We start from the raw sequence: 72089 nt of genomic DNA on the forward strand, positions 1-72089 counted from the left end.
GTGGCATTTGGTTGCTTGTATATGAAGGAAAACAAAGAGATTGGGAAATTTTTAAAAATAAATGCACAACAGCGCCATATGTTGCCCTTTCTAATACCCAAACAATGCCATTTCACTGTCTTGGGAAGGCAGAACACAAAGAGATGCTTGCTCTAATGATAGGAGAACAAATCGCTTAGATTTGGTGGACATTTGAATGCCCAAACAATGCCATTTTTCTGGTCCTTTATGTGTAGAAAACTAGGATATGTTTGCAGTGATAATAAAGTAACAAAACATTTGCAACCACTAGGCGTCGTCAAAGAAGAGCAGTTGTATTTCGTGGTCTATAAAAGAAGAAAAACAAACAGGAAGGGATATTTTTGAAAACAAATGCAGATCAGTGCGAATTATTGCCCTTCGAATGCCCTAACAATTCCATTTTGCAGTCCAGTTGAGGCGGAAAACTGAAAGTTGCTTGCTCCAATGATACCACAATCGAACGCTTAGATTTGGTGGCCATTGGAATGGCAAACAATACCATTTTCTGGCCTTTTATAGGCAGAACACTAGGATCTGTTTGGAGTGATAATAAAAGAACAAAACATTTGGAATAACTAAGCCTAGTCAAAGAAGATTAGTTGCAATTGGTTGCCAGTAAAACAAGAAAAACCAAGAGGTTGGGGAATTTTTTAAAACAACTACAGAGCAGTGCCATTTGTTGCCCTTTTGAATGCCCAGTAATCTCATTTTGCAGTGTGATAGAGGTGAAAAATAGTGAGAGTTTCTTGCTCTGATGATGGCAGAATAGAATACTTACACGATGTCATTTTTCTCGGTGATCAGACATATAGCACTAGGATTTGCATGCACCAATAGTAAGAGAACAATACACTAGAATTTCATGGCCACTTGCGTACCCAAATAATGCAATTTTACTGTTCTTTTATAGGCAAAACACAAGGATTTGCCTGCCTTGATCACAAGAGAACAAAACATTGCAAATTTCTAGGCGTTGTCAAAAAAGATCAGTGGCATTCAGTTCCTCATATAGGAAGAAAAACAAAGAGATTGGGAAATTTTTTGAAACAAATGCAGAATCAATGCCATTTTACTGTCCTTTTCAATTTTTGTTGCCCTTTCCAATGAAACAAAATGCCATTTCACTGTCCTTTCCAATTTTTCACTGGTATTCGTTTACAGCAAATTTTTGTTGCCCTTTCCAATGCCCAATCAATGCCATTTCACTGTCTTGGAGAGGTGAAACACTCAAAGTATTTTGCTCTAATGATAGTAGAACATAACGCTTAGATTTGGTGGCCATTGGAATGCCCAAACAGTGCACTTTTTCTGGTATTGTACAGGCAGAACACAATGATCTGTTTGCAGTGATTATAAAATAACAAACCTTCGGAATTAAAAGGCCTCATCAGAGAAGATCAGTGGTATTTGGTGGCATGTGAAAGAAGAAAAACAAACAGGAAGGGATATTTTTGAAAACAAATGCAGAACCGTGTGAATTATTGCCCTATTGAATGCCCAAACAAGGCCATTTAAGTGTCTGGTAGAGGCGGAAAACTGAAAGTTGCTTGCTCCGATAATAACAGAATAGAACACTTAGATTTGGAGCCCATTTGAATGCCCAAACAATGCCATTTTGCTGGTCTTTTACAAGCAGAACGCAAGGATCTATTTGGAGTGATAATAAAAGAACAAACCATTGGAATTACTAAGCGTAGTTAGAGAAGATTAGTTGCATTTGGTTGCCTGTAAGAAAAGAAAAGCAAAGAGATTAGGAAATTTTTGAAAACAAATGCAGAGTTGGGCCATTTGTTGCCCTTTCAAATGCCCAAACAATGCCAGTTTGCAGTTCGGTAGAGGCAGAAAATTGAAAGTTGCTTGCTCCAATCATTGCAGACCAGAACATTTAGATTTAGTGGTTACTCAAATGCCTAAAGAATGCAACTTGGCTTGTCTTTTAGAGGGTAAAGACTGGAAGTTGCGAGCTCAAATGATAGCAAAATGTTCACACAATGTTATTTGGACTGCCGTTTAGACGTAGAGCACTAGGATTTGCATGCCCCGATAATAACAGAACAGAACACTAGGATTTTGTGGCCTCTTGCATACCGAAACAATGCAATTTGGCTAGTCTTTTACAGGCAAAGCAATAGGATCTGCTTGCCCCGATAATAAGAGAACAAAACATTGTAAATTTCAAGGCGTTTTCAAAAAGGATCAGTGGCATTTGGTTGCTTGTATAGGAAAAAAACAAAGAGATTGGAAAGTTTTATAAACAAATGCTGAACAAAGCCATTTGTTGCCCTTTCCAATAGACAAACAATGCCATTTTGCAGTTTGGTAGAGGTGAAAACTGAAACTTGCTTGCTCCAATGATAGCAGAACAGAACATTTAGATTTGGTGGCCATTGGAATGCCCAAACAGTGCCATTTTGCTGGTCTTTTACAGGCAAAACACTAGGATCTGTTTGCAGTGATAATAAAAGAACAAAACCTTTGGAGTTACTAGGGGCCGTTAGAGAAGATGGGCGGTATTTGGTGGCCCGTAAAAGAAGAAAAACAGATCGGAAGGGATATTTTTGAAACAAATGCAGAACAGTGTGCATTATTGCCCTTTCGAATGCCCAAACAATGCCATTTTGTAGTGTGAGAGAGGCGAAAAACTGACAGCTGCTTGCTCAATTGATAGCAGAAAAGAAGGCTTATATTTGGTGGCCATTGGAATGCCCAAACAATGCCATTTTGCTGACCTTTTATAGACAGAACAGTAGGATCTGTTTGGTGTGATAATAAAAGAATAAAACCTTTGGAATTACTAACCGTAGTCAAAGAAGATTAGTTGCATTTGGTTGCATGTAAAACAAGAAAAACAAAGAGATTGGGAAATTTTTGAAATCAAATGCAGAACAGTGCCATTTGTTGCCCTTTCCAATGCCTTAACAATCCCATTTTGCAGTCTGATAGAGGCAGAATAGTGAGAGTTGCTTGCTCCAATGATTGTAGAACAGTACGGTTTAATTTGATGCTTATTGAAATGCCTAATGAATGCAACCTGGCTTGTCGTTTAGAGGGTAAACACTAGGAGTTGCCAGCTCAAATGATAGCAGAATGCCCACACAATATGATTTTAATCGTCGATCAGACGCAAAGCACTAGGATGTGCATGGCCAACACTTGGATTTTGTGGCGTCTTGCATACCCAAAAAATGCAATTTTGCTAGTCCTTTACAAGCAAAGCACTAGGATTTGCTTGTTCCGAACAGTTTTATTTGATGCTTATTGAAATGACAAAAGAATGCAACTTGGCTTGTCTTTTAGAGGACAAACACTGGGAGTTCACAGCTCAAATGATAGCAGAATGCCCACACAATGTGATTTTTCTTGCTGGTCAGACGCAAAGCACTAGGTATTGCATGGCCCGATAATTACTGAACAAAACACTAGGATTTTGTGGCCTCTTGCGTACCAAAACAATGCAATTTTGCTAATCATTTAGAGGTAGAGCGATAGGATTTTCTTGCCCCAATAATAAGAGAACGAAATATTACAAGTTTCTAAGCGTTCTCAAAAAAGATCAGTGGCATTTGGCTGCTAGTGTAGAAAGACAAACAAAGGGATTGGGAGATTTTTAAAAAAAATGCAGAACACTGCCATTTGTTGCCCTTTCCACTACCTAAACAATGCCATTTCACTGTCCTGGAGAGGCAGAACAATGAGAGTTGCTTGCTCTAATGATCGGAGACCAAAACGCTTAGATTTGGTGGCCATTTGAATGCCCAAACAATGCCATTTTTCTGGTCTTTTACATGTAGAACACTAGGATCTGTTTGCAGTGATAATAAAGTAACAAAACATTTGAAACTACTAGGCATCATCAAAGAAGAGCAGTTATATTTGGTGGTCTGTAAAAGAAGAAAAACAAACAGGATGGGATATTTTTGAAAACAAATGCAGATCAGTGCGAATTATTGCCCTTCGAATGCCGAAACAATGCCATTTTGCAGTCCGGTTGAGGTGGAAAACTGAAATTTGCTTGCTCCAATGATAGTAGAATAGAGCGCTTAGATTTGGTGGCCATTGGAATGCCCAAACAATGCCATTTTGCTGGCCTTTTACAGGCAGAACACTTGGATCTGTTTGGAGTGATAATAAAATAACAAAGCCTTTGGAATTACTCAGCGTAGTCAAAGAAAATTAGTTGCATTTGGTGGATTGTAAAACAAGAATAATAAATAACTTAGGAAATTTTTGGAAACAAATGCAGAGCAGTGCCATTTGTTGCCCTTTCCAATGCTTAAACAATGCCATTTTGCAGTCTGATAGCGGCAAAACATTGAGAGTTGCTGGCTCCAATGATTGCAGAACAGAACACTTAGATTTGGTGGTTATTGAATGCCTTAAGAATGCAACTATGATTTTGTGGCCTCTTGTGTACCCAAACAATGCAGTTTCAACTCGCTGTTTAGATGCAGAACACTAGGATTTGCTTGCCCCGATAGTAAGAGAACAAAACATTGCCAATTTCTAGGCAATGTCAGAAAAGATCTGTGGTATTTGGTTGCTCGTAGAGGAAGAAAAACAAAGAGATTGGGAAATTTTTTAAAACAAATGCAAAATGGTGGCATTTTTTGCCCTTTCCAATCCCCAAACAATGCCATTTCACTGTCCTGGAGAGGCGGAACACTGAGAGTTGCTTGCTCTAATCATAGCAGAACACAACACTAAGATTTGGTGGCCATTGGAATGCCCAAAGAATGCCATTTTGCTGGTCTTTTATAGGCAGAACGCTAGGACCTGTTTGCCCTGATAATAAAATAACGAACCTTTAAAATTACAAGGCATTTTAAGAGAAGATCAGTGGTATTTGGTGGCCTGTAAAAGAAGACAAACACACAAGAAGGGATATTGTTGAAAACAAATGCAGAACAGTCGAAATTATTGCCCTTTTGAATGCCCAAACATTGCCATTTCACTGTCTTGCAGAGGCACAAAATTGAAAGTTGCTTGATCCAATGAGAGTAGAATAGAACGCTTAGATTTGGTGGCCATTAGAATGCCTAAACAACGCCATTTTGCTAATACAAGGATCTTCTTGGAGTGATAATAAAAGAAGAAAACCTTTGGAGTTACTAAGTGTAGTCAGAGAAGATTAGTTGCATTTGGTTGCCCTTTAAAAAAGAAACGCAAAGAGATTGGGAAATGTTTGAAAAAAACTGTAGAGCAATGCCATTTGTTGCCCTTTCCAATGCCCAAACATTGCATTTTGCAGTCTGGTAGAGGCGGAAAATTGAAAGTTGCTTGCCTTGATGATAGCAGGAAACAACGCTTAGATTTAGTGGCCATTGGAATGCGAAGACAATGCAATTTTGCTGGTCTTTTACAGGAACAACACTAGGATCTGTTTGTAGTGATAATAAATTAACAAAACCTTTGGAATTACTAGGCGTCATCAGAGAAGATTAGTTGGATTTGGTTGCCTGTAAAACAATAGAGACAAAGAGATTGGGAAACTTTCAAAAAAAAAGGCAGAACAGTGCAATTTCTTGCCCTTTTGAATGCCCAAACATTGCCATTTTGTAGTCCGGTAGAGGCCGTAAACTGAAAGTTGCTTGCTGCAATAATTGCAGATTGGCTTGTCATTGAGAGGGTAAACACTGAGAGTTTCCAGCTCAAATGAATGCAGAATGCCCACGCAATGTAATTTTGCTCGATGGTCAGAAGTAGAGCACAAAGATTTGCATGCGCCGATGATAATAGAACCAAATACTAAGATTTCGTGGCCTCTTGCAAACCCAAACAATGCAATTTTGCTAGCCTTTTACAGCAGAGCGCTAGGATTCGGTTACCCCGATAATAAGAGAACAAAACATTGCAAATTTCTAGGCGTTGTCAGAAAGGATCAGTAACATTTTGTTGCTCGTATAGGAAGAAAAACAAAGAGATTGGGAAATTTTTGTAAACAAATGCAGAATAGTGCCACTTGTAGCCCTTTCTAATGCCCAAACAATGTCATTTTAATGTCTTTGAGAGGCGGAACACTGAAGTTGCTTGCTCTAATGATAGCAGAACAGAACGCTTGGATTTGATGGCCATTGGAATGCTAGTGCCATTTTGCTGGTCTTTTATAGGCGGAACACTGGGATCGGCTGTCACCGAGGTATGGGACTCGGTGTCGAATGTTATAGGGTTGGATGCCGATTTCGAAGAATTGGTCCGACTCGGGATTCCTATGGGGAGTTCCTACGATGAGATGCACGGGTATCAGTATGTCATACGTGCAGCTGCCCACAAGCAAAGGATGTCGACCTCCGGGGTATCGACGGGGTCGCCCGGAGACAGAGTTAGACCTTCTGACCCTTGTCCGGCTGGATGAGGACGTTACGGCACTGAACGGGATGACTCCCGCTGGATGGTGCTCCCGCGGGATGAGCAGACTCGACTCGTGCCAAAAAGGTAAGACACTCGAGATAAACAGATATTCACTCCACCTCGCATGCTTACCTACGTCTAACCCGAGCGCGGTGGAGGCAAATGATAGCATATTGCAAGAAATAAAGGACAGCAATGTAACAGTGTGCCTCATCGTCGTTCTGGGAGGGATCGTCCTTGTGTCGTGCATGGGTTCGGTGGGGGTGGCCAAGACGTCGAGGGGCTTTAGTGACTGACGGTGACGCCGAGGAACAAAAAGTGCTGAAATGCAGGTGAGGGTTGATTCGGCAGCGATTAGCGGGGGGTTGGCATAAGGAATCACACGGCGGGGTGGCGCCAAGGCGCAACACCGCCGGCGTGGCTTGGGGGCGCGACGGGGTGCAATGCGATCCGGCAGCACAGCAACTCCAACATCGTCGCCAGCTGTGGTCGACGGGGGAGATGCTCGGGCAACGAAGGTACTGGGATTCAGTCGAGGGGGAGGGCATGGAGTGACGGGTGAGGGACCGGCTGCGGCACGCGAGCATGCGTGAAACACGAGCTGTGTCTGCGAGCAGCAGGGGTATCATGCGTGGCAACCCACGGGTGTCACATGATGAGCATGGTGCAGGGTGTCCCCGCGTTCCACAAGACGAGAGGATCGGCTTGGCGCGGCTAGGGCCTGATCCCGACGTCGGTGAAGAGACACAAGGTGCAACTGCACCAGTTGGGGACGGCGAAGCGTCTGCGGCGAGTCTGACTTATGAACATAGTTTTATCATAAATTATGCCATCATTTATGCATATATATTATCATGAAATGACAAGAGTTTATATTTAATTGCTCATTATAAGTTTCTTTTGACTAACCCCACTTGGTTCTATGACTCAAGTGGATTAGATCTCATCATTGTTTAAATGAGTGCAGAAATTGATTTGGAGATAGTGTACATAGGCAATGAATGAATCAAAGAGGATGCATGGACCAAGTCAAAATGGGAGTTATGGGTCAAGCCGAGACAAAGTCAAATGGCAGTTATGGATCAAGATAAACCAAGTCAAATGGCAGTTATGAATCAAGCTGGACCATTCAAAAGATCGAAGGAGTTTAGAGAGAAGAAATCCTATAAATACTATCTCAAAAACAATGTTTAAGTTGTCTAAAATTTTCGTTGGAAGAGTGGAGTGTTGTTTGTTTTCAAAGTTATATAGACCCTCTGTTGTTGATGAGCAATTGAGCTAAGTGAGGAGACAAAGCTAAGAAGATTCTAAGAAGAAGGATCACTTCCTAGCCATGAAGGGGCGTGACACAAAGTATGGTGATTTCTTAGAATTCAGTTATTGTTAAAATTACTTTTAGACAGGTAAAGTTGGATTGGAAAGTATAAAGTTAATACTTTCCAACGTATCCAACATTTTCTGTTAATTATATTAATAGAATTGTGTTTTCATACACGACTGTGTGTGAGTGCACTGCCATTGCAAGCACAGTGCACAACCACACAGTTGTGGATACACAATCTGTGTGCAGTAGTGTGCCATCGCACGAACACTACACAACCCCCCGCACACGACTGCACAGCTGCACGCTGCGACACGCGCAGTGCGGAGCCACGCGCTGCTACACGTGCATCGCACAGCCGCGCGCTGCGTGCACGCCACACACGACTGTGCAGCCGCGCGCTGAAATCAGTCGCCGCACACCATAGCGTGCGGTACCACACAGGTACCGCAAAATGATGACATATCTGAGACTTAGTCCAGATCTGTCTAACTTTAAATTTTAAATTTCAATTTGAGATCTCAAACTGAAATTCAATAATTAAAACTAAAAAAGCAATTAATTAAAAATCTTCATTATTGATCCGATATTTAAATCATAAATCTGTTTAACTTTAAAACAAATATTGAATCAAGAAAGTAAAACAAAAAATATTGAATTGAAATAATTGGACTGACCTGCTCCTTGTGGTTCGACCCTTACTTACCCTAGGTTAGTGAGGTAAATAAATTGTTGAATAATCTCTAAACCTCACATATTGATGAATTAGATAGAGTCCTAAAAATCATTAGTTAAACACCAAAAATTAGAGAGTATCACCGACAGTGCAAGAGGCGCCCGGCGGTGCTAAGGCGCGACCGAGACAAGCCCACGCGGGGTGACGCTCTGTAGCGGCGGTAGCACGAGGAGTGCCAATGGTGCTAGACGTGACCATGACAAAGTCACCCGGAGCGGCGGCTTTGCACCGGCGGTAGTGCGAAAGGTGCTGGATGATGCTTTGTCGCGTCCGTGGTAGGGCCGCGCGGAATGACAATAGTGCAACGGCGCGGCGTCGGCTGGCACAGGAGGGGACGGCTTGAGCCACGGCTTGGGCGACGGCGGCGTTCTCTCTCATCCTTGCTCCTTTCTTCTTCCCCTTTCTCCTCTTCCCCCCCTTCTTTCTTCTAGGATCGTAACCCTGACTGTCAACAAGAAAACTTCTTATTCAAAAATTCAACGAGGGTATCATTTAGGGCATCCCTTCTTCCCTTATATAGGGGGGGAAGGGAGGCCCTTAGACCAATAAAACAAAAAAGACACCAAAGATGACCTCAAACCTATGACCTTGACAACAAGAAGACGTACGAAAAGAACAAAGAAACGAAGGAGATCCTTATAGGACGGACCTTCCACCTTATAGCTTATCACGACGCGATTTAAAATGACGAACGACGAAAACCAAAAGTAAAATGACGAACAAAATGAAGAACATGAAGACGATGATAAGGTGCCATAACCCAGAATATTTGAAGTTGGGCGTGCATACCGTCGCCTTGGCTTGCCGAGCGGGCTGAACACGTACGGCTCCGAAGACCTTTCTGGGGCTGCGGCTGGAGCTGCGCCATCAATCCTCCCTAGGTCAGAAGAACTCAACTCTAGCGAGTTAGGAGTGTTGAAGGGCAGCGGCTGGAGTAGATCCGGTCAAAGGAGGCAGAGTTCTGCCTCTGATATCCACGTGTCGTCTGTGCTGGTCCGTCCCAGCCACCGTACCAAGAACCTCCTCGAGGCTTCGTTTCCTGAATAGTCAATTATCTCTTGCAGTACACAATCGATTACCTCGTGTCAATCGGGTGAAACAAACGGGGGAGTGGTCGCGGAAAACTCACCCACATTGAAAGGGTCTAGTGAGGCTTGGACGAGGGGGTGAGAAGGGGTTCGGTACAGAGCCAAATCTGCCACGTTGAAGGTGGAGCTTATTCCCCACGTAGGAGGAATCTCGACGACGTAGGCATTTTTGCCCACCCGTTGTAGGATCGAGAATGGGCCAACACTATGAGCGTGTAGCTTCGTAGCCGTCATGGGAGTGTATCTCTCAGACCTAAGCCAAACCATCACCAGGTCTCCCACATTGAAGACTCCGGGTCGGCGGTGCAAGTCGGCAGACTGCTTGTACAATGCATTTTGGCTTCTGATCCTATCATGAATATGCTTGGCGAACGCAATGTCATCCTCGGATACCCTAACATGGGGGTCAACAGGTGCTAAGTCTAGTGGGCAATGACAGGCCTGGCCATAGACGACCTCATATGGGCTCAACCCGGTGGTGCGGTTCACCGATGAATTATACGCGAACTCAGCGCGAGGGATGATCAAATCCCAAGTCGCGAGGTGTTTGCCCACTCAGGAACGTAGTAGGTTGCCCAAACTTTGATTGACGACTTCCGTTTGACCGTCGATCTATGGGTGGTACGCAGTCAAAAATTTAAGCCATGTGCCAAGGAGACTCCACAAGGTCTTCCACTCGTGAAGCGTACGTCTCAGTCAGACACGATAGAAGCTGGCAGGCCATGGAGGTGCACAATTTCTCAGAAGAACAGTTGTGCAACCTTCGTGGCGTCAGAGGTCTTCGTGTAGGGCACGAAGTGCGCCATCTTCAAGTTGTGTCATCGTGTTGTCCGGGGCAGTCCTAGGACAAAGTCTATGCTGACATCATCCGAGGGACGCTTGGGCGTCGGTAGTGGGGTATACCACCCAGCACTCTTTTTGACTTGTTTGGCCAAGGCGCATACACGGCATTGGGCAACAATGTTGCCGACATCGCGTTTTAGCGATGGCCACTAGAATTGGTACTCTATGGCAGAGATGGTCTTGTCACGTCCAAAGTGACCGCTAAGACCTCCAGAATGACATTCCCATGTGAGGAAGTCGCGCAAGGACGTGCGTTGCACACAAAGCCTGTTCTGGTAGAACAGGTAGTCGTCGGTGATGACGTAGTCCCGATAGTAGCGGGACGGTCCCTATCGAACTCTAGCAATGATCGGTCCAAAGTCAGGGCAACTGTCGTATCCTTCCTGAATGGTCTTGAACCCGAGGACCTTCACCCTCATGATGTTGAGCACGCGGGCTCGTTGGCTAAGCGCGTCAGTGATGACATTATCCTTGCCCTTCTTGTGCTTGATGACGAATGAATAGTTCTCCAAACACTCGACCCATCTCGCGTGTCGGTCACTCAGCTTCTACGAGGAGTGCACGTACTTGAGTGCCTCATGATCCGAGAAGAGAACAAATTCCTTCCAAAGGAGATAGTGTCGCCTGTGTCTCAGTGCCTGGACTATGGCGTAGAACTCCTTGTCGTACATCAAGTAACGGAGCCTAACATCGTTCAGCTTCTTGCTAAAAAATTCAATGGGGTGACCCTCCTGGCTAAGGACACCATTGATCCGGATGATAGAGGCATCGTAGGTAACCTTGAACACCTTCCCAAGATCGGTTAGGCGGAGGACAGGCGCCTGCGTCATCAGGAGCTTCACTTGCTGGAAAGCTCGCTCGGCGGCCTGCGTCCAAGTGAACGGCTCCACCATGTGGCAGTCAGTGATAAGAGCCGTTAAGGAACTGATGTTCTGTATGAAGCATCGGTAGAAAGTAGTAAGGCTGATGAAGCTCCATACATCGTGGAGGTTGGCCGATGACAGCTATGATGTAATGGCCCGGACCTTGTCCGGGTCCGCGGTGACGCGCTGGGTGGACACGATGAACCCGAGGAAGGCAACTTCCACGATGAGGAAGCTACACTTCTTTGGGTGCATGTATAGTTGTTCGCTTTGAAGGACGGTGCAAACTTGCGGAAGATGTTCGACGTTCTCCTCTCTTGACTGACTATAGATGAGGATGTCGTCAAAGTGGACGACGATGAATCTCTCGATAAAAGTGATGAACATAGTTTTATCATAAATTATGCCATCATTTACGCATATATATTATCATGAAATGACAAGAGTTTATGTTTTATTCCTCATTATAAGTTTATTTTGACTAACCCCACTTGACTCTATGAATCAAGTGGATTAGATCTCATATGGGTTTAAATGAGTACAGAAATTGATATACATGGGCGAAAAATGAATCAAAGAGGATGCTTGGACCAAGTCAAAATGGCAGTTATGGATCAAGCCTAGACAAAGTCAAAATGGTAGTTATGGATCAAGCCTAGACAAAGTCAAAGGCAGTTATGGATCAAGATAAACCAAGTGAAATGGTGGTTATGAACCAAGCTGGACCATTCCTAGCCGATCAAGGGTGTGACACAAGGTAAATGTGATTTTTTAGAGTTTAGTAAATTTCTTAATCATTCCTTTTTAAGACATATTTATTTGGGTTGGAAAGTAAAGGATTGTAACTCTCCAACATATCCAACTAAATCTGTTCAATAATTATTTTTTCAAAATCATTGTGTGATAAGCAGATCTAAGACTTTGTCAAAATTTTGACAAAGTATTAGATTTTGCCTTGTAGTGCATAAGCGTTGCACAGTCGCGCGCCACTATGAGCACAGTGCACAGCAGCGCGGCAACGCGCACAACGCACAGCAGCGCCGCTACGCGTACAGCGCACAGCCACGCGCCGCAACACGTGTAGCGCCAGGGGCCACTACGCGCGCAGCGCACAGCTGTGCGCCGCAACACGCGCAATGCCGGGCGCCGCTACGCGCGCAGCGCACAGCCTGCGCGCGCCGCTGTCGCGCCGACGCCGCAGCGCCGATGCACGCCGCGACAGCGCACAGCAGCGCGGTATGCCGCAGCGCACAGCTGTCTTGCCGCGACACGCGCAGCGCCGGGCGCTGATACGCAGCGCATGCGCCTGCAGCGCATGCGCGCAGCGCCACGGCGCCATGCAGATAGAACTGAACTTAGACTAAGTCAAAATCTATCTGAGATAATAATTCAAATTTTGAATTATTAAATCTTTAAACTCAATTTATGATAATTAAATCTTTATTCTTACTCTAAATATTTAAATCTTAAATCTATGAAATTTTAAAACAATTATTGATTGAATTGATATAGAAATTAAACTGAAATACTTGGTCCTTGTGGTTCGACCCTTATTTACCCTAGGCTAGTGAGGTAATTTTATTTGTCGAATGATCTCAGATACTCACACATTGATATGATAATCAAAGTCTAAAAATCATTATTTAAAACATCAAAATTTGGGATTATCAACTAGCGCCGTTGCCGGGCAGCACGATTAATCAGTGAAAAATATTTCTGTTCAATTATTTCTGTTTATTTTTATATAAGCTGAAGGATTAAAACCCCTCAGCTCATTATATTTCTAACATTTCGGTTGAGATTTATGGTAGTAACAAGGTCTAAAGCTCGTGGAAGAATAGAAGAGGAGGTGACTCAACCAAGGCACTCATTTCCAGAATCTTCAATCATAGAGCAAATTAAAGAGAATCAAATCATGACAGAAGAGAGACACCAGCAAGATAGAAGGAGAACGATGTTAGACAGATCTACTCCATCAGGGAGCATAAGGCAAACTGATATAAATATAAATGTGAGAGAAGGAGTCATGTTCAGGTATGACAATGCTTTAATAAATTATTTACCTGAATTCAATGGTCATACTTCACAGAATCCTTTAGAATTTTTAGATGACTTCCATATCAGATGTTCTTCTCAAAATGTACCAGGTCTATCTACTAAAGCTTTAAAAATGAAATATTTTCCATTAACTATAAAAGATAAAGCTTTTGCATGTTATCGAAATTTAGGCATTACATTTAGATCTTGGGAAGAAATGCAAAATAAGTTTTTACAAAAAATTTATCCTCTTTCCAAAACAAATTTTTACAGAGGTGAAATTTATAATTTTCATTATCATGAAAATGAGGCATTTAATGAGGCATGGGAAAGATTTAATGATTTAATTAGAAAATCTCCTCGTCATGGTATTGAAAATTGTCAATTAGCTCAAATATTTTATGAATCATTGTCGGATTTTATGAAAAATAATGTAAATCTAGCTACTGGAAGAACTTTTTATACTGCTTATGAAGATGAAGTTTTTGATATGCTAGAGGGAGTAGCAGAAACTGACTTGCAGGAAATTGGAGCAAACCACAATGGAAGGAACTCATAGCCAAAGAGAGAAGGTGCTTTGCAAGTCAACATCAAAGAATCAGAATTACATGCAGGAATCAAAGAGACCAACCGGAAATTAGAAGAGCTAACCTCAACCTTGAAAAATGCTTTTCTAAATAATAATTCTCCTATTGTTAAAGCTAAATCTGCTCTCTCTATTTCAGCAAGGATCATGAAGATGGAGCTTGTCAGCCCATAGAGGAAGAGGTTAATGCATTCAATCAACAATAACCTTCTTGGGCTGGACAGAAGAGAAATAACTATAATGCAGAAAGCTTCAACCAAGGAAATAAACCACAATTTCAACCAAAACTCCAGTTTCAGAATCAACCTTAACAAACCTATTAGGTTCAATCACAACCCCTTCATGATTTTTCTTCACTAACTCTTGTGATTTCAGAGATGATAGAAAAACAGAATCAAAAGCTTAGAACAGAGATGGAAATGTGGATGCAAATGATGATGGACTTTCAAACAAAGCAAATGCTAGAATCTCAAGAGCAAACCAGAAAATTGCTAGAAAGCTTCAAAATGGGATCACTTGAACATGGAGGTAAGGGAGTTGACTATAACTCCCAATAAGGTTGATTTCCAACTCAACCTAGTATAAATCCTTGTAATTTATTCCATATAGAAAAGTCTTTTCATGGAGAAGATAATCATGAGGATCCTTAAATTTTGGCAATTTCAAGACTGAGAAATGGAAAAGAACTTCCAGATCCTCATGTGTCTTTAACAAAATCTAGAAATGAAAATGAGTATGAGGATGAATAAAAGGAGCTTTCTCATAAGAAAGAGCCTTTACCTTCTACTCATGCTCAAGACATTCCTTATCCCTCTGCTCTAAACAGAAAGAAGCCTGTTTGTGAGTATGAAACTAGGCTTTTAGAAAAATTTTAAGCAAGCCACCATGTCAGTAGCTGTAGAAGATATGATTAAGTGTGGCCCTCATTAAAAAAATATCTTAAGGATTCATGTACTAGTGGAAAGCCTAGAAAGGTAGTGAGATTATCAGAAAATGCTTCCAGTATTTTGAATTCTATTCCTATAAAAATGAGAGATCCACGAGCTCCATTCATTACTTGTGAGATTGGAGGAAAGATATTTTATAGAGTTTTTTTAGATACTGGAGCAAGCATTAGTATTATTCCTACAACATTATATGAAGAATATGGATTTGGAGAATCAGAAGAAATTAGTTTGGATTTATTACTAGCTGATGGAACAGTTAGACAACCTGAGGGCAAATTGATGGATATCATGATTAATCTGGAGAATTGTGAAATTCCTGTAGATTTTATTGTTACAGATGTGAAAGTTAAAGGAGATATCAGTTTAGCTCCCATCATTTTAGGAAGACCCTTTTTAGTGACAGCTAGGACAATTATGGATTGGGATAAGGGGACTGTTGAATTTAAGCTAGGGAATGAAAGAGTTAAGATTGATATTTCTAAAATGATAAAATGCCCATTAGGAAGCAATGAGGAATTAAAATTTTGTGAAGAATAAAATGAAGATATTGAGGAAATAGAGGAGTACCTATTGAGTATTGAAGAACTGGATTAAAAAACCACTTCAATCGAAGTTCCCTTGGAAATAAAGCATTTACCATCTTCTCTTAAATATGCCTATTTAGATTCCATGAATACTTTACCCGTGATTATATCCGCATCTCTTACCCAAACCCAAGAAAAAGATTTACTTAGGGTTCTTAGAGATCATAGGAAAGCCTTAGGATGGACATTTGATGACATAAGAGGGATTCCACCTTCCATTTGTGAACATCGAATATTTTTGGAAGACGAATCTAGACCATGTAGAGAGCATCAAAGAAGGCTAAATTCTTACATGAGAGAAGTCCTTGAGAAAGAAATTTTGAAATGGTTAAAAGTAGGGATTATTTATGCTATATCTGATAGTAAATGGGCAAGTCCAGTTCATATGGTACCAAAGAAATCTGGAATTACTGTGGAGGTAAATGAGAAAGGAGAAGAGGTTCATAAACGATTGCCAACTGGATGGAGAGTATGCATAGACTATAGGAAACTCATTACCCATTACCCTTTATTGATCAAATTTTAGAAAAATTATCAGGGAAATTTTTTTTCTGTTTTCTTGATGGATATTCAGGATACAATCAAGTTAATATTCTTCCTGAAGATCAAGAGAAAACAACATTTACTAGTCCTGTAGGAACTTATGCTTTAAGGCGTATGCCTTTTGGTTTGTGTAATGCTCTAGCAACATTCCAAAGGTGCATGAATGCTTTATTTTCAGACTTAGTAGGATAATGTTTAGAAATATTCATGGATGACTTTTCTGTCTTTGGGAGTACATTTGAAAATTGTTTGTTAAATCTCACTAAAGTATTGAAAAGGTGTATTGAATCTAACCTTGTACTAAGTTGGTAAAAATCTCATTTTATGGTACAAGAGGCAGTAGTGCTGGGACACTTAGTAAGCCATCGTGGACTGGAAGTGGACAAGGCAAAAATAGAGATCATCCAGGGCCTTCCACCTCCAACCAATCTAAAGACCCTTGGGGTTTCCTCGGGCATGCAGGTTTCTACAGAAGGTTGATTTTAAATTTTGCAAAAATTTAAAAACCTCTTACAAATATTTTTTCATCTAAAAATAATGATTTTGAATTAAATATTGAGGCAAAACTGCTTTTGAAAAATCAAAGGAAGCACTCATACAAGTATCCATCTTGCAAGGTCCTGACTAGACCTTGCCATTTGAATTGATGTTGTACGAGCAGTTTTAGGCCAGAGAAAAAATAAGAAACATGTGGCTATTTATTATGCAAGTAGAACCTTGATGGATGCACAACTTAATTATACCACTACAGAAAAGGAATTACTATAAATTATATTTGCTTTAGAAAAGTTTAGATCTTATCTTTTAGGAAGTAAAATTACTGTATTTTCTGATCATGCAGCAATTAAATATTTGTTATCAAACAAAGAAGCTAAACCTAGATTGATTAGATGGGTCCTATTACTCCAAGAGTTTGATTTAGAAATCAAGGATAAAAAAGGGTGTGAAAATGTAGTTGCTGATCATCTCCCTAGGATAAGTGGTACCCAACCAACTTTAATAGATGATTATTTTCCTGATGAACATGTTCTATTAGCACAAGGAACAGAGATTCCTTGGTTTGCACATATGGTGAATTTTATTGTTTCAAGAAAAATACCTACAGGATGGACATGACATGAAAGAAAGAAACTTATCAAAGACAGCAGATTCTATTTCTGGGAGGAGCCTGAGTTATTTCATCAAGGAATCGATCAAATCTTAAGAAGGTGTGTACCAGAAACAGAGCAGAAAAGTATTTTAGAATTTTGTCATGCAAAACCAGGAGGAGGACACTACTCTGCTAAGGTAACAGCTCATAAAGTTTTAGAATCAGGATTTTTCTGGCCTTCTTTATTTCAAGATGCTCAAAAAATTTTACACCACATGGTTAATATTTCAAGCCTCGATTAATATTAATATGAGAGACCGTATGCCTTTAAAGCCTATTCTACAAGTAGAAATCTTTGATTTATGGGGAATAGATTTTATGGGGCCATTCCCAAACTCTTATGGTTATGAGTATATTTTGATGGCAGTTGATTATGTGTCAAAATGGGTAGAAGCTATACCTACCAAGACCAATGATAGTAAAGTAGTGGTGAATTTTGTAGAAAAGAATATCTTTTATAGATATGGGTGTGCTAGAGCTATAATTAGTGATGGAGGTTCTCATTTTACAAATTATAATTTCAGAAATCTTTTGAAGAAGTTTGGAGTACATCATCGAGTCACAACTCCTTATCACCCTCGAGCTAATGGTCAGGTAGAGTTGAGTAATAGAGAGGTTAAGAAAATACTTAGAAAAATAATACGTCCTGATGGGAAAGATTGGTCAAAGAAAGTTGAAGAGGCATTATGGGCTTATAGGACAGCTTATAAAAGTCCTTTAGGAATGTCTCCCTTTCGAATGATTTATGGAAAAGCTTGCCATCTACCATTAGAATTAGAACATAAAGATTTGTGGGTAATTAGGAGGCTTAATGTTTCTTTGGATAAAGCAGGAAATCATAGAATGCTTCACTTACATGAGCTGGATGAAATTAGGAATGAAGCATATGAGAATTCTACAATATATAAAGCCAAAATGAAAGCATTTCATGATAAAAATCTTAGGAGAAGGGTATTTGAAGAAAATCAGAAAGTTTGGCTTTATAATTCAAGGTTGAAATTATTTCCTAGAAAATTAAAGACTAGGTGGGATGGACCATTTATTGTCAAGGAAGTCTTTGACAATGGAGCAGTGGTAATTATAGATCCCCAATCTCGAAAATGCTTCACAGTAAATGGACAAAGACTTAAGTCCTATTTGGAAGATGAGGATTTACATGGACCTATCAATATACCTCTAGATAAGTCTCCAAATAATGCTAGCATGGTTTAGTTTTTACTGTTTTATTTTCCTTTTTGTTTTGATTTCTTTCGTTAAGTTTTCAGGTTTAATTATCTAAAGCATCAACTGAATAACGGATCAGACAACATCTTCACCAACTTGACTCAATCCATTATCTCCACAAACTCCACATCCTCGGTTAGCTTTCTCTCTCTCTGATTGTTTCAATTATATTAATCATAAGCATGTAGGAACACGCCGTGTTTTAAAGAGGGGGGGTATCCTAAAATTATTTCTCTGAAGAAGGATGATGATCTCAGTTGATATCTAAGTAATGATAGTTCGAGTACTTAAAATAAGCCTTACTAAGTGCATGGATGTTCATACTAGTTTGATTTCACAATTCTTATCATTATATTTCTCTCACCTTATCACCCACCTCAGGTTGAGTTCACACTTACATGCATGAAACTTTTCGCTTTAGTGGAGGGAAGGGCTAGTGTTGAATCAATGGCAGTATTAAATACTGATGTGAGTGAAGCTCCCTAAGCTATAGAGGGATACAAAACCTCTCTGGGGAAATAAGCTGCCGATCTACTAAGGACAGCATATGGGTGGTGGATAAGCGCCACTAAAAATTTAGAAATAAAGAAAAGCTGCACAAAGTTGATATGTCATCCCAAAGAGGACAAAAATGTAAAAAAATGTGCAATAAAAGAAAAGTGGAAAAGCTGTCTCCCATATGTTTGAGCCGATTGTATTATAGCCGTTAGTAAGGAGAAAATACTAGCACTGCTCTCCACGCCCTGTTCAGTAATGCGCGTGGGGTGTTAACTCAACCTTATCCCATATTGATGGCACAACACCAACAACAGCCCAAGAAACGTCTTCGGAGACGTCACTGTCATCTCCGCACAGCACCTACCGACGGTATGCACGCCTGGATTCAAATATGGGTGCTAACGCGCGCCTTATCGTCATTTTCATGTTTTCGTTTCGTTCGTCGTCTTTTGGTTTTGATCTTCATTGTTCGTCATTTTCCGACTCGTCATGGTCATGTGTAAGGAGGGAGGTTCATCCTTATAAGGATCTCCCCCCCGCCCTCCCCTCTTTTGTCAACATGTCCTAGCTCTTCCATTTGCTTTAATTTCCTTAGGTCATAGGTGTTTTCCCTTATGTTATTCCCTTCTGTCCTTTTTGGTCCAAGGGTTACCCATGTGATGGCGCAGCACCAGCAGCAGCACCAGAAACGTCTTTGGAGATGCCATCGTCATCCCTGGCAGCACCAACAGCAACCTGGGATACGTCTTCGGAGACATCACCGTCGTTCCCGACACCGCCAGCCCTACATGTTCAGCCCACTCGGCAAGCCAAGGTGATGGCAAAGCCCTCAACTTATCTGTAATTGTTTTCCCTAGGTTTAGTTTAAATTTCAATTTTCATAGGTTAGTATTTCCCTTCATTGCATCATGGGTCCCATATAAGGAACGCCTTGTAAAAGGATCGACAGATTTTTCCTTATGAGAAAGTGAATTTTTGGAAGAAGGTCCTAGGTCAGCGATCGCCACGCACGTTGGAACGCCTACCTACAGGATTTCATGTTCGTTGTTCATCACAAGAAAGGCAAGGACAATGTAGTAGCCGATGCCTTGAGTAGACGACCGCTGGTCTTGAACGTGATGAGGACTCAAAGTCCTCGGGTTCGAACAGCTACGCGAGGATTACCACAATTGTCCCGACTTCGGGAAAATCTTAGCACAGGTCCACGATAGCACAGTCCCGAAGTCCCGGGATTACTACATCGACGACGGGTACCTCTTCCACAGCAAGAGGCTATGCATACCCCGGACTTCCCTCCGACGGGTACCTCTTCCTAGTATGGGAAATGCACGCCGGCGGCCTGAGCGGATATTTGGGCATCAACAAGACGATCCAAGAGATGCAGCATCGATTCTTCTGGCCATCTCTGAAGCGAGATGTGGGGAAAATCACTTCCCAATGCTCCACGTGCACGAGGGCCAAGATGACGAAGTAGAACACGGGCCTCTACACACCCCTGCCCGTTCCCGACATGCCATGGGAGGAAGTCAGTGTGGATTTTGTCTTAGGCATACCTAAGACCTTGAGTGACGTAGGACGACTATGGGGTAGACGAGGAAGGGCGGAACGACTAGGTATATGGGTAAGGGTAGGATGGATGTGTGAGGGATGGCAAAGGGGAAAGGACGATGGACAGATTGACGAAGGGAATTGGGTTTATAAGGAGGGATAAAACAATCCACAGAAATCCACATGGTCGGATCCGGACTTTAAAACCGATGAAAAATCTGGTGGTACAACTACGACCCTTATCGAGGGCGGGAGTACTGTCTTCCCCCACCGCGACAATGCCTAAGCACCGAAATCAATACGTCGGATTCGCGTCACGAGGAAACACTCGAGAGGGAGGTAGAATCAAAACCAATTCACATTCCCGAGACAACATTGGACCGAGAACACTTCGACACCAGAGGGTTCAGGCGTACCTCTACACTGTAGTGCGTGAAGAGGGAGCGGGAAATTCTGATCGTGATGCGACTGGACGAATCCGGGCGTTGAGCAGCCCAGTGAATGAGGACGAGGCTGGACGTTCCAGGCGTTGAACGGCTCTGGTTGAGTGCAGTGGGAGCAGAGTCAGGCGTGCGCGAACACTCGGCGGAGCGCACCCGAGCATGCGCAGCGCTGACGGCGTTCGGACAGGGGCAGCCTGAACGCGATCTCAGGCGGCCCAGTTTGGGCGGCTTGGGCGCTCTTGGGTGGCTCTGGCGAGGGCTGCCTGGGTGGCCTTGGTGGGGCTGCCTGGGCGGCCCTAGCGGGGCTGCCTGGTGGCCTTGGCGGGCCTGCCTTGGGCGGCCTTGGCGGGGCTGTCAAGGGCGGCCCTGGCGGGGCTGCCTGGTGCCCTGGTGGGGCTGCCTTGGGCGGCCTTGGCAGGGCTGTCTAGGGCGGCCTTGGCGGGGCTGCCATGTGCCCTTGTGGGGCTGCCTTGGGTGGCCTTGGCGGGGCTGCCTAGGGCGGCCTTGGAGGGCAGCCTCGGCGGCCCTCGCGGGGTTTCCTTGGGCGGCTCTGGCAAGACTGCCTAGGTGGCTATAGCGGGGCGGCCTGGGCGGCTTGGTCGGGGCTGCCTGGGCGGCCTTGGTGGGGCTGCCTAGGGCGGCCTGGTTGGGGCTGCCTGAGCGGCCCTGGCTTGGCTGCGTTGGCGGCCAAGACTGGGCGAACGAAGCGAGAGAGAGAGAGAGAGAGAGAGAGAGAGAGAGAGAGAGAGAGAGAGAGGGAGAGGGAGAGAGAGAACGGAGGGGAGGTGGGAAGCCGACGTCACGAGGCAGCGGCGACGGCAGTAGCAGCGGCGGCGGCGGTGACGACGGCTAGGGTTAAGAAGGATAGGGGAGGCTGGGCAGTCCTCCAAGAAGAGTTAACAAAACTCGATTCTTGAATTAATGACTGCCTAATGTTTCTTGAAAATAATGGCTTATATATAGGCCTTGGAGGAAAGAGAAAATGATGAGAAAATAAAGATGAGAAAATAAAGACGTGTGCCGTGTCACGCAAAAGGGCAGTTGTGGATCTGCCTCTAGCGTCGTGTCATGACGCGCATAGGGACGTGCGTGGGTGGAGACGTGCTTGTCGACGGTTGCAGCGTGTTGACTTTGGTTGACTCAAGTTGACCGTGGTCCATAGCGGGCGTGTTGACTCCGGTTGACCGTGGTGACGTGTTCGATGCTGAAGTGTTGGCGTCCGCGCTAACATTGAGAAACCATGATTCCATCATGGTTGTCGTCGACCGCTTCTCGAAGATGGCACACTTCGTGCCATGTTCAAAAGCATCCGACACATCTAGAGTCGCTCGACTCTTCTTCGATCACGTGGTTAGGTTACACGACATACCTAAGACCATCATCTCTGATTGAGACGTTAAGTTTACGAGCTACTTCTGGAAGACTCTTTGGGTTCTCATGGGGACCCAACTAAAGTTTTCCACTGCGTATCATCCTCAAACGGATGGTCAAACGGAGGTTACCAACCGTAGTCTGGGTAACCTCCTTAGGTCACTAGTCGGTGAGAACCTTAGGACTTGGGATCAAGTCCTACCCCGAGCCGAATTCGCCTTCAACCACTCGGTGAACCGCACAACGGGAAACTTCTGATGGCGAGGACGCCAAAACTTCAGCACCGAACGTGTCACCATGGTCAACCGGAGTCAACACGCCCGCTATGGACCACGGTCAACTGGAGTCAACCAAAGTCAACATGCCACAATCGTCGACAAGCATGACTCCACCCACGCACGTCCCTACGCGCGTCATGACACGACACCAGAGGCAGATCCACAACTGCCCTTTGGTGTGACACGGCGTACGTCTTTATTTTCTCATCATTTTCTCTTTCCTACAAGGGCTATATATAGGCCATTGTTTTCAAGAAAAATTAGGCAGTCATTTTCTCGTCGAAGTGTTTTCCCGAGAAGTTTCCACCGCCGTCAGATTTAGATTTGGTTTGAGATTCTATCTCTTCTCTCCTCTTCTCGAGTGTTCCCTTGCAACGTGAATTCAAGTATTGATTTCGGTGCTTAGGCATCGTTGCGGTGGGGGAAGACAGTGCTCCCGCCCTCGAAAAGGGTCGGAGCTGCACCACCAGATTTTCATCAGTTTTTAAATCCGGATTCAATCATGAATTTCTGTGGACTGTTTCATCCCTACCTATAATCCGCCTATTACCCATACCTGTCGTCAACCCATCCATCACCTCTGTCATCTTTTCCTTAGTTGTCCTACGTCAAAATTGTTTTCGAGCCTTACCTGTTAGCCCACTCATTTCCGCCATCGTAGACGTCTACATTCATCATCATCTGTCAGTTCCTTGCATGCATTTGCGTTCTGGCAAACGAGTCGCCGCTCCGATGACAGACCCACCCCAAGACGGTCGTGAGGTGTCCGTCCCTGTCCACGAGTTGTCGTCATTCGTACCACCAACCTCTTCTCGAGGAGACATCGATCATGTATTAGACGCTGTCTAGAACGGTTTTCGTGATGTCAATACACAAATTACCAATATGGACAATCGTCTAACTAGTTCGATCGATGCGGTGAGCGAGCGGACTTATCAACTCGAAAATAGAGGTTTGGATCGACATCGCCGCGATCGCGAGAACCACTATCCCCCAGATCCTAGATCTCGAGATCGTGATAGGAATCATCACGACATTGATGATCCTATACGACCCGAAGATAGATCCAGAAGCCAAAATCAGAATCGTCTCGAGCGAGACGATCCGATTCCTCCGAATATTCGCACTCCGGTTCATGATAGAAATTGTCGCGACGATTACTATCCGCCCGAACCTAGGACCCCAGGTCAGGATAGGAATCGTCCCCCACGGAACGATCCCTATCCACCTATGGATAGAGCCCCGGTGCATGATGGAAATCGCCCACTATGGGACGACTACCATCCACCATAGGAGAGGATCCCGGAGCGCGATAGGAATCATCCCCCTCGGAATGATCCTTATCTGCCCGATGATAGATATCACGGATGGAACGGGAATCGTTCGGACAGGAACGATCCTTTTCCACACGAGAATGTGGTTCCCCATCGCGATCACCGCCATGTGGATCACGAGAACCAATGGCAGCAGATTCAGTGTAGCGTCAAAGTCGATGTTCCATACTACGAGGGATCTCAGGACCCTAAAGAGTATCTTGATTGGGAGTCTAAATTGAATAGTTATTTCAAGTGGTACAATATGCTAGAGTGGCAGAAGGTCCAGTACGCCGAGATGAGATTAGGTGGACAAGCCAAGATCTTTTGGGAAAATCTTGAATTTTCGATTTATAACCGTCGTGAGGCACCCATAGATACTTGGCCCCAAATGAAGGACAAACTGCGTGAGAAATATGTTCCACTAGCTTACTTAGACAATCTCCTAGATCAATGGCATAAACTGCAGTAGGGTAGACGTCCGGTTTCCGAGTATATCACTCAATTTGAGGAATTCTATATGAGGTGTCGAGTTGAAGAGAATCCTCGAGTCGTTATTTCTCATTTTAGGACTGGTCTTAACCCTTATCTAGAGACAGAATTGCTTGTCCATAAGGCCACGACTCTCGAGCAGGCCTATCAGATTGTAGAGGATCTAGAACTTTGTCAGAACTTATACCATACTCCCGTGTACAATCGCCCTACTCTTACAGATCGGTCGCACTTATCTAACCCTTCTTATTCCAATCGTGCGACACAGCGTAATCCTCCCTTAGCTCTCCTGGCACCACCACCACCCGTTCCTACCCCTACTCATACTCCCACCGAACATCGTCCACCCGCTCTGAATCAGTCATCGACTATGCCGAATACTCGTCCCTCACCCTCCCTAGAGTCCACCGCTAGGGCTCCTCCTCAACCCAATTCTGCACAACTCGGTCCTTTCGGCATGACTTGTTTTAAATGCCAAGGTCGAGGTCATAGAGCTTCCTAATGCCCTTCACGAGCCTTGCACATAGGACAGGAGCCCCTCGATAGTGACCCTACCTTTGATGAGCCACCTATAGATGAGGAGTATAGAGTTGAGAGCTATATTGTCGATGAATTTGTGCATGATGACGGATTAGTGAGTTTCATTGGTATCACAGACTGTCCCCCGTCTCTTCCTCGTCACGACTCATCTACGTCAGTAAGGGGCATTATCCGTTGCAACCTTACTCAGCCTACCACTGATAATTCTGCATTAAGGACATCCATATTTTACACATATTATAAAATTGGTGATAAGATGTGTAAAACGATCGTAGATAGTGGTAGCTGTATTAACGTCATTTCCGATGTTATGACATCACGTTTGGGATTACCTTTGATTGATCACCCTCACCCCTATTTCGTGTCTTGGATCGATGCTACCTCCATCCCTGTGAAGAACCAATGTCGTCTCCCCTTGAAGGTTCAATCCTACGAAGAGGAGATATTATGTGATGTACTACCCATGAAGGTGGGCAGCATTATCCTCGGCCACCCTTGGTTGTATGATAATGATGTACACCTCTGTGGTCGGAGCAATACCTGTTCTTTTATCCATCAGGGCAAGAAAATCACGTGGCATCCTTGCACTCATAGTCCGTAGAGAGCCTCACCGAAATCTCCATCCGTAGGCTCATGTGTTGTTACTGGATGCCAATTTCAGAAAGAACTCGATAGTGAAATGACTATGTGCTTGGCCATGATACCCGATCATTCCTCCGAGGATTCCTCCACCCCACCCCCTGAGATTTCTCAGCTACTAGAGGAATTTGCTAGTGTTTTCCCCAATGATTTGCCCAATGACCTACCTCCGATGCGTGATATTCAACAGCATGCTATTGATTTCATTCCGGGGTCATCATTACCCAACCTCCCTGACTATCGGATGGACCCTACGCAGTACAAGGAATTACAGTGCCAAGTCCAAGAACTCTTGGACAAGGGGTTCATCCAAGAGAGCCTTAGCCCGTGTGTCGTTCCTGCACTGCTCGCTCCTAAGAAGGATGGGAGTTGGCGCATGTGCATTGACAATAGAGCTATAAATAAGATCACGGTCAAGTATAGGTTTCCTATTCCCACAACGACGATATGTTTGATATGATGGCAGGTTCGACAGTTTTCTCCAAAATTGATCTTAAGAGCGGTTATCACCAAGTTCGTATCCGACCCGGAGACGAATGGAAAACCGCCTTTAAGATCAAGGACGGACTATATGAGTGGAAGGTCATGCCCTTTGGATTATCAAACGCACCTAGCACCTTTCAGCGATTGATGAATCATATACTTAGACCGTTCATAGGAAATTTCGTCGTCGTATATTTTGATGATATCCTTATCTATAGCAGATCCACACCCGATCATCTCCAACACTTACGTTTAGTTTGTGAAGTACTGAAAACTGAGCAGCTGTATGCTCACCCAAAAAAATTTTCTTTCCTTGTCAGTCGTGTTTCATTCTTAGGTTTTATCCTATCTGGCCAAGGTGTATCCGTTGATCCGGCTAAATTGGCGCCATAACCCAGTGACCAATGCCTAAAAATGCCTATGATGTTCGTAGTTTTCACGGCCTAGCAACTTTCTATCGACGATTCATATACAATTTTAGCACCTCATGGCACCCTTGACTGAATGCCTTAAGGGAAATTATTTTGAATGGACGGTAGAAGCTTAGAAATCATTTGAGGAGATCAAACTTAGAATGACTCAGGCCCCTATTCTTTGCTTACCTGATTTTGATAAAGTATTCGAGGTTGCCTGTGATGCTTCAGGGTTAGGAATAGGAGGAGTTCTGAGTCAAGAAGATCATCCTATTGCCTTCTTTAGTGAGAAATTGAATGACGCTAAGCTCAAATATTCTACCTACGACAAAGAATTTTATGCGATCGTCCAATCTTTACGTCATTGGCATCATTACCTGCTCTCTAAGGAATTTGTCCTCTACTCTGATCATGAAGCCTTGAAATATCTCCATTCCCAGCAGAAATTAAACTCTAGGCATATTAAATGGGTCGAATTCATTCAGTCTTATACCTTTGTCCTTAAACACAAGAGAGGAGTTGAGAACCGAGTCGCCGATGCTTTGAGTAGAAGGGTCCATTTGTTGAATGTTATGAAAGTTGAGGTTATTGTATTTAATCAGATGAAGGACCTATATCCAGACTGCCCGGATTTTGCTCCCATTCTTCAGAGCTTAGGCAAATACCCGAATCCTGATAATCAAAATTATATTGTGGAGAATGGATTCTTATTTTACAATCGTTGCCTATGCATCCCACGCTCATCTCTTAGGGATTTCCTCGTATGGGAAACACATGCCGGAGGCCTTAGCTGTCATTTTGGGAGAGATAAAACCATAGCTATGGTTGAGCATCGATTCTTTTGGCCCTCCCTAAAGTGAGACGTAGCAAGTATAGTTTCTCAATGTCGTGTATGTGCTCTCACTAAGCAGGTAAAGCAGAACACCGGCCTCTACACCCCACTACCAGTCCCTCAAAAACCCTGGGAGGATGTGAGCATCGACTTTGTGCTAGGGCTTCTGAAGACGAACAAACACCATGATTCCATCATGGTGGTTGTAGATCATTTTTCAAAGATGGCTCATTTCATCCCTTGCTTTAAAACTTCGGATGCGTCTCATGTTGCCCAATTATTTTTTTATGAAGTAGTGCGTCTCCACGGTCTTCCAAAAAGCATAGTGTCGGATAGAGATGTCAAATTCATTAGCTACTTTTGGAAGACCCTTTGGCATCTCTTGGGGAGAAAGCTTAAGTTTTCCACGGCTTTTCACCCCCAAACTGATGGACAGACCGAGGTCGTAAATACGAGCCTCGGCAACCTATTACGGTCATTGGTGGGAGACAACCTCACGTCTTGGGATTTTGTCATTCCGCGTGCCGAATTTGCTTACAACGCGTCAGTCAACCGTACTACCGATATGAGTCCATTTGAGATTGTGCATGGTCATCTCCCTTGTACCCCTACCGACCTTATACCTATGTTGGCGCATGCTAGAGTGTCAGATGACGGTCATGAATTTGCGCATCATATTAGAATTCTGCATGAGGAAATCCGTCCACGCATTATAAATAGTAATGCCTCATATAAACAATCTGCAGATTTACACCGTCATTTTCGTGAATTTAAAGAAGGTGAATTTGGGATTCTGTCACTCCGCGTGCCGAATTTGCATACAACGCGTCAGTCAACCGTACTACATGTATGAGTCCGTTTGAGATTGTGCATGGTCATCTCCCTTGTACCCCTACCGGCCTTATACCTATGTTGGCGCATGCTAGAGTCTCAGATGACGGTCATGAATTTGCGCATCATATTAGAAGTCTGCATGAGGAAATCCCTCCATGCATTAGAAATAGTAATGCCTCATATAAACAATCCGCAGATTTGCACCGTCGTTTTCGTGAATTTAAAGAAGGTGAATTTGGGATTCTGTCATTCTGCGTGCCGAATTTGCTTACAACGCGACAGTCAACCGTACTACCGGTATGAGTCCATTTGAGATTGTGCATGGTCATCTCCTTGTACCCCTACCGACCTTATACCTATGTTGGCGCATGCTAGAGTCTCGATGACGGTCATGAATTTGCATCATATTAGAAGTCTGCATGAGGAAATCCCTCCACGCATTAGAAAAAGTAATGCCTCATATAAACAATCCGCAGATTTGCACCGTCATTTTCGTGAATTTAAAGAAAGTGAATTTGGGATTCTGTCATTCATGGCCGAATTTGCTTACAACGCGTTAGTCTACCGTACTACTAGTATGAGTCCATTTGAGATTGTGCATGGTCATCTCCCTTGTACCCCTACCGACCTTATACCTATGTTGGCGCATGCTAGAGTCTCAGATGACGGTCATGAATTTGCGCATCATATTAGAAGTCTGCATGAGGAAATCCGTCCACGCATTATAAATAGTAATGCCTCATATAAACAATTTGCAGATTTACACCGTCGTTTTCGTGAATTTAAAGAAGGTGAATTTGGGATTCTGTCACTCCGCGTGCCGAATTTGCTTACAACGCGTCAGTCAACCGTACTACTTGTATGAGTCCATTTGAGATTGTGCATGGTCATCTCCCTTGTACCCCTACCGACCTTATACCTATGTTGGCGCATGCTAGAGTCTCAAATGACGGTCATGAATTTGCGCATCATATTAGAAGTCTGCATGAGGAAATCCCTCCATGCATTAGAAATAGTAATGCCTCATATAAACAATCCGCAGATTTGCACCGTCGTTTTCGTGAATTTAAAGAAGGTGAATTTGGGATTCTGTCATTCTGCGTGCCGAATTTGCTTACAACGCGACAGTCAACCGTACTACCGGTATGAGTCCATTTCAGATTGTGCATGGTCATCTCCCTTGTACCCCTACCGACCTTATACCTACGTTGGCGCATGCTAGAGTCTCAGATGACGGTCATGAATTTGCGCATCATATTAGAAGTCTGCATGAGGAAATCCCTCCACGCATTATAAATAGTAATGCCTCATATAAACAATCCGCAGATTTGCACCGTCATTTTCGTGAATTTAAAGAAAGTGAATTTGGGATTCTGTCATTCCGCGTGCCGAATTTGCTTACAACGCGTTAGTCTACCGTACTACTAGTATGAGTCCATTTGAGATTGTGCATGGTCATCTCCCTTGTACCCCTACCGACCTTATACCTATGTTGGCGCATGCTAGAGTCTCAGATGACGGTCATGAATTTGCGCATCATATTAGAATTCTGCATGAGGAAATCCGTCCACGCATTATAAATAGTAATGCCTCATATAAACAATCTGCAGATTTACACCGTCGTTTTCGTGAATTTAAAGAAGGTGAATTTGGGATTCTGTCACTCCGCGTGCCGAATTTGCATACAACGCGTCAGTCAACCGTACTACTTGTATGAGTCCATTTGAGATTGTGCATGGTCATCTCCCTTGTACCCCTACCGGCCTTATACCTATGTTGGCGCATGCTAGAGTCTCAGATGACGGTCATGAATTTGCGCATCATATTAGAAGTCTGCATGAGGAAATCCCTCCATGCATTAGAAATAGTAATGCCTCATATAAACAATCCACAAATTTGCACCGTCGTTTTCGTAAATTTAAAGAAGGTGAATTTGGGATTCTATCATTCTGCGTGCCGAATTTGCTTACAACGCGACAGTCAACCGTACTACCGGTATGAGTCCATTTCAGATTGTGCATGGTCATCTCCCTTGTACCCCTACCGACCTTATACCTATGTTGGCGCATGCTAGAGTCTCAGATGACGGTCATGAATTTGCGCATCATATTAGAAGTCTGCATGAGGAAATCCCTCCACGCATTATAAATAGTAATGCCTCATATAAACAATCCGCAGATTTGCACCGTCATTTTCGTGAATTTAAAGAAAGTGAATTTGGGATTCTGTCATTCCGCGTGCCGAATTTGCTTACAACGCGTTAGTCTACCGTACTACTAGTATGAGTCCATTTGAGATTGTGCATGGTCATCTCCCTTGTACCCCTACCGACCTTATACCTATGTTGGCGCATGCTAGAATCTCAGATGACGGTCATGAATATGCGCATCATATTAGAAGTCTGCATGAGGAAATCCGTCCACGCATTATAAATAGTAATGCCTCATATAAACAATCCGCAGATTTGCACCGTCGTTTTCATGAATTTAAAGAAGGTGAATTTGGGATTCTGTCATTCCGCGTGCCGAATTTGCTTACAACGCGTCAGTCAACTGTACTACCTGATAAACTTAATTTTTGATGTTATTTTTTACTGGTTATTTAGCAGAAATGTAGTGTGAGGATTGAGCTTATTCAACAATACTTATAACCTCACAACCTTAGGGCAAGTAAGGGTCGATCCTCAGAGAGCAGATAAAACAGCAGAGATTTTCTTTGCAATGCAGTTCACTTATCAAATTGTATGTCAACACTGGAATTGGAGAAGTTATCTTCACGAATGCCCAACTAATTTCCTTAGAGAGGGAGTCTGAAAGAATCTCTATCAAAATCAGGCAACTCCTCTCCAAGACTAATGATAGTAAGCCTGTAGATAAGGGAATATTTCCTTGTCTACAAGTGCACGCCTACGGCTTTGGCAATATGCCAAACACTAGGTGTGCTTGCGGGGCGCCTGCACGCAGCTGGTGCCTGCGCAGCTCAGCTACGTGCGGGCGAGCCTGCTCACGGCGCTGCTGCGCGCGGGCTGGACTGCTCGCACCAGTGCTGCACGCGGGCGAGCCTGCTTACGGCGCTACTACGTGCGGGCGAGCCTGCTCGCGGCGCTGCTGCGCGCTGGCTGGACTACTCGCGGTAGTGCTGCGCGCGGGCTGGATTGCTCGCGGCGCTGCTGCGCGCGGGCGAGCCTGCTCACGGCGCTGCTGCGCGCGGGCGAGCCTACTTAAGGCGCTGCTGCGCGCGGGCGTGGCCTGCGCGCGGGATCTCTGTGCACGGCGCTGCTTGCGCGCGGGTTCTCACGCGCAGGCGGCTGTGTGCTGGTCGATCCTGCGCGCAGATCCCTTGGCAGCAGGCGGCTATGTTCTTCCTACCTGAGCAAGACCTCACCGATTGTTATGTAGAGAATCGATTAAGCATGATGAGTTAAGATTCGGATGAAATCAAACACAGAAAAGGTAAAAGAAAATGAACTCTGAACAACAAGAAAATCTTCGAATTAAACAAAACAACTCTGGTTGGCAACTGCTGAAGAACCTTGCAAAGTGCGTCAACCCCAACTGAGATTGTCCAAGAGGGAGAAGAAAACAAAGCTGAACCAGCTCAATCACTCCGACTTCGTGTCACGTCCTGTCCGGCGAGTCGACGATCTTCTTGAGCGGGTACTCTTCAGCTTGCTTCTCCTCCCAGCTCCAATGGCTCATCAGCTACTGGAGGGTCTGCAGAACACCTTCTTCTCCAAGCCCTAGCTTCCTTAGAGAAAATTCTGGACAACCTAAAATCAACTCTCAAGAGAGTATTTATAGGTTTCTCTTAAGTCATGCTCAGGGGCATTTTCGTAATTTCTGCTTCTTTGAATTTTTGCCCGCTCCTCTCGATCCTCCTCTCTTTCCTTGATCTTCTTAACCTGTCTCTGAATGTTTACTAACCTTAAAATGTTAAATATATTCCACTTGATTCAAAGGATCAAGTGGGGTTAGTGATTTCATAAAATGATGCATATGCATGATATTAGCATCAATTAACCTTATAATTTTGATGAATGAAAACTAAAAAGTTTAATTATTTGATGACATATTTGAGAGTCATCAAACACCCCCCAACTTAAATCATTACTAGTCCCTTAGTAATGAAATGCAGGTGAGAATAAAAGATGATCTCAAGTTGACTTTCGACTTCCGATAGCTTTGATTCATGCTCTTTTCAAGGAGTATTTTCAGCAATTGAACGTGACCAGCATAGGAGAAATTTAGGATCTATCTCAGCCTTCTACCTCAACTAAGTGCACTTGATCTACGGAGTACATATAGTAAGTACATAGTATATGGAGTAAGGTCGAGTTAACACTCCAAGCGCACTACTAAACAAGGCGTGGAGAGCGGTGCTAATGGTAGCTCAATACTTTGGCTATAGTAGCATCGGCTCAAACACATGGGAGACAACTTTTCTACCTTTATTTTCTTTGGCATTTGCTGCTTGTTGGTCATTTTTGATGACAATCAACTTTAGTAACTATGATGCAAGCTTTTGCTTGTTTTTTTTTTGCGCAATGCAGCTTTCACTTTATAATTTGGTGGTGCTTATCCACTACCCATGTGCCGTCCTTAGCAGACTGGCAGCTTATTCCCCCGACGAAGTTTTGTATCCTTCTTGGTTCAGGGAGCTTCACTCACATCATAATAATATTGCCAATGAGCTAGCACTAACCCTACTCTCCACTAAAGCTAAAAATTTCGTGCATGTAAGTGCTAACTCAACCCGAAGTCGGTGGTGAGGTGAGAGAAATATAATGGTACGAGATGTGGATGTAATAGTACGTATCATAGTGCACCTAGCTAGGCTTACTTCACCTAGGATTTCCTTAGCTGGCCATTCTTGCACCTCTACCCTTTTGAAAAGAATCGAATTATCATGCATATCATTGGACAAGCATCTCCTGGGATCATCAAATATCCATGGTTTGTGAATGCAAAACGAAAAATTTTAATGGATGATGCATGCAACTGTACTCCCCTCTCCCCCAATAAAAAGGCATGTTCCTGCATGACAAATCATAATTAAGAGAAAGGAGAAAGAGAGATTAAACCATGGAAGGAAAGGCGGCGATCAGCATTCGTGTTGTCCAGTGACGGTGTACCTAGTTTGGATAGGAGTAGCTGCACACGAAGACAGAAACAAAAATGAAGAAAACAAAAACAATACACAGCAAAATAACAAAACAGAGAAAATAGGAAATGGAAGCAAAAACTAATCAGATCATGAGCTCTCGTGCGGTGGCTTTTCTAAAGTAATATTCATGGGGCTATTAAGATCTTCTTCTTCTAAGTAGGGTTTGAGCCGTTGCCCATTCACAGTGAATTGTCTTTGAGATGTAGGATCAAAAATGGTAACCGCTCCATTCTCAAAAACCTGCTGAACAAGGAAGGGGTCATCCCATCGCGTTTTCAATTTTCCTGGAAAGAGTTTTAATCTAGGGGTCATACTTTTTGATTCTCTACAAAAATTCGTCTCTTCAAGCTCTTATCATGAAACATCTTCATCTTGGCTTTATAAATCTTCGAATTCTCATAAGCCTCATTTCTTAACTCTTCCAACTCATTCAATTGAAGAAATCTATGCTTGCCGGCTCTATCCAAATCTAGGTTGAGTTTCCTAATAGCCCACAGGGCCTTGTGTTCTAACTCAAGTGGTAGGTGACAAGCCTTCCCAAAGATAAGTCGAAAGGGAGACATGCCGAGAGGAGTTTTGTAAGCGGTCCTATAAGCCCATAATGCCTTGTCTAGCTTCCTAGACCAATCTTTCCCATCCGGACGCACTATTTTCCTCAAAATTTTCTTAACCTCCCGATTGCACAATTCAACTTGGCCATTGGGTTGAGGGTGATAAGGAGTAGTGACTCGATGATGGACACCAAACTTCTTGAGGAGGTTCCTAAAGTTGTAGTTTGTAAAGTGGGAACCTCCATCACTAATGATAGCTCGTGGGCATCCATATCTATAAAAGATATTTTTCTCAATAAAATTAGTCACTACCTTACTGTCATTGGTTTTGGAGACATAATCGACAGCCATCAAAATATATTCATAACCATTAGAACTAGGGAAGGGTCCCATAAAATCGATTCCCCATAAATCAAATATTTATACTTCTAGGATCGGTTGTAGGGGCATTCTATCTTTCCTATTTATGTTGACGGATGCTTGGCATGCTAAACAAGTATTATAAAATTTCTGGGCATCATGAAATAATATAGGCCAAAAGAAACCCGATTCAACAACTTTATGAGCTGTTACCTTGGCCGAGTAGTGTCCCCCTCCGGGTTTGGAATGACAGAATTCCAAAATGCTTCTTTGCTCGCTCTCAGGGACACACCGCCTCAAAATTTGATCTTGGCCTTGATGGAATAGCTCCGGATCTTCCCAAAAGTAAAATCGTGCATCCTTAAGCAGCTTCTTCCTCTCATGAGACGTCCATCCTGTGGGAATTTTTCCTGAAACCAAAAAATTGACAATGTGCGCATACCAAGGAAGCGATGTTCCTTGTGCGGTTAGGACATATTCATCAGGAAATGCATCATTTATAATCTCAGGTTGGGTGCTCATTATTCGAGAGAGATGATCTGGTACTACATTTTCACACCATTTCTTATCTTTGATCTCTAAATCAAATTCCTGCAATAAAAGCACCCATCTAATCAACCTAGGTTTGGCCTCCTTCTTCGTTAACAAGTATCTAATAGCTGCATGATCCGAAAAAACAGTTATTTTACTACCTAGTTAATAAGACCTAAACTTTTCTAAAGCAAAAATAATGGCCAGCAGTTCCTTCTCGGTAGTAGTATAATTTAGCTGCGCGTCCACTAAGGTTCTGCTGGCGTAGTAGATGACCACAGGTTTCTTGTCGATTCACATACCTAACACTACACCTACTGCAAAATCAGAAGCATCACACATTAGTTCAAAAGGAAGGGTCCAATCGGGCCCTTGCAAGATAGGCGCATTAACTAAGGCTTCCTTAAATTTATAAAATGCATCTTTAGCTTCTAGTGTTAGTTCAAACTCATTGTTCTTAGATGATAAAAGATTTGTAAGAGGTTTGGAAATTTTAGCAAAGTCAAGAATGAAACGTCTATATAAACCCGCGTGGCCGAGGAAACCCGTAAGGGTCTTTAGGTTAGTTGGAGGTGGAAGGCCCTGGATGATTTCGATCTTGGCCTTGTCCACTTACAATCCACGGTTGCTTACCGTGTGTCCCAGCACTACTCCCTCCTGCACCATGAAATGAGATTTTTCCCAGCTTAGGACAAGGTTGGACTCAATGCACTTCTTCAATACTTTGGTGAGGCTTAGGAGGCAGTTTGCAAAGGTAGGTCCAAATACTGAAAAATCATCCATAAAGATTTCTAGACATTCTCCTACTAAATCAGAAAAGAGGCCATTCATACACCGCTGAAATGTGGCGGGGGCATTGCATAGCCCGAAAGGCATACGCCTAAAGGCATATGTCCCTACGGGACTCCTAAATGTTGTCTTCTCTTGATCATCAGGATGGATGTTTACTTGGTTGTACCCTGAATAACCGTCAAGAAAACAAAAATATTGTTGCCCCGACAACTTTTCTAATATTTGATCCATAAAGGGTAGAGGGTAGTGGTCTTTCTTGGTCGCCTTGTTTAGCTTCCTATAATCAATACATACTCTCCATCCAGTGGTCAATCTCTTTTCCACCTCTTCCCCTTTTTCATTCACTTCCACTGTAATTCCAGAATTTTTTGGCACCATGTGTACGGGACTTACCCATCTACTGTCGGATATGGCGTAAATTATTCCTGCATTCAACCACTTTATAATTTCTTTCTCAAGAACCTCTCTCATGTAAGGGTTGAGTCTCCTTTGATGCTCTCTACAAGGTCTGGTTTCCTCTTCCAGAAATATCCTATGTTCACAGATTGAAGATGAAATTCCTCTAATATCATCAAATGTCCAACCTAGAGCCTTCTTATGCTCCCTAAGTACCTCGAGCAAGTCTTTTTCGTGTTCAGGAGTTAGTGATGAAGATATGATTACAGGTAGGGTTTTCTTCTCATCTATATATGCATATTTGAGGGATGAAGGTAAGGGTTTCAGTTCTGGTCCTACCTCTACCGAAGGGGAGTCTATGATTTCTTCTTCTAGCCCTCTACCCTCTACTTGTGACAAGTATTCCTTAACCACATTCTCTCCTTCATCCTCTGTCCACAGTTTTAACTCCTCATTGCTTCCTAAGGGACACTTCATCAGTTTTGATATATCAAGTTGGACTCTCTCCTTTCCAATTTTAAACTCCACCGTCCCCTTCTCCCAATCCATAATCGTTTTTGCCGTAACTAAAAATGGTCTTCCTAAGATAATAGGAGCTAAGCTAATGTTTCCCAATATCTTTACATCAGTCACTATAAAATCTACAGGTATTTCGCAATTCTCTACAGTGATCATGACATCGGTTAACCTTCCCTCGGGTTGCCTAACAGTTCCATCAGCTAGGAGTAAATCCATATGTATTTCCTCCAAGTCTCCAAACCCACACTCCTCATATAATGCCGTTGGGATGATGCTTATGATCGCTCCCGTATCTAATAAAACTTTAGAAAAGGTATTTCCTCCTATTTCACATGTAATGAAAGGGGCTCCGGGGTCTCTCATCTTAATAGGGATGGCATTAAGAATGCTAGAGGCATTTTCAGATAATTTAACTACTTCCATAGGCTTCCTAATGGTGCAAGAATCCTTAAGGTATTTCTTTAGGGAGGGTGCACACCTAAGCATGTCCTCTACAGTAACAGTCATGGTGGCTCTTTTAAAGTTCTCAAGTAATCTATTTTCATAATCAAGAGTCGGTTTTTTTCTATTTAAAGCTGAAGGGTAAGGAACATGTTGCCCACTCGTAGAAGGTAGAGGTTCCTCCACGTAGGGAGAATCCTCTCCTTCTTCCTCTCTTAGTTCATTCCCCTTCTTAGAATTCTCTATAGAATTCTGATAAGGATCCTGAAGTTCCTTTCCATTTCTCAATTTTGAGATTGCTAGAACTTCAGGATCTTCTCCATTCGCATCATCATGAATGGAGTGTTGCACATGATGTAGGTTGCATGGATTTATTACCGGTTTCGTGGGAAGTTTATATGATGTGCAATGGGGTTCTAGAGTTATACCTTGGTGTTCAGGTGGTGCAGGTCTGAAGCTCTCCAATAGCTTCCTCATCTGTTCTTGGGACTCCAACATCTGCTTCGTTTGGAACTCCATCATGACTTGCATGCGCATCTCCATCTCCGCTCTCAACTTCTGATTTTGCTTCTCGATCATATCTGAAATAACCGGGGTTAGTGTAGAGAAATCAGGTTGAGTTTGAGAGGGAGCCTGATACTGCTGTTGGTGTCTTGATTGAAACTGCTGCTTCTGCTGAAATTGGTGTTGAAAAGGAGCTTTGTTCCCTTGGGTGAAGCTCTCTCCACTTTGAAATCCGACTCTTTTTTGGCCAGCCCATGGTTGTTGAGGTTGATTGAAGGCTTTCACTTCTTCCTCCATGGACTGGCAAGCTCCATCTTCATGTTCCCTGCTAAAACAGAGAGAGCAGATTTTAGCTTTAACAATGGGAGAATTACCTAAAAAAACGTTCTTCAAGGTGGAGGTGAGCTCCTCCAATTTCAGGTTGGTCTCTCTTAAACCCGCTTGTAGCTCCCCCTCCTTGGTGTTGACATGCAGAACTCTTGCTCTTTTTGGCTGCAGGTTTCTCCCATTCTGATTGGCTCCAATCTCCTGCAAGTCAGTTTCTGCAACTCTCTCCAAAATATCGAAAACTTCGTCCTCATATGCGGTATAAAACGTTCCGCCAGAGCGAGATTTACTTTGTTTTTCATAAAATCAGCGAGAGATTCATAAAATATTTGAGCTAATTGACATTGCTCAATGCCATGGTGAGGACATTTCCTCAACAAGTCATTGAATCTCTCCCATGATTCACTAAAGGCTTCTCCGTCATGGGGATGGAAATTGGGAATTTCTCTTCTATAAAAGTTGGTTTTGGAGAGAGGGTAAAATTTCTGCAGAAATTTTCCCTGCATTTCTTCCCAAGAATTAAAAGTAATTCCTAGATTACGATACCATGCAAATGCTTTATCTTTTAACGTCAAAGGAAAATATTTCATTTTAAGCATTTCTGTAGATATTCCGGGAACATTTTGAGACGAGCATCTAATATGAAAATCATCAAGGAATTCTAATGGGTTTTGGGCAGGCAATCTATTAAACTCAGGCATGGAATTAATTAATGCATTGTCGTATCGAAATGAAATACCATCGCCGATGTTCAGATTTACATCGGTTTGTCGTAGGCTTCCCGACGATGTCGACCTGTCCAGCATGGTCCTCCTCCTCTCATGCAGCTGATGAACCTCTTCAGCCATAGTTCTCTGCTGAATTTCTGGTTCTTTAACTGTAGAATCCGGAGTGGCGTCTCTAATAATTTTTCCTGCAGACTTCTCACCAGCTCCTGAGCATGTAACTACCATAAACCTTCAGCAAAATGTTAACAAACGATAGGCTGAGGATTTTAAAGTCCTTCAGCTTAAGAGCATAATAAAGAACGACTCTAGATTCAGAAAAACAAAAATTCCTACTGTAATACCGTGCTCCCCGGCAACGGCGCCAGTTGATAAACTCAATTTTTGATGTTATTTTTTACTGGTTATTTAGCAGAAATGTAGTGTGAGGATTGAGCTTATTCAACAATACTTATAACCTCATAGCCTTAGGGCAAGTAAGGGTCGATCCTCAGAGAGCAGATAAAACAGCAGAGATTTTCTTTGCAATGCAGTTCACTTATCAAATTGTATGTCAACACTGGAATTGGAGAAGTTATCTTCACGAATGCCCAACTAATTTCCTTAGAGAGGGAGTCTGAAAGAATCTCTAACAAAATCAGGCAACTCCTCTCCAAGACTAATGATAGTAAGCCTGTAGATAAGGGAATATTTCCTTGTCTACAAGTGCACGCCTACGGCTTTGGCAATATGCCAAACACTAGGTGTGCGCTCGTGCAGGCTGACCTGCCCGCGACCTCAACTGCGTGTAGGAGTGCCCGTGGGGGCGCCTGCACGCAGCTGGTGCCTGCGCAGCTCAGCTACGTGCGGGCGAGCCTGCTCACGGCGCTGCTGCGCGCGGGCTGGACTGCTCGCACCAGTGCTGCACGCGGGCGAGCCTGCTTACGGCGCTACTGCGTGCGGGCGAGCCTGCTCGCGGCGCTGCTGCGCGCTGGCTGGACTACTCGCGGTAGTGCTGCGCGCGGGCTGGATTGCTCGCGGCGCTGCTGCGCGCGGGCGAGCCTGCTCACGGCGCTGCTGCACGCGGGCGAGCCTACTTAAGACGCTGCTGCGCGCGGGCGAGCCTACTTAAGGCGCTGCTGCGCGCTGGCGTGGCCTGCGCGCGGATCTATGCACGCGCTGCTTGGCGCTGAGTTCTCACGCCGCAGCGGTGTGTGCTGGTCGATCCTGCGCAGATCCCTTGGCAGCGGCTATGTTCTTCCTACCTGAGCAAGACCTCACCGATTGTTATGTAGAGAATCGATTAAGCATGATGAGTTAAGATTCGGATGAAATCAAACACAGAAAAGGTAAAAGAAAATGAACTCTGAACAACAAGAAAATCTTCGAATTAAACAAAACAACTCTGGTTGGCAACTGCTGAAGAACCTTGCAAAGTGCGTCAACCCCAACTGAGATTGTCCAAGAGGGAGAAGAAAACAAAGCTGAACCAGCTCAATCACTCCGACTTCGTGTCACGTCCTGTCCGGCGAGTCGACGATCTTCTTGAGCGGGTACTCTTCAGCTTGCTTCTCCTCCCAGCTCCAATGGCTCATCAGCTACTGGAGGGTCTGCAGAACACCTTCTTCTCCAAGCCCTAGCTTCCTTAGAGAAAATTCTGGACAACCTAAAATCAACTCTCAAGAGAGTATTTATAGGTTTCTCTTAAGTCATGCTCAGGGGCATTTTCGTAATTTCTGCTTCTTTGAATTTTTGCCCGCTCCTCTCGATCCTCCTCTCTTTCCTTGATCTTCTTAACCTGTCTCTGAATGTTTACTAACCCTAAAATGTTAAATATATTCCACTTGATTCAAAGGATCAAGTGGGGTTAGTGATTTCATAAAATGATGCATATGCATGATATTAGCATCAATTAACATTATAATTTTGATGAATGAAAACTAAAAAGTTTAATTATTTGATGACATATTTGAGAGTCATCACTACCGGTATGAGTCCATTTGAGATTATACATGGTCATCTCCCTTATACCCCTACCGACCTTATACCTATGTTGGCGCATGCTAGAGTCTCAGATGACGGTCATGAATTTGCGCATCATATTAGAAGTCGGCATGAGGAAATCCCTCCACGCATTATAAATAGTAATTTCTCATATAAACAATCCGCAGATTTGCACCGTCGTTATCGTGAATTTAAAGAAGGTGAATTTGGGATTCTGTCATTCCGCGTGGCGAATTTGCTTACAACGCGTCAGTCAACCGTACTACTAGTATGAGTCCATTTGAGATTGTGCATGGTCATCTCCCTTGTACCCCTACCGACCTTATACCTATGTTGGTGCATGCTAGAGTCTCAGATAACGGTCATGAATTTGCGCATCATATTAGAAGTCTGCATGAGGAAATCCGTCCACGCATTATAAATAGTAATGCCTCATATAAACAATCCGCAGATTTGCACTGTCGTTTTCGTGAATTTAAAGAAGGTGAAATGGTGATGTTGGGGATTAGGACGGAAAGATTTTCTTCCAAACGGGCTACTAAGCTTCATGCTCGTAGTGCTGGGCCGTTTTCGATCCTCAAACAAGTTGGGGAAAATGCCTATGCCGTTGACATACCCTCCTCGAGGGGAATAAGCACTACTTTCAATATCTCGGATTTAGTTGCGTTTAAAGCCCCACCTCCTTCATCTAATAGCCACGTTCTACCCTCGGACTTTCTGGTGAGCGAGTTTGACTTGTCCACTCCCCCATCACTACCCTATGACTGGCATGAAATCATCGAGGAAATACTGGACGAAGTAATCACCTTCACCAAAGGTGGAACGGTGCGGAAGTTTCTTGTTCGTTGCCAGGGCAAGGCATAGATGGATGACACGTGGGTTACAGAGGAAGACCTGGCTTGCCTGCGCCCCGACCTACTGACCTCGCTAGAGCTTTCAGATGTCTACTCAACGGAGTCGAGTTCTTCCCACCCCAGGGGAATTGATGGCGAGGACGCTAACACTTAAGCATCGAACGCGTCACCACGGTCAACCGGAGTCAACACGCCCGCTATGGACCACGGTCAACTGGAGTCAATCGAAGTCAACATGCCACAACCGTTGACAAGCACGTCTCCACCCACGCACGTCCCTACGCGCGTCATGACACGATGCCAGAGGCAGATCCACAACTACCCTCTAGCGTGACACGGCGTACGTCTTTATTTTCTCGTCATTTTCTCTTTCCTCCAAGGCCTATATATAGGCCATTGTTTTCAAGAAACATTAGGCAGTCATTATTTCAAGAATTGAGTTTTGTTAACTCTTCTTGGAGGACTGCCCAGCATCCCCTATCACTCTTAACCCTAGCCTTCATCGCCGCCGCCGCCGCCACTACCGCCGCCGGCGCGGCCTCGCGAATAGGCCTCCCGTCTCCTCTACATTCTCTCTATTTCTCTCTTTTGCTTTTTCTCCCTCTCACCCTCTCTCTCTCTCGCCCAAGGCTGCTCAGGTAGCCCGCCAAGGGGCCACCCAGGCTGCCCGCGTGCCGCCCCGCGCAATTGATAAGCCAAAAATAGGGGTGAAAATTATGCAAATTTTTTAGCCCTTGTTGTTGTGAATTTTTGGTTTATGCAATAAAATTTATAAAACTCTACTTAATATGTATAGTGATAAGTATGAGTGTCGTCCAAGGGAGGCAAGTAGGAATTTCAATTTGATTTTATTTTTGGTGTTTTAGATCCTAATTAGAGTGAATTTGATCTTCAATGATGATCAAGTCACCCTAATTAGGTGAGAATTTAGAGAGGGGGATAGAAGAGATGAGAAGACTAGAAGAATTAAGGGCTCTAAATTCCCTTCTTTGATCCTAATTAAAGGATCCAAGAAGTCATTTAGAGAGGTTGAAAGAGGGTTCTTAAAATGAGTTGGGTTGATTTTTGCAGATTGATAATTCAGAATTAAAACTAAAATTTTTAGAATTTTCTTTTGTAATGCAATTGAATGCCCAGGTAAAATTTCTCAATTTATCCTCTCAATCCTAATCAGGGCTTGTACATGCCGCTCAAGCCAAGCGATTTAGAAGTTCAGACTAGAATGGAGATGAAGAAACAAACAACTTAACCTATTTCATTCAAAATGCACAAAAGTTTGAATACAATGAAAGAAAAAAATACCAAAACTGTTGATCTAGGCTGGGACTCCTCTCTATCTTGCAGCTGTGATGAAGCACCCTCCAGAATGAGCTCCCCCTCTCAAAATTTAGCTTTTTTACTTAGGTTATATGGTAAAAATCACCATTTTACCCCCGTTTAGTACTTAATATTTATCTATCAATGTAGGCTAGATCTGAATGATCCAACCGTACAGATAGAAAGAGGGGATCAAGATGAGAAAAGCCATAAAAAAATCATCTCAATTGGACTTTAGGATCAAAAGTTATTAATAAATCAATTTTATCCAATTTTTACCATTGGATTAGAATTGATTTATTTCTTAATTCACGCAATGACGTGTCGGCAGCCAATTGGTTGCCGCATTTCAAATTTCTTTGGCGGGCTCTCTCTCAGTGCGCCACGTACCTCACCTGCGAAAAAAAGAAAAAACAAAAGAAAATCGAAAAGCAGGATTTGCATATGCATCGCTACGCACGTACCGGTGCGTTTCTTTATACCTTATCCATTAAACTGTCTCCACGTCACCACCCGTGCACACGCATTGTATGCGCTGCACGGGCGGTGTACTTACCTCCTGCGTGTAGTGCACATCTCATATCCGTTGGATTTTCATCCAACGGCTATGATTTTGCCACGTCGACGCGGCGGAAGGCACCGGCGCGCTTTTTCAACAAAGCCCTTCATAAAACAGATTATTGATATCTGACGTTGCCCAAAGGTATTTGTATATATGTCCTTTCGGCACTCTCTCTCCTCCGATTTTCTCTAAAATTAATAATGCAATTACAAATAAACCTTGAATGATTTTAAATTGGATCTTTACACCTGCCATGGCGACCGAGAGCTATTTTCAGGGTCTTTTTGCAACGAAACGTTGCAAAAAGGCCCCGAAAAGTCTCGAAATTGCATAGATACATTTTTTTCTCTTATAAATATGCCCTTTTTAATAGAATAATTGCATTTCTTCTTGAAATAAATCCCAGAAAATTCCTAAAAATTTGTAAAAAATTCTAGAAAATTCCCTGATTCATTCCCATGTTGATAAATGTCGAAATACAATTTTTCATGTGCCATTTTCATGCAAAAATAATTATTTCGAGCTTCAATAAATCCTTACAAATTCATATAATTAACAGAAAATTAGGGAAAAATCAGAAATTACTTGAAAGCATTATTTTCGTGTAAATATATGATAACATGGGAATAAATCATAATTTTAAGCCTTTTAAATGCATAAATCATGCTAATAACATGAAATAAAGACCAAAATTAGGGTGTTATCAGCCACCCTTGCGCCGCTTGCGCGCCGCCTGCGCGCCGCCTGCTGCGCGCTGCGCGCTGCCCGCGCGCTGCGCGCCGCTGCGCGCCCAGGCAGCCCGCTAGGCCGCTTGAGGCCGTGATTCGCTGCCTGTTCGCACGCTGCCGGCGCTGCCGCGCGCGCGCTGCGCCGCACTTCGCGCCGCGCGGGTGTTCGCCCACGCTTGACGTTGCGCCCACGACAACTACACTCAACCGGGGCCGTTCAGCGCCCGGAACGTCCAGCCTCATCCTCGTCCAGTGGGCTGCTCAACGCCCGGATTCGCCCAGCTTCACCACGATCACAATTGCCCGCAACCTCTTCACACACTATTGTGCCGAGGTACGCCTGAACTCTTTGGTGTCGAAGTGTTCCTCATTTAGTGTTTTCCCGAGAAGTTTCCACCGCCGTCAGATTTAGATTTGGTTTGAGATTCTATCTCTTCTCTCCTCTTCTCGAGTGTTCCCTTGCGACATGAATTCGAGTATTAATTTTGGTGCTTAGGCATCGTCGCGGTGGGGGAAGACAGTACTCCCGCCCTCGAAAAGAGTCGGAGCTGCACCACCAGATTTTCATTGGTTTTTAAATCCGAATTCGCTCATGAATTTCTGTGGACTGTTTCATCCCTACCTATAATCCGCCTATTACCCATACCTGTCGTCAACCCATCCATCACCTCAGTCAGCTTTTCCTTAGGTATCCTACGGCAACTTTCGAGGAAGCCCATTGACCTTATACCCTTAGATTCATGTAGTAAATTTTCTAACGACCCATATGATTTTGCGAACGAACTTAGGAGCATGCATGAGCATATTGATTCACGCATATCATCCCTCAATGAGCAATACAAGGCTGCCGCCGACAAGGGACGTAGGTGCAGTATATTCTCAGAGGGCGATCTAGTGATGGTTAGATTAAGGCCTGAGAGACACTCTCCATTGGTCGCTACGAAGCTTCATGCTCGTAGTGCCGGGCCTTTCCGAGTGGCCCAACGGATCAATGACAATGCATATGTCGTGAGCATTCCCTCAATCAGTGATGGTTAGTTCTACCTTTAATGTCTGTGATTTGGTCCGATATCATCCCTTGCCACCCATTGAAGAGACTCACAGCCACTTGAAACTTGATAGCGAAGTGAGTGAGTGACGTAGGACGACTACGGGGTAGGCGAGGAAGGGCGGGACGACAGGACTAGGGGTAGGATAGGCGTGAGGGATAAAACAATCCACAGAAATTCACGGTCGGATCCGGACTTTAAAAACCGATGAAAATCTGGAGGTGCAGCTCCGATCCTTATCGACGGCGGGAGTACTGTCTTCCCCCATCGCGACGATGCCTAAGCACCGAAATCAATACGTCGAATTCACGTCGCGAGGAAACACTCGAAAGGTAGGTTGAAGAAGCAGAGAATCGAAACCAATTCAGATTCCGACGGCGGTGGAAACCTCCCGAGAAAACACTAGATGGTGAACACGTCGACACCAAAGAGTTCAGGCATACCTCAGTGATAAGCCTAAAATAGGGGTGAAAATTACGCAAATTTTTTTAGCCCTTGTCGTTGTGAATTTTTGGCTTATGCAATAAAATGTATAAAACTCTACTTGATATGTATAGTGATAAGTATGAGTGTCGTCCAAGGGAGGCAAGTAGGAATTTCAATTTGATTTTATTTTTGGTGTTTTAGATCCTAATTAGAGTTAATTTGATCTTCAATGATGATCAAGTCACCCTAATTAGGTGAGAATTTAGAGAGGGGGATAGAAGAGATGAGAAGACTAGAAGAATTAAGGGCTCTAAATTCCCTTCTTTGATCCTAATTAAAGGATCCAAGAAGTCATTTAGAGAGGTTGAAAGAGGGTTCTTAAAATGAGTTGGGTTGATTTTTGCAGATTGATAATTCAAAACTAAAATGGGGAAATTGAGAATTCTAAGAATTAAAACTAAATTTTTTAGAATTTTCTTTTGTAATGCATATGAATGCCCAGGTAAAACTTCTCAATTTCTCCTCTCAATCCTAATCAGGGCTTGTACATGCCGCTCAAGCCAAGCGATTTAGAAGTTCAGACTAGAATGGAGATGAAGAAACAAACAACTTAACCTATTTCATTCAAAATGCACAAAAGTTTGAATACAATGAAAGAAAAAAATACCAAAACTGTTGATCTAGGCTAGGACTCCTCTCTGTCTTGCAGTTGTGATGAAGCACCCTCTAGAATGAGCTCCCCCTCTCGAAATTTAGCTTTTATACTTAGGTGATATGGTAAAAATCACCATTTTACCCCGTTTAGTAATTCTGAATGTGACTAGATTGATAATTCTCAACGTGACGAGGCTGGGCGAATCCGGGCGTTGAGCGGCCCACTAGACGAGGACGAGGCTGGACGTTCCGGGCGTTCAACGACCCTGGTTAAGTGTGGTTGTCGTGGGCGCAGCGTCAAGCGTGGGAGAACACCCGCGCGCGCGAGCACACCTGAGCGTGCGGAGTACGCATAGTGCGGCGGAGCGCACGCGAGCGCGCGTAGCGCACGCGGCTTGAAGCGCAGACGGCGTCCGGACAAGGGCAGCTGGAGTGCGGTCTCCGGCGGCCCTGGCGAAGGCTGTCGGGGAAGGCGAGGGTGCCGCGCGCGTGACATGCACACGGTGCGCGGGCGACGCGGGCGCGCGCAGGCGGCGTGGCGGCGGCGGCGGCACGGGCGGTCTTGAGGCGTTACAGCGGCGGCGCGGCGGCGTATGGCGCGGGCAGTCTGGGTGGCCACCTTGGAGTGAAAGAGAGAGGAGAGAATGGAGAGAAAGAGAGAGAAGAGAAAGAGAGAGGAGAGGGGAGGCCGACGTCGCAAGGCCGCGCCAGTGGTGGTAGCGGTGACGGCGGCGGCGGCGGCGGCAACGGTGACTAGGGTTTGGAAGGTGGAAGATAGGGGAGGCTGGGCAATCCTCCACGAAGAGTTAAACAAAATATCGATTCTTGAATTATGATTGCCTAATGTTTCTTGAAAACAATGGCCTATGTATAGGCCTTGGAGGAAAGAGAAAATGACGAGAAAATAAAGACGTGCGCCGTGTCACGCCAAAGGGCAGTTGTGGATCTGCCTCTGGCGTCGTGTCATGATGCGCATGGGGACATGCGCGGGTGGAGACGTGCATGTCGACAGTTGTGGCATGTTGACTTCGGTTGACTCCGGTTGACCGTGGTCCATAGCGGGCGTGTTGACTCTGGTTGACCGTGGTGACGCGTTCGATGCTGAAGTGTTGGCGTCCTCGCCATCAGTGAGAGTACACAGATTCCTTTTCCACTCCCCACCCGTATGTGGCATGAAAAGATAGAAACAGTACTGCAGGAAGTAATTAACGCTGTAGGGGATTGAGTGGAGCGCACATTTCTGGTGCACTGGCAGGGACGCCTGACATCAGACGACACGTGGATCACAGAGGATGACCTACGGCGACATTGAGCCGACCTGCTCCAGCCCATCGAGGACATCGTGGAGGCCAGCTCGACGGAGTCGAGCTCTTCCCACCCTCGAAGGACGATGGGGGACCATCGCGACGACACCGCCACAGGACGCGTTCGACCTCTCCGAGCCGCCCGTGACCCCGACTTTAAGTACTCATCGTAAGTTTTTATTATTTTCTTATTCTGTTTGTTTGTGATAAATATTCGGACCCGGACAGGTGTTAGGGCTCGTCCTTTTTCTTTTCACGTCCCCTTTCTTTCGTTTCATGTAAAGAGGAGGGCCACGTCATGCGACGGACCCCTCCTCCCTTATGGCTTCTTGGCACCCCCCCCCCCCCCCCTATATAAGGGGAAGGCATGCCCCAAGAGCCTTTCAGAGAGAGAGCTTTTGAAAAATGGTCATTTTACAATGTTAGTTCGCGTTCTGTTTTCGTAGAGTAAAATTAGAAGGGGGTTGTCTTCTACCTCTAGATCCCGCTAGGAGACTGTTCAACTCCCTTGGTGCGTCCAGAGATCCAGCTTGATCCTTCCTCACACCGCCAGGAACTGTCCAGCCCCTCGACGGTCATCCTCACGGACCCTGTGCTCCTACTGCCGACGGCCTCACTCAAGTGGGATCTGCCGGTCAAAATCTTGATGCCCGCAGGTCCTTCCGTCCGGCCTCAGGATCCTCTTCCCGAACCCCGTGACCTGGCAACCGTCTACACCGGTCCCCTCCACCCAGGCACCACCCGATCGTCGACCGATACGAGCGCCAGCCGATCTTTCCGTGCACCGGGAGCCCTAAACGCGCGGACTTTCAGTCTTCCACCGTTCGTTCAGCAACCGCCCGCGCCTCACAGACCGTTTGCTGCCTGGCCACGCCGCAATTGCACCCCCTGTCCTTCCTTGCTGAACCGTCCACCTTGCGCCCGACCAAGCAGCCACGCGCACGGTGGACTTCACACCGAGCACGCTTGTGTCCTCTACCGGGAACTGAGCTCATCACACTGGGCCCCTAGCTCGACCGAACACCAGTCTCCAATCTACGTCTCGCGGCTCGCCCTGCAACTTGCCGCACCGCGCCCGCCTGGCCATGCGATTCCGCCCGACGCCGCTGCCCATGGCGGGTCCTACTACCGTAGCCACACTTTCTGATCGTGCGCCAACCCCTCCACCGATCTGTCGCATTGCTGCCGCTGCTGCCGATAGTTGACTTGCCCAGGACGTAGAGCTGTAATCAGACGTGGAGGTCTTACCCAGGTTCCACTTCGTTTCCCCCCTGTTTTTACAGTATCATTGCATCCTACAGTACTGTCTTCCCCTATCGATTTCTTCGGGCGCATAGTCCTGTTAAGATTCCAATAGGATAGCCACTGTCGTTGAGGGTTAGTATCTTTTCTTGAAGATTGACATCCCATCATTGTCGTTGTGGGGGAACTCTTGCGGGCACTCAGACGTCTCTCACGTCGAGCTCGATCGTGAGATCTCGCGGGTCACCCGGAGTCTTGGCCTAATCTAGTCACTGTCTAGGATTTACTAGACCGTCGCCCCACCCTCGGACCGTCCTACCTGCTCTTGAGGAGTTATTTTAAAACGAGCATTCACTATGATCTTTGACACGCATAACGTATTGCTGTGACGTAACACAAGCCGTCGATCCCGACGTTACCATGTTACATCACTTGGTGGCTCATAAAATTCTCTAAGTTTCCTACGAGCAGTACTTTCATTTGAATCCAAAGGAGATGTAGGAAATTCTATCATTTCCCTAATCATTTCACAATGCATACCTTGTCAAAGGATTGTATTTCTTGTCGGGCTTCTATGATGTTGCATTTTCTTCTTTGAGAGGATCCCCCCTTTCTCTAATATACGATTGTGAGAAAAAAAAATAAAAGTAAAAGCTTACCTCAATTGATGCGTAGATGTCCCAGTTGGGTAACCACCTCCTTTTGTAACTCAAGTACTCAACAAAAGATTAATACACATTAATTCAATGAAAAAAATAAAACAAATCTCTGATAGTTTGTTTTGAGAACAAGTCAGATTATCTTGATCAAGAAAATCAAAATAAAGAAAAACAATTGACAAATTGTCGATGCTTACGACGTGTTTTGATAAAATTCAACATTTCTGAATTTAAAACAATATTTGACTACAAATTTGGAATGTATGATCCACAAATTCGTATCTTTTAATTTTATTTCGGATGCTCAATGTGCCTCCCCGGTAGTGTCGCCCATTGAGAAACCTAAAATGATGTGTAAATACGTCGTTGTTTGGGCTTTTAAACTCATGCAATAAAATTTATAAATACCCTTGATCACTAAATATAGTTTATAGAGCAAGCAAGGGGTCGACCAACAGGGAGGCAACAATGATGGCGAAGCCCTTAACTATCTTTTTTCCTAGGTCTAGTTAAATTTCAATTTTTAGGTTAGGATTTTCCCTTGTTTTTTTCCTAATGTGTCCTATATAAAGGATCCCATGTGATAGAACAAGGAGAGATTTTCCCTTTTGAGAAACAAGTTTTTGGAAAAGAAAGAAAGGATTAGAGAGAACCCTAGAAGAAGTCGGCACCGCCGCCACCGCCAGCGTCGTCTGGCCGCTCTGCGCGCAAGAGCCCTGCACACCCGTGCGCCCGCGCCCCCCCCTACGCACCGTCTGCGCACGCCCCGTGCTGCTCGCGCACCGCCCGCTGCCGCGCGTGCCGCCTACACTTACTGGCGCCGCCACACCACCCGCGCGCCGTCGCACCGCCTGCGCGCCATCACGCCACCCGCGCCGTCGTGCCGCTCGTGCGCCTGCGCACCGCCCGCCACCCGCACAGCCACCGCGGCCCGAGCCGCCATGCTCCGAGCCGCCGTCTTCGCCATCCGGCCGGCTGAACTGCCCCGCCCATCGGTAGTCGGGCCGTCAGCGCCTCGACAATTATCTGTTGAGCGTCGACCACGTGAAGATAGAGACACCCTTCGGGCCCAACGAATTGAGGACCCGAGGAGGACTGTCCCGGGACATCCCCACCTAGAGCAGGACTTGCCGTCCAAGACGATCGTCCCCTAACAGGACCAACGGACCCCTCTTGCCGCAGGACGTCGACGACGGTGTCCTGCATCAATTTGACCTCTTCGACCCAGCCAACGGTATTCCATCTTCCACAAACTTGACGGAGTCGAGTTCTTCAAGAGGAGAGGATTGATGGCGAAGCCCTCAACTAACCCTTTTCTTAGGTCTAGTTAAATCTTTTAATTTTTAGGTTAAGATTTTCCCTTGTTTTTTTCCTAATGGGTTCTATATAAAAGATCCCATGTTTTTGGAAACAAGTTTTTGGAAAAGAAAGAAAGGGTTAGAGAGAACCCTAGAAGAAGGCGGCTCCACCACCGCCGGCACCTTCCAGCCGCTCCGCTTGCCACCGCTGCTCGATGCCACCACCGCCACCGTCACTCGCCGCCGCCGCTGCCACTCAACGCCGCTGCCTCTCAACACCGTTGCCGCTTGACGCCGTCGCCGCTTTATAGCTGCCGCTTGACGCCACCGCTACCGCCGCTCATCCTACCGCCTCTGGCCACCGCAGCCGATGTAGCCACATTCGGTCGCCGCCGCCTCTGGCTGCCGCCGCCCACGGTCGCCGTCATCGCCTCTGGCTGCCACCACCTTAGGTCATAGCCGCCACCGACCGCTGTCACCTCCAGCCGGCGCCATTCCTTCTGGCCGACGCCACCACCACTACCGCCCGTGGCGGCCGCTACCTCCAGCCGCCGCCGCCACCTCTGGCTGCCATTGCCATCTCCCGCTACCACCGCCGTCTCCTGCCACCACTGCCGCTGCTTACCGCTCACCGTCGCCGTTGCCGCTCGCCGCCGCTGCTCGCCGCTCGCCGCCACCTCTGCCACTCGTCGCCGCCACCGTTGCCGCCGCTGTTCGACGGCTCCGCCGCTCGACGCCGCCGTCGTCGACGGAGCCACTATCGCTCGATGCCGCCGCTGCTCGATGCCGCTATCGCTTGATGCTGCCACCGCTCGACATTGCTGCCAATGCCGCTCGCCGACCGCCACTCAACGCCACTGCTGCTCATCGCGGCTGCTTGCCACCGCCGCTCGTAGCTGCCGCCGGACGCCACTGTTCCCGCTGCTTGCCGCGCCACCTCCAGCCGCCACCCGTTGTCGCCTCCGTCTACTGCCCGCCGCTGCCTCTCAAGGTCTCCACCCGCCGCCGTCGTCGAGAGCACTGACACCGCAACGTCTGTCGCCGCCGCATTCTTCGCCGCCGTCTTCGCCATCCGGCCAGCTGAACCGCCCCGCCATCGGTAGTTGGGCCACCAGCGCCTCGACGATTATTTGTGGAGCGTTGACCACGTGAAGATAGAGACAGCCTTCGGCCCCAACGAATTGAGGACCCGCGCAGGACCATCCCGGGACATCCCCCTCTAGAGCGGGACGTGCCGTCCAAGAGGATCATCGCTGAACAGGACAAACAAACATCCCCCCGCAGGACGTCGAAGACATCTGTCCTGCATCAAACAAGCAAGATTTTTTATCAAATTTTCAATAAAAAAATTCCAGAATGAATAAATTGTGCAATCAGTAAACCTTTATTACATTTAATTATGTTTTTAATTAATCAAAATTCAGTAAAATTTTAATTTTCATTTTAAATATCTTTACAAATTTTATAATAATTATAAAATTTTAAAAGATGTTTTATAAATTCAACTTTTGAGTTAATAATCAAGAAGGGGGTTTTAAATTTGGACTTCAAGATGGATGACGTTTATGATGAAATTTCTTATTTAGGTCTTTTATATATTGAACTAATTTAGATTTTTTATATAGAGAGAGAGAAAACATAGAATTAACCTAGAGAGAGAAAGTGAAGAATACTGGGGAAACATGAACTCCCACCCTAATTTAGAAATCTAAAGATCCGGAATTGTTCCAAATCTATTTAAAATCAGATCTTGAATCAAACTCAAACTGCAATGCTAATTTTATTTAAAACAACTTCTAGGGCATGTACATTTCGCCCATGCCAAGGCATTTAAGAATCTATCAAGAGGAAGTTCAAAATACAAATAAGAAACCTACAACATTGAATGCAGAATCAAGATCTGTTGACTTCCAAAGAAACTCTTGTGTCCTTTGTGGCCAAATCCTTTAGGAGAGCTTCAAAAAGTGAAATTTGCCCTTTTCCAGTACTGTATTTAAAGATCCAATTTTCTGGGTTGTAGATGGGGAAAAGAAAAACATACCCTCAAAATTTCAGCTCAATTGGATGTCTAGATCTCAAGATATCGTGGATTTACTCAGGATTAATCCAGGCCGTTGGATCTTTTATAAGCCAAAAAATGATGTGTAAATACGTCATTGTTTGGGCTTTTAGACTTGTGCAATAAAATCTATAACTGCCCTTAATCACTAAATACAGTTTATAGAGCAAGCAACGGGTCGAACCATAGGGAGCCAACAAGCAAAAAATTTTATCCAATTTTAAATAACATTCAAGAATGAAAAACATTTCCAATAAATAAACATTAATCATATTTAATTATGTTTTCAAGGTTTATTTTGATTTTAATAATTTTTGTTGAAGATACTCAATATAGGATAATTTTAATTATCAGATCAGATTAATTCAGATCACTAATTTTAAAATTATTATTAAATTATAAAAGATTTTTTTATGAATTGAAAATTGGAATTAATAATCAAGAAGGGGATTTGAAATTGGACTTCAAGATGGAAGACGTTTTTTATGAAATTTCATATTTAGATTTTTTATATATTGAAATCTGTTTCCAAACAATCAATTTTTAAATGTAGAGAGAGAAACGAGATGAATTAACCTAAAGAGACAAAGTGAAGAGTTTTGCGGGAAAAATGAAAGTTAAAAATCTAAAATGTTTCAAATCAATTTAAAACTTAAGATTAAAAATCAGATCTCAAATCAAACTCAAATTGCAATGCTGATTTCATTAAATAAAACTTCTAGGTTATGTACATTTCGCCCATGCCAAGGCGTTTAAGAATCTCTCAAGAGGAAGTTCAAAATACAAATAAGAAACTTACAACATTGAATGCAGAATCAAGATTTGTTGACTTCCAAACAAACTCTTGTGTCCTTCTTGGCCAAATCCATGGGGAGAGCTTCAAAAACTGAATTTTGCCTTTTACAGTCCTCTATTTAAAGATCCAACCATCTGGATTGTAGAGGGGGGGAAAAGAAAAACATGCCCTCAAAATTTCAGCTCAATAGGACGTCTAGATCTCAAGATATCATGGTTTTATTGAGGATTGGTCCAACACAAAAATAATCCTTAAGAAATCACTAAAGAAAAGACAAACATGCCCTCAAAGTTTCAGCTCAATCGGATGTCTAGCACAATAAACATCATTAAAATAACATATTTTTTTCTTATTTGTCGCCTGCTGTGCCACGCGTACATGATCCGCTCATTATGTCATCGCGATGCGCGATTCCATTATGGGCCTATCATTGACTAACTTGGCGCTTCCAATCATTTGCCCAAATTTTTGGGCAAATGACGTGGACGCCATAAATTTATTAAAGAATCATATTTTAAGTGCTAAATAAATAATAAAATATTTATTTTAACTCTTAAAAATCATTTCTTGGCTAAACACTAGTCAAAAAATTAAAAATAAATATGTAAAAATTCCAGAAAAATAAAGAAATCCCTTAACAACCTTTAGCCAAGTAATTAAGGCCCTGAAAAAAAAATTCTTTAATGAAATAAGGTTATATACCATGTAAAAATTAATGAAAAATTAGAAACAGTAATAGAATCAAAGTGTATGTCATTTGTCTCCATTTATATATGATAACATGCAAATATAGCCATTAAAACACATAAATATAATGTAATATTCTTTAATTAAACATCATAATTTGAAGGTTATCACTATATCACTAACATTAAGTATGGGACAGATTTTCCATTCAGGTGGGATACCCACAATATAGGCGTTGTTGATAATCACTCAGACTATCGGGAAAGGGCCGGCACAACGAGGATAGAGCTTCATAGAAACCCCTATACAATGTCTCTCGGGCCCCAGTCTGAGCATTACTGATTCACCCTCCAAAATTTAATAGATTGTTGTCCTAAATCAGCAGCTGCCTTATATTTCTCATTAGTGATGCAATGCAATAAGCATGTAATGATGCATGCTCTTATTGCCGAATGCGTATGCAAGGTCTAACTCTTAAATGCTAGTATGATTACGACCGGAGCCTGTACTTTAACACTATGCTGAATCATAGCACGGGGTGTCTTGCTTCTACGTTTTCTATCTATGTCATCATAGTGACGACGGGCAAGCCGGTGTCATCGGATGTCCTATAGCCTGGCTTGATATCGGGGTTCTGGAACAGGTACAACTGGTAGCGCTGGCTGTGCATAATAGCCTTGATAAAACTGTCGTCTGTATGGCACATTTGCAATCCATAGCACAGGTGGTGTCGGTGGGGCATATGGTCCATATTGTGCTGGAATTAAAAATTGCACATGTGGCGCTAGTGCGATTGGTGGAGGGGCAGGTAGCGTCGTGGCAATATAGTGACCGATCATTGTTTCTGACTGGTAAGGAGGTGAAAGTTGTGGCATATGATGTGCCGATTGTGATTGTGGAGCATGATACTACTCGCATGGCGAATACGCCGGCGTGGGCACGTACGGCAAGTGGGATGACAGGGGTGCACAGAGGCGGTCCATAGTTAGGGCATTGGCTACAAACTAGGCCATGATTGACCGATGTGGCTAGTGGGCCAGTGGAAAAATAATGGGTAACTCAGCGTGTACGGTGCAGTAGTTTGAGCATAGGCCGCACAAGTAGCGGGGGCTTTTCCGTATAGATGCCATTGGTCATTATACTGGGGTTCTGTCATAGGGTGCCCCTTATGAGTGGCGCCATCCACTCTAAGATAATACCTTTCCCATTGACGGACGTTCCTTTCCTGTGCATATGCACACTCATCATAGGATTGATGATTGGGATACCGCTCTGGTTGTGGTATCCTATGCCAAAGATTGTCCCAATGCTGTGTGGATGTTGTTGTCACTGCTGACACGTTGGGGGTCCGTGATGACGAGGCCGTTGTGCTTCATGAGCTGATGGCGGCGTCGGGCTGCTTCTCATCAAGGTCTTGTCATTTCGGTGGGGAACATCGTCCGTCGAGGGCATCATTCATTACTCATTATGTCTTGTCCTATGTGTACGCATAATAGTTCGGTCTTCGGACCAGGTCGAAGGATTGGTCCTAGATGACCCACTAACTGGAGTAGGAACCCGATGTGCGATGTCCCTAACTAGTCGTGGGGCAATTCAACCTGACCGACATCAAGATGTTCATCATTGTAGTGACCCATTTGGGGATCTTCAGGTGGAAGATCCACGATGTAAGGATCATATACTTGATCCATATTAACATAAGGATAAGTTTGCGCATAAGGCGCAGTGTACGAGAACGGATATTGAGCATGGATTGGCTCGTAGGGTCATCCTTGAGAGTCACAATGCAGCATAGTTCTATAATATCCTATTGGAAAGGATGTCTCCTCTTGAGGCAGGAATAATATTTGTCGTTGTGGCCTTACTGTTGGCAAAATCGGTCAGTAAGTGGAGATCGGCATCTCAATGACTCCCATGGTTGTTGATGAGGCACACTAGGTAGAGCATGGATTAAAGTGGGAAAATCCCTAATGGTTTGAGTGGGTAACTCTATGACGTAGGACGACTATGGGATGGACGATTTAGGGCGGATGACGAGGCTATGGGTAGGAATGGGTTAAGGGATAAAACAATCCATAGAAATCACGGTCGATTCTCGGACTTAAAACCGATGAAATCTGGTGGTGCAGCTCCGACCCTTATCGAGGGCGGGAGTACTGTCTTCCCCCACCGCGACGATGCCTAAGCACTGAAATCAATACCTCGAATTCACGTCGCGAAGAAACACTCGAGAAAAGGAGAGAAGAAGAGGAAATCCAAGTCTAATTCTGACGGCGGTGGAAACTTCCCGAGAAAATACTGAGCGGAGAACACGTCGACACCACTGGGTTCAGGTATACCTAAGCACTGTGGTGCGTGTAGAGGCTGCAGGTAATTCTGCTCGTGGCGGCGAAGGCGGCGTGATATCGAACGGCGCCCGGCGTTGTCCGCCCTGGTGGACGCGTTATGAAGCTGGGACGCCGGGTCGGCGCGACGAACTCCGCGAGGACGCGCGTCGGCGCTGCGCGCCTCCGGCGCTCGCGCGCCAGCGCCGAGTGCGCGAGTGCCACGGAGCGCACCAGCGCGCGAGCCGCGCTTGAGGCGCCACGCGCGAGCGCCGCGCGCATGCGCGAGCGCACGCGCCGCAGCGAGGATGGCACGCGGTGGCGTGCGGTCGCGGCGTGTGACCGCGCTGCCGCGCTGCGCGGATGACGACGGCGCAGCAGCGGGCGGCGGGCGGCGGCGGCGACGGTGATAGCGGCACGCGGCGGCGGCGGCGGTTAGGGCAAGATGAGGTAGGGCAATCCTCCAAGAAGAGTTAGAAAGAAAACTCAATTCTTGAATTATGATTACCTAATGAGTTCTTGAAACAAATGACCTTATATAGGCCTTGGAGGAAAGAGAAAATAACTAGAAAATAAGACGCAAGGGAAAACGTGCATCACGTCACGCCAAAGGGCAGTTGTGGATCTGCCTTTGGCGTCGTGTCATGACGCGCGTGGAGACGTGCGCGGGTGGTGACGTGGCGGACGACGGGTGTGGCGTGTTGACTTCTTCGTTGACTCCTGTTGACCGAGGTGGGTTGACTTCTGTTGACTTCATCTTTGGATCCGTAACGTCTGTGTTGACCCCGACTGCCTGCGGTGACGTGTCCCAGGCTGATGCATTGGCGTCCTCGCCATCACTCTACCATGAGAAGATCAGATGGTGTATTCTGATAGTGCTAGCTAAAGAAATCCTCAAGCGAAGGATCAAAAAATTCAGGATCATATTCATGATCCTCGTAAAATTGTTTGTCACCTATAGTGGACCTTATCTGGCTACATGTTTGAGACATCCTATGGTCATTTATCTTGTAAATTCAATGAATACTCCTATATGATAAAGTGACGAGATAATGCAATGAATGGCATAAAATAATTTTTTAAATATGATGTGGTATGCCAAATAAAAGATGCATAGATGATTTTATATACTACCGACTGTGTTAAGCGAAAGCTAACATGACGGCTCTGATACCAATATCATGTAAGAAAGATAATGCCCAAATCGGTCAGCTCGTGTTAGACCACATTGAGATGGCAAGATAATATGTAACTAGAAAGATGAATGCATAGTACTACAAAGTTTGATGAGAAATGCGCAACAACTGCTGACTAAGATGATGAACAATTAAAAGACTGGGGAGTCGACTAGGTAATGTCAGGCGTAACAGAGTAACCGGTTTGAAGAGCTAGCCATGGCATGATCTTTTAGGACCCAAGTCCTTGATCTGCTTTATCTCTAAAATTTTGCTCTCTTCAAAGACAAACTATTTCCTTTCATGTGGAACCTCTATTAGTCTTGTTGTGTGTTTTTATTTTTTGATCAGGATGTTGACCAAGTTGGAGCAATCTCTGTTTGCCATTCTCTCCCTCAATTTTCCTTTTGGTTATTTTCTTAGTTATGCATTGAGGAGCCATGCATGTTATAGTAGGGGGGAATATAGTTCATTTTATATGGCAAACTGTTATTTACACATTTAATTTCGACGAATATTACATGAATGGAACCTGCCACCAACCATGATTAACATGCCTATACATGAATCAAACTTTCCATCCATGGTATTGGAGATGTGTATAGAGAAGTAAAGTCCAAGAACAGATCAAGAGCATGTTAGAGGTGAAATATTGGTGATTTTGAGCAATGTGGGGTCAAATTCAAGTTGGAGGGGGTGTCTAGTGGGTGATCACATGATGGAAAGTCTAAGGGTAGAAATTCTATGCTCCAAAGGTAGAGTGATGAGTGAATTGAGGTCCCCCATTCCATTAGCTCGAAGTAAACGACCCCACTTATGTATTTTGTCTCACCATTGGCCTACTCTTATTTCATAATAGGAATGAGCCATTCTCCAAGTCCTGTGCATGGAATGCATCGTCTTCACCTTCCTCGTTGTTCCACATACTTCACAACCTATTTATCATCAACTTGATTCCCCCACCTCATTTTTTCCCACACATTTCGCATTCTACCGATCATCACCTTGATTCAATTACTAAGGATATACCTATCTCCCAAGTATGTCTATTTGCCTTTCCATGGTATCAGTCCGATCGCCTCTTTGCCTCTCTTTCTGTCCATGATTCGCTCTGCATTATCTCAATCTTATTCTTCTGTCCATTGCCTTTTTCCCAATATGATTGTTCTGTCACTCATGCTAGTTGTGATAAGATGTCTAGAAACCCTTTCGAGGATGGAAGGTGTTTTATTTTTGTTATTTCCCCCTTTTATAAAAAAAAGAAAAAAATAAGAAGAAGCGAATATATATATATATGAATTGAAAAAAAAAGAGAAGAGAAAAGGGGGTTTTGGCTGTGTGAATTTCTTGTGTTAATATTCCATTTGTGGTCATATTGTTTTACATATATTTATCATCACATTGGTCCCATCTTTTCTATCTCCCCCACTTCTTCTTAAATCTTGGAAGTATGTTATCTTAGGTACCTCCACATCCCTTTGACCATACTTCATCCCTGATGCCGGACGTCGTCAAGACATCATCCGGTCGACACCGAGGGTAACGGCTCGGTATTGACTCAGGGTCTCAATCGGACGACGATAGGCAGCGTCGTCCGAGAATGCTGATGGACAGGTAAATATAAAGACGATGATGCGTGAAAAATCCTACGTGTAGTACGATGCGAGTGCCAAGATGCAGGGTTGCCATTTCAAAGATTGACGGGGTCGCTATACGTGAGGTCAAACGGACCGTACCAGCCAGAACGTACCAGCCAGGTACGTCGCCGAACGGGAATATCCTGCTAGAACGCTCACACTCGTCGGGCTCGCCCGAATCGTACCAGCCAGGTAAGACTCTCGAGAAGTCGTCGTCGTCTTCTCAACCTGTCTCGCTCTCTCCTATATCTAACCTGAGCGCGGAGGAGGCAATACGAAAGAGCACTAAAGAAAGTAAGAGACGTAAAGGGGCAGAGTGAAGGGGTACCTTTGTCGCACTCGCGACGGATATTTCGTATCACCTAGATCCGGAGAGAGACGACGTGGCCAGGGATGCAGGTGTCGGACCAGCACGGGGTGGACGAGACGATGGTGCAGTCAAGTGGAGGGGCGAGCAGCGTGCCAGGCACGCAGGGGAGATCGGGCGTTGTGCCGGGCGGGGCAGCTACGGCACGGTAGCACGCGGGCGGGTGCACATAGCAGCGGTCAGTGCAAATACGACGGAAGCGGTGCGCCACAGGGCAGTGTCACACTGGGCCATCACGGTGCGTCCGGCCGCGGGGTGAGCGCGCGGCGACGGCGATCGGCGTGGCGCGGTGGAACGCAGTGCGCTGTAGGCTGCTACGCAGGTACTGGGCTTGGCAGCGACAGCGGCGTCGGAGAGGCCCGAGCGGGTGGTGCGAAGCGACGGCAAGAGAGCGCGTCAACTCGTGGTCGACACCGGGTGGACGGTCGCAAGGCTGCCCGAGTGATGGGGTGGCCTTGCTGCTGTGACGAGGCAGGACAGCGATGATCAACGACGGCCATGAAAGACGACAACGGGGCCGGTGGAGCATCGGGGAGGCCAACCAACGGCGGCGGAGTCGGGGTGACGGGCGGCAAGCGGTGATGGAGCAGGACGGTGGTGGCGTGCTGAGGGTGGTCGGCGTTTGTGCGGCGATGTCGGTCTGCGGAGAGAACGCCAAGCAGCAAGTGGACGAGCTGGGGGTGAGGTCGGCGTGGTGGCGGCGAGGGCGGTGTGGCGGCGGCTAGGTCGGTGCAGCGGCGGCGAGGTCGGCGCGACAACGACGAGGTCGGTGCGGGCGGCAGTATGGTCGGCGCGGGCGGCGGCGCGTTCTTCTCTCTCCTTTTTTCTCTTCTTCCTTCTTCTTCTCCTTCTTCCTTCTTCTTCTTCTTTCTTGTTCTTCTTCTTTCTTCTTCTTTCCTCTTCTTCCTCTTCTCACGATCGTGACTCTTCGTCTCGCCAAAATGTTATGACCTTTCAATTGGAAATTTCAAGAGTACGTGGGGGGGCGCCCTGCCCTCCCTTTTATAGGAGGGAGGAAAATGGGCCCCCATAAAAACAAAAAGGAAAGAGAGAAAAAGGAAGAAAATGGAGGGGTTGTTAGGCCCACTAAGGCATGCTGGGAGGGGAAGGAATCCTCATATGGGTTCTTCCCCTCCTTACAAAGACAAAATGAAAGAGATGAAAAGATGAGAAGTGATGACGAGAAAAGTAAGCGATCTGAAGGTGGCGTCACACCATATATCTGAACTCGGGGTCGCGTGGCGCTGCTACGGCTCGTCGCGTTGGCTGGACACGTGTCGGTGGCAGGCTCGATGATGGTGCTGGCTCCTCGAGTGATGGCTCCCCGATGTCGGACGGTGCCACGCCATCAACGCCATTGTTAACACTTACTCCATTCCATTCACATGACTTTCATTTTTCCTATCACAATCCTGAAAATTTTGCAACATATTCTTCTTGTTATCTTCCATACTTTGTGCTCAACAAGAGGAGGAAATTGGCTTCTTCTATTCTTGGGTAGGAAAAAAGCTAATGGAGAGACAAGTAGTAGGTGGCCACCACCCCGCGAGAGAGTTATCTTGCTTGCGAGAGATGTGAGGCCAGTATGAAATGAGTGCAGCAAAACTCATTTCATACTGGCCTCACACCTAGAAACAAGTATAGTGTCACACCTAGAAACAAGTACACTCCCATTTCATCTACTTAGGCATCCAAACCAAGTGCAAGGAACCCCACATTCCTGAAAAAGTCAAAGTTCAAATTGTCACATAATGTTTCGTCTCAGCTTGTGATTGATCTGTTCACCACTTCCACACTTGTTCTCTTTCACTTGCAGGATGAAAAATGAAAATTTGGCAAACTACTTAGATGTTGCTAAGAGACTAGCAATGTTTTAAGTGGGGGGGTATATGATAACACCCCAAATTTGGTATTTATTTCAGGCAATTAGCACAATTTATGCACTTAAAGAGTTTCAAATGGGATTTTTTTCATATGCTTCGTGTTAATTAAAATTTTCAAGTCAATTCTGATTTTTTTTCTAATTTTTCTCTTAATTATGTGAATTTAATGGAATCTGTTTAAGCTTTGAATAATTCTTCTTAAATGAAAATGGCATGTTTAAAACATAATTTTGATGTTAACTAATGTGGGGACAATTTTCTGAATTTTTTAGATCATGGGGGACTATCTCAACAGCAAGATGGACCGTCGCCAACAACCACACCAAGCAGCTTGAGCTAACGCCCGCGACGCCTCATTCTAGTACTCAAAGTGAAAGTTGAAGCTGCACATATTTTAGATTTTATTTTTTCTATGTCTTTGTTTTAATTTCCTCGTTGGATTTTTGACCAGGCCGCTTGTGTTTTTGCCTTGTCCATTTCATTCGTTTAAATTTCTTGTGTTTAGAATGAACCGCTTGTGTTGAGAACGGTTCTCTCAAGTTACGCCGATTGGGCATGCCCATGACCCTATATAAGGATGGCATGCCCAAGAGGAAAGACATACTTGTTGTGAGAAAGCCAAGAACTTTGTTGTGTTGTTTTTCCATCTTTAGCCATAGCCTAAAGGTAGTTCGTAGAAAGTCGACATCGTCGTAGATCGTGGGAGGCGTGACTTACTCTCCACGAAAGGATCAACGTGGAATCCCTCGTCTCCTCATAGTCCTAGTATTCTCTCTTGCAAGAAACCAAGTTCTTGGCAGATACATTTCAAGAATTATCAAGAACGTGGATCTTGGAGGAGTTCTTGAATCACCGCCATCTTCCATCGCCACCGAAGTCCATCACCACCGAAGCATCCATGCCGTCGTCATTGTGACGGCCTGTTGTCATCTCCCGCTGCAGATTTGTTGCGTCCGCGCGTCCGCACCCCCGCCCGCGCCTTGCGCATCCAGTCAACACACCACACTTGCGTGCCAGCGTGTCACGGCCCCACGACAGGATGCCGTGCTTTCACGGCGCAGCCGCGCTCCTGCGCATCGTGCTCTGTGTGCCACTCCCATGCCCGCGCCTCACACCGGCGCGCCGCACCCTCACCATGCCCCACCCACGCCCGCGCACCTTACCCGCGTCCGCGGCCGCGTCCTGCGCCAGCACACCGTGCCCGCACGCCACGCCCGTGCGCTGCACCCCCACGTCGCGCTTGCACACTGTATTCACAGGTGGCCACCCGACAGCCGCCTGTGCACGGTGCTCGTGTATCTTGTGCTTGTGTCCACGCCCACACACACTGTGATCGCGTCCTTACCATTTGCTGCCCGTGAGTTCCACGCCATTGCTTGACTCGGCAAAGATCGGCCACGACTGTTTCTTGGTCAACTTAACAGGTTCATAGGAATCCTTTTCCCCTTTGATTGCAGATCTTTACTTTCTTTTAGTATTTGACTCTTTGCTTTCTTGTGCCTCGAGAGATAGAACCCCTATAGACCTGTCTAAAAAACCTTAGAGAGCAAATAGGTACATTTTTTTTCTTGTGGTAGTGCATCAATCCCTTCGTGGAATGTTGGACGCCCTTGGATAGCCGTGTTATCCCTCATCTTACGCGTTTGGATTTGGTCCAAAGGGATATTGAGAAGTTGATTGTGCTCAATCGAACTTCGCCTTATTAGCTAATTATTAAATTTGACTATGAGTTGTCTTGTGCTTGTCGTTGTTCTGTCAAATTTCATCATCATCATACTTAGCATTTAGCGAATCCCTAGGCATTAGATGTGGTGTAACCCGAGCCGACCGATCCCGCCAGCTTGTGTTACATCATAGAAATTTATTGGATTTTTTGGGAATTTATTTGAGGGAGAAATGAATTTTTAAATATGAAAAGAATATATTTATATGTAAAATATGAGTTTTTAAGTAATTTCTAAAGTCAAGGCATTTTTCTCAAATTGTTGCTGCAGTTATGCCCTTTAAACAGCTCTCGGTCGTGGTTGTAAGTAATTACAACAGTTACAGTGGTTTTTATGAGGAGGAGAGAGAGAGTGAAAAGGATATATATACAAATATTTTTTGACCGGCGACCGTTTGCATGAGCCGTTTTATTGGGGAAATTCCATGCCAATCTCTCTCTAGGAGGTAAGCTCACCTCCGGTACTGTACATGAAAAGCGCATGCACGGGAGGTGATCTGGCACCTTTTGACTGGTTTAAATTTTAAAGAGCATACACGTACGTGCAAATTGCTATATATCATGTTGTTTTTTATTGTTTTTTCTTTACTCTTGATTTCAGGACGGGGAATGTGGCACTCGCATACTCAACCCAAAAATAGATTCAAATTTTTGCCAGCCAATCTGCAACCAACACATCATGGTATGTTAAGAAATAAAATTAATAAATAAATAAATCTCAATCCAATGGCTAAAATTGGGCAAAATTCATTTATTCATAACTTTGATCCTAAAGACCAATTAAGATGAGTTTCTTATGGATTTGCCCATTTTGACCTCCTCTTTCTTTCTGTATGGTTATCATTCAGATCAAACCTAAATTGATAGATAAAAATGATTTACTAAATGGGGGTAAAATGGTAATTCTTATCATGTAATTAGGTATAAAAACTGAATTTCGAATGGAGAGGGTCATTCTTTATGGTGCTCTATCACAACTGCAAGCCAGAGAGGAGCTCCAGCTTTGATCAACCTGTTTGGTACCTTTTTCTTCTTTGTATTTGAATTTTTGGTGTATTTGGATGATGTTTTTGTTAAATTCCTTCATCGTTCTTGAACTTGGTCTGAACTTCTAAACCGCTAGGCTTGAGCGAAATATACATGCCCTTAGTGAGATTGAGAGGAGTGACTGAGGGATTTACCTAGGTATTCCAAATGCACAATAGAAAAACTATCAAAAGATATTTAATTTTTAGGAGATTACATTACTGCCTTTTACTATCTAGTAGTATAGTTATTTCTGAATTATCAAACCTACAAAACCAAACAAAACACAATCACATTTCCTTCTGAATCACTCTAGTTGACTGCATTGATCCTTTAAATTGCATCAAATAATTCAATCTAAAGCCCATATTCCTTCTATTCCTCTAATCTCTCCTACCTCCCTTTCTAAATTCATCATTTAATTAGGGTGATTTGATCTTCATTACAGATCAAATTACCTTTAATTAGTGTCAAATTATTCAAGTAGACCATCAATTGAATTAACTTACTAGCTTCCCTTGGACGATACTCGTACTTATCACTACACATCTCAAGTAGGGTTTTTATAAATTATATTGTATAAGCCAAAATTGACAATGCCAATGGATTATAAAATTGCAAAATTTACACCTATTTTTGGCTTATCAAGAGGGCCTTTTCTTGAATATCATCCAAGAAAGCTCCAAGATAAGGCCTTTTCTTGAATCTGCTCCAAGAATCTCTAAGAAAGCTCAAAGAGAGGACCTTTTCTTGAATCTGCTCCAAAAAGCTCTTTGAAAGCTCAAAGAGGCTCCAAGAAAGGTCCATTAACGGTGTTCTTGGAAGGTCGTCTACCCAAGAAAGGATCTTCAGGAGACAAGTTAGACAACGACTGCCCGGAACAGCAGCACGGCTTGGGCGTGCAGGGATGGAAGTAGAGAGCGTGGTTCTTGTAGGCCGGTAGTCGGGGTGATGCAACATTTTTGAAATTGCTCCAAGAAGACGCACCAACAACGACGATAAGGGGAGAAGAAGTTGGTGACGAGCGGTTCTTCCACAGAGTGATCTCAACATGGTGAATCTGGCGATGTGCAGATGAAGCTTCCACGATCTCTATCTAGAAAATAGTAAAGATAAAGTTGTAAAGGGAGAAGGGGGAGGCCCATTTGAAAAAGACTTTTCCAATTTTCAATTCAACACCAATGCTTACTTGGGCATGCCATCTATTTATATAGGGAAGATGCCCAACTAGGCCGAACGAGGGGACACGGTCTCATGATGACAGATTTACCCCTAAAAATACATCAAAGCAAATGAAATTAAAAACAACGAAAAAAGCCCAAACACAATGGCCCATCCGATCGTTGAAAATCAAAATACAGGAAAATAAATCAACACTAACGACTGTGAGTACTTAAAGTTGGGGTCATGGGCGTCGGCTTGTGCTGCACGGTGAGGTTGTTAATGTCTTGTGATTCAGCTAGTGAGATGGTCCCCCATAAATGGGAACCCAAAAGTGAATATTGAGCTCAAATTTTTTCATAATGGAATTCCAAATGACACTAGGAGCATACCATCCCCTGTATAGGTAACGGTGGTTACCCTAATGCGCCAAATTAGGGGAAATGTCCAAAGTGCAAGGACATTCCCCTAGTGGTATGGATAAACTCAGAAAACATAAGAAAAATGATGGAGCCCAAAACATAGGGCCCCCGTGAATACCCATAAAGACCTAATGCAAAAAGTAAATGAACTATCGAGACTAGTCATCAAGTCATATACTTGAAACTCAGGCTCTTTGTATTTGTTCAGGGTCCACGACGCGCCTGCTGATGAGCTTGGGCTCAGTCTTCCATATGGTCCTTCATTATCCTCCTAAGGCGGGAGGAACTCGGCTGATGTAATACGTCAATGGCCGAGACTGACGGCTCGTATTACGTCACAACAGGGTGCGTGTGGTGATCTAGTTAATGTAATGAAATGCAAGTTTAAAATACTCTACCGAGCTATAAGTACGGTCTGATGAAGATAGATAATTCAGTAAATTCCGATGGTTGAATAGGTCAGGACAGACTCCGGGTGACCCTCGGAACCTATACGATCAAGTACGATGAGAGGGGTGTTTTACGACCCGATGGAGTTCTTCCCCGACGACAGCAACTCAAACGTCAATCGCAAGGGAGAAAACTACCCTCGACAACGGTGGCTACCCTATCCAAACTTTATCAATAAATCGGCAGAGGAATGCGATAGAGGACGACGGCACTGGAGGAAGCAATGATATTGACGAAAACAAGGGGAGTTGAGATAGAACCTGATGATGTTCCTTCCTCGAATATTTCCCAGGAGAATACCCGATCCGTAGGCTGACAGTCGCGTAGATACAGTGCGCCCGAGTAATAGCAATCGAGGACCAGCGACAGGCAGATGGGAGGCGAGGGTCGACGGAGTTGCACTCCCTGAGATGACCGGCAGAGGCGCAGTGTGCCACGCGCGCCGTGGGCGGATAGTGATTCTGGAGGTGCCGCTGTTTGCTCACAATCCGCGTGCGAGGCCGCCCGCGGGTGGCAGGATCGTGCGGGATGGAACGCCAGGGCGACCAGTCCCGCGCGGTGCGCCGCAGACTGGAATCGCTGACAGCGACATACGCCCGACGGTGGGAAACTCAAAAGAGTGCACTGCCGGCTCGTGAGCAATGACGACATCTTGATGGTGGAGAGAGGAGGGACGACCCACAGGGCACGATGGCCGTCGTATCGGGACGAAGATCTCCCAGCACCGAACGACGGCGAGTTGAGATAGGGGCGTTCGGGCGGAGGCATGAGAGCTGTGGGGCATGACCAGACAGCAGGAGGAGAACCTTCTTGGCAGGGCGAGTACAGAGCAAGACTGAGCGGCGGCGCTCGTTCTCCCGCGGCAATCCACTAGATCTGGATCTGGCGGCGGTGGAAGATGGACAGGCACCAGTAACGTTTCTTCTCGACCAAACAAAGAAAGGCAAGTCACACCAATTTCACTCTAAGAAAATCAACGAAAGGAAAAGAAACACAAGACAGTGGTTTGTAATTCTCAAAAGCTCTCCTTGCCCTTGGGCATGCCTTCCCCTTATATAGGGGGGGAAGGGGTGCCAAGAGGCCTGCTCTAGAGGAGGGGTCCGTCACACGACGTGGTCCTCCTCTCTACACGTAATTCAAAAACGAGACGAAGTAACAGACGAGGCCCAAAATGACGACCCAATCCGATTGTTTGGATGTTACATTAAACAAAACGATAAGAAAACTTACAGGATATCACAGCGAATACTTGAATCCCGGGTCACGTACGTCGGCACGAGCAGCTCGAAGAGGTCGGGCTTGTCCAGTGTCGGTGTCGGCGTCGACACGATGGTCCCCCATCACCGACTCTAAAAAGTTAGAGCCAACAATATTGTGCAACGGCTAGACAAGCTCCGACAATAGTCGTTAAAATCCACATCTGAGACCCATGAATTGTCTGATGACGGCCAACCCTACCAATGAACCAGGAACTTACAGTCCAACCACTCGCCTACAACGTTAATTACCTCCTTGAGTATAGACTCGATATGCTTGTGCCCAATGGAGATAGAACGGGTAGGGATGGATGGTGTCCCTCACTACCATCAATAGTAAGGCTCGAGGGGCTGTGAGGCTCAATAATGGGTGGCATAAGTCAGTATTTGACTAGGAAGCTAACTTTGAAGATAGAGCAGATCGCCCAATCTTGTGGGATGCCCACAATGTAGGCGTTCTCACCTTCATAATGACCCTGGAGAGTACTTCATCTTTGGCCTCAACTCGACCATGAATAGATCTCCCTTAGTGTATCTAACTGACCTACGACCTACATCGATGGTGACCTTGCACCTTTTATTTTGCAACACAACGCGAGAATGAATGTCATGATGAAGGTCTCTAATATGTTGGGCGAATGCAATGTCATCCTAAGAAGTCATCGTATGGGGATCTACTGGAATGAGGTATAGGGCATATAAGGTGCCTGGCCATATACAATCTCGAACGGCATGCACCCAGTGGTATGATTCGCAGACGAGTCGAAACCAAACTCAGCGAGTGGGATCACATGATCCAAAAATGTGAGGTTATCCCCTATGACAGAAGGGAGCAGGTTCCCTAAGCTATGATTCACTACTTTTGTCTTCCCATCTGTTTGCAAATGGTAGGCCATGGATAACTTGAGCTTTCTTCTCATAAAGACTCATATGGTCTTCAAGAAGTAATTCGTAAACCGCGTAACACATTCTAACATGATCGACCATGGCACTCTGTGTAGGTGAACAATTATCTTAAAGAAAACCCCTACTCGTGATGCATCGGCCATTTTCAAACAGGGCATGAAATGTGCCATCTAGGAGAATCTATCTACGACAACCATGATAGAGTCTTGTCGGTGATTGGTCTTAGGCAGACCGAGGACGAAGTCAATGCCGACATCACCCCAAGAGTGTGTCGGCACTGGGAGTGGTGTATAGTGATCAGCATTCTGCTTGGTCATCTTGTCCTTAGAGCAGGTCAAGCATCAGGAGACAATTTTCCCGACATCCCTCTTCAAGGAGGTCTAGTAAAACTGGTCCGCTAAGATCACTCGTGTGCGTCTCCCCGATAAGAAAGTCTTGCAGCAAAGTGCAGGGCCTGCAAAGTCTCTTCCCATGGAAGAGATAGCCTTTTGAGAGATAGTAGTCTGGGTATTCGGACTTTGGTCCGTCATGAATAGTGCTGGTGTCTTCCAGCAGTCAGGGCAGTCAGCATAATCATGTAAAAGTAATTCAAGCCCCAAAAACTATGTTTGCATCATGTTGAGGATGAGTGGTCTCCACCTAACAACATCCGCTATGATATTGTCCTTTCCCTTTTTCTATCGGATGACAAAGTGATGTCACACGAAGGACGTTAGGATAGTACGACTCATGATACAACACAGGCAAGATGCTAATTGAATGGTGTGTGATTAGAAATGCAATGCATGTGAGAAAATTCAAATGAGAAATAAGACGACAATTTGGTGATTAGTAAATTGTTCGACTAATGCTTCAATAACAAACTGTCATGGTCTGACTCCCGATGACCGGTTAAACTAACTAGACATCTATGTAATGGGGGACACGTTGTATCTTCAAGCGTCACCAGCCTCTTTTGTGCGAAGATCCTTAGTGTTACCGCAAAGAAGATCCTAAGCACTTGACAAAGTGGCTAGCCCTGCTGATTCATAATATCTTGGCAAAGTAGCAAACAGAGTTTTGGCACTAAAAAAAATAATGATATTGCATAGATGAGGGATGCAATAGTACTTGGTGGATCGAACCCATTGTTCGTGATGAGAGAGTCGCATCACAATAGATGAGCCAACAATAAGTGATCACGAGGGCTGGCAACCATATAACTTTAACCTGCATGGGCTAGAGAGTTATTGGTGTAGACTCAAGTGAACCCGAACACGCTTGTGAGCACAGTTGGTATCCGCACAGGCCGATGCTGATGAGTGTATCGGTCAGCACCACAGGACACTTGCGCACGTGTGAGGCAGTGGGTGAGGATGAACACACAAGCATGTTAGATGTTCAGATTATTGGTGTGATAGAGGGGCAACTTTTTGTTGCGGCGATGGCACCGCACGTTGCAGCAGGTATGACACACGCGGATAGATTGAACTAGCATGCATCGCTACAGCGAGTGCAACACGTGACTCTGATAATGCAGCATGCAGGAGAGTGGGAAGCAATATGCGGCTTGATGGTTTTGGTAATTGTGGGCACCACGCCCCCCTTGACAGTGTTGAGTAATCATGCAAGATGCACCATTTGCAAGATGTTGATGCACAATTGAAGGTCTGAATTTACTGATGAAGAGAGGCTCAGGTTGATATTCTGACATGGTAGATTGTAACATGCCAAGAATCTGATTCTTCGTATTGTTTAGCATAATGTAGTGTGCACTCTCAGCCGTAAGTGGTGCAATGGTGCGCGAGGGCACACCGTTACACAGCTAGAGTGTGGCTATCCAATAATGCTCGATGGGAGGGTGAGTGGTGTGGCAGATGCTCAAGATTTGGATTCTTGAGGGAAGATGAAGTGCCTCAATTGATGCTGCTAGAACTTTCCACTAATGGCATTTCTCAAATTATGCAAGCAGTTCCAATAACAGGCATTCTTCAATCGATGCCCTAAGACAGATCCAAGATCAGGCATTCCTCAAGTATTGCTTCAAGAATAGTTCTAAGATCAGGCATTCCTCAAGCATTGATTCAAGAACAGTTCAAGATCAGGCAATCCTCAAGCGACACATTCAAGAACAGATCCAAGAACAGGTATCATAATGTAGTAGATGGTGTCAGTGGCTACGTGGTTCTTCCAGGAGATGTGGTTCAGTGGGTGAATTTAACAATGCGGTGACATGCAACACCCACAACCTAATACTAGAAACCAATAGGAAAACTCTACAAGGGAAATTAGCAAATCAACAGAGAAGATACTTTTCAATTTTTAAAATGCACTCTCAGGGCTTCCTTGGGCATGTCTCCCTTTTCTATGGGATAGGGAGAATGCCCAAGTGGGCCGAATGAGGGGAAAGCATCTCATGACAAGAGATCTCCCCTTAACATACATCAAAACAAAATAACGAAAACAACGATGGACGAGGACCAAACATTAAAGCCCCATCCAAAAATTCAGAAAGAAATCAAATATATGAAAACAAAACTAAATCCTCATGACCAGTCGTTAGGCTCGAGCAGTGTGGCAAGTTTTGTTGGCATCCTGTGTCCTAGTTAGTGCAATGGTCCCCCATCACAAAGGTGTAATCCTATAAGCAAGCAATCCAGTGGACATGCCGTTCGCTGACTTTTTCTTGTCGTGCAAGTGCCTTAGGGCGCTATGGTCTGAATATACCACAAACTCTTTCGGGAGGATATAGTGCGACTAGTGTCAAAGCCACTAGACAATGGCATAGAATTCACGATCATAGTTGTCATATGGTGGCCTTGTATCGCTCAGTTTTTTGCTAAAATACTCCAGAGGGTGTACGTCCTGACTAGGGACACCACTAATACCAACGCTGGAGGTGTCACATATGACTTCAAAAACCTTGTTAAAGTCAGGTGGTCGTAGTACCGGAGCCTTGGTCATGAGGTGCTTAACTTCCTCAAGGTCTTTGTCAGCAACCTTCATTCGCTCAAACTTCTCAAGTCCAATCAGATCTGTAATGGGTGTGGTAATTACACTGAATCCTGGGACAACCTTTTGAAAGAAGGTTGCTAAGTGATGTAATATGTCGACAGCCGGGATTGATGGGGCACATATTGCATCATAACAATGCGAGTGTAAGATATGATTTGAATCGAAATTCCAGTAAAGTGACTCTAGTTGAGCAATATAGGGAGACCGACTAGGGAAGGAGGCACAGTAAATCCACAAAGAGAAAATGAGTTCGGGTTAGACTCTAGATGACCCGCAGAGTCAATTGGAATGACTACGTTGAGAGAGGCATTTTACGGCCCTTTGGAGTTGCACCTTTACTATCAGAAATATAATTGTATATCGCAAGATTGTCCTATCCCTTGACAAATGGTGGCTATCCTATTTAGCAATTTCAATAATATCGGCAGAGGAATGTGATAGTGAATAACGACACTGCAAGAAGTAATGATACTAAAAGAAATGGGGACGAGCGAAAGGCAGAACCTAGAATGCGTGCCTCGTTGTTGCACTTTGGAGACAATACACCTCAGTGCGGCACCAGTGTGAGCTCGAGGAGGCGTGGATAAGATGATGGCCTATTGGACGTAGCGTGGTCTAATGGTGACACAAGCGGGCGAGGCTGTGTGCATGATCGGCGCGTAGCATGCCTGAATCAAGGACGCATCCACACGTAGCCGACGGTGATTCAGGCCCCAAGCGGTGCCGAAGGACACGGCTAGCGGGTTGACACCAAATGCAGGGTGCGTAGACAAAGAATTGGCCATCGCGTGCGGCATCAATAGAGACAAGATAGAGCAGAAGCAAAGGCGTGCAGCAGGCCAAGGCGCAGCGCGGGGCGTCGC

At 44.8% G+C, this 72089-nt stretch overlaps 2 non-coding genes across 2 annotated transcripts; one reads left to right on the forward strand and one right to left on the reverse strand.

Moving 5' to 3' along the window:
- Positions 1–13526: 13526 nt before the first annotated feature.
- On the reverse strand, positions 13527–13627 carry LOC144701558 (small nucleolar RNA R71). The gene has a single exon (XR_013581049.1). It is a non-coding gene; the product is annotated as a small nucleolar RNA R71 (small nucleolar RNA).
- A 24283-nt stretch (positions 13628–37910) lies between these two features.
- On the forward strand, positions 37911–38019 carry LOC144701549 (small nucleolar RNA R71). Its single transcript, XR_013581042.1, has one exon. It is a non-coding gene; the product is annotated as a small nucleolar RNA R71 (small nucleolar RNA).
- Positions 38020–72089: the final 34070 nt, after the last annotated feature.

The sequence above is a fragment of the Wolffia australiana genome, chromosome 3 (genome assembly GCF_029677425.1).
Source record: "Wolffia australiana isolate 7733 chromosome 3, ASM2967742v1".
Classification (NCBI taxonomy): domain Eukaryota; kingdom Viridiplantae; phylum Streptophyta; class Magnoliopsida; order Alismatales; family Araceae; genus Wolffia; species Wolffia australiana.